At 36.6% G+C, this 72,089-nt stretch overlaps 5 protein-coding genes across 10 annotated transcripts; 2 read left to right on the plus strand and 3 right to left on the minus strand.

Moving 5' to 3' along the window:
- Window positions 1–19,163: 19,163 nt before the first annotated feature.
- On the plus strand, window positions 19,164–23,507 carry LOC112274456 (uncharacterized). 2 transcript variants are annotated; one of them, XM_073529631.2, is made up of 4 exons: window positions 19,164–19,477; window positions 19,953–20,179; window positions 20,576–22,423; window positions 22,772–23,507. In XM_073529631.2, the coding sequence occupies exons 1-3, from the start codon at window positions 19,371–19,373 to the stop codon at window positions 21,070–21,072; spliced, it is 831 nt and encodes a 276-aa protein (XP_073385732.1). In that variant the 5' UTR covers window positions 19,164–19,370; the 3' UTR covers window positions 21,073–22,423; window positions 22,772–23,507. The 2 variants fall into 2 exon arrangements, with proteins under 2 accessions (XP_073385732.1, XP_073385731.1); XM_073529630.2 differs by having other exon boundaries at window positions 19,167–19,477; window positions 19,929–20,179.
- LOC149986769 (uncharacterized) lies at window positions 21,133–23,507 on the plus strand. Its single transcript, XM_090245603.1, has 3 exons — window positions 21,133–21,269; window positions 21,377–21,577; window positions 23,014–23,507. Exons 1-3 carry the CDS (start codon window positions 21,200–21,202, stop codon window positions 23,172–23,174), a joined length of 432 nt encoding a protein of 143 aa, XP_090101729.1. The 5' UTR covers window positions 21,133–21,199; the 3' UTR covers window positions 23,175–23,507.
- A 1,352-nt stretch (window positions 23,508–24,859) lies between these two features.
- On the minus strand, window positions 24,860–27,667 carry LOC112274405 (uncharacterized). The gene has a single exon (XM_024503869.3). The coding sequence runs from the start codon at window positions 27,353–27,355 to the stop codon at window positions 25,418–25,420; it is 1,938 nt and encodes a 645-aa protein (XP_024359637.1). The 5' UTR covers window positions 27,356–27,667; the 3' UTR covers window positions 24,860–25,417.
- Window positions 27,668–29,164: 1,497 nt separating this feature from the next.
- LOC112274057 (uncharacterized) lies at window positions 29,165–31,399 on the minus strand. Of its 2 annotated transcripts, none has more exons than XM_024503207.3 (2): window positions 30,455–31,399; window positions 29,165–30,338 (listed from the first exon to the last, which is right to left on the minus strand). In XM_024503207.3, exons 1-2 carry the CDS (start codon window positions 30,965–30,967, stop codon window positions 29,586–29,588), a joined length of 1,266 nt encoding a protein of 421 aa, XP_024358975.1. In that variant the 5' UTR covers window positions 30,968–31,399; the 3' UTR covers window positions 29,165–29,585. The 2 variants fall into 2 exon arrangements, with proteins under 2 accessions (XP_024358975.1, XP_024358976.1); XM_024503208.3 differs by having other exon boundaries at window positions 29,165–30,281; window positions 30,455–31,398.
- Window positions 31,400–33,231: 1,832 nt separating this feature from the next.
- Window positions 33,232–36,209, minus strand: LOC112273996 (uncharacterized). 4 transcript variants are annotated; one of them, XM_024503119.3, is made up of 5 exons: window positions 35,372–36,209; window positions 35,212–35,259; window positions 34,893–34,962; window positions 34,605–34,755; window positions 33,232–34,400 (listed from the first exon to the last, which is right to left on the minus strand). In XM_024503119.3, exons 1-5 carry the CDS (start codon window positions 35,385–35,387, stop codon window positions 33,807–33,809), a joined length of 879 nt encoding a protein of 292 aa, XP_024358887.1. In that variant the 5' UTR covers window positions 35,388–36,209; the 3' UTR covers window positions 33,232–33,806. The 4 variants fall into 4 exon arrangements, with proteins under 4 accessions (XP_024358887.1, XP_090101949.1, XP_024358889.1 ...); XM_090245823.1 differs by having other exon boundaries at window positions 35,187–35,259; XM_024503121.3 differs by lacking the exon at window positions 35,212–35,259 and having other exon boundaries at window positions 35,581–36,208.
- Window positions 36,210–72,089: the final 35,880 nt, after the last annotated feature.

Below are 72,089 nucleotides of genomic sequence, written 5' to 3' on the forward strand. Positions count from 1 at the left end.
GTCATGCTATTGATGCAAGAATATGTAGTGATGAAGATGAGGTTGATATTGGTTACAAGTAATCAACAAATGAAAAGAATGGGTATAATTAGCGAGTACGTTTTGAAGATTCTAGTGACAAGGAAATGGAAACTTTGAGCCATTATACTCGAAAGCATTGGGCAAGGGCAACTACTGAGGTATTTGTGAAGGTAGGAGATATAGATGAACCAATAGTTGCATTGATCGACCATGGTTCTGAAATAAATCTCATGTCTAAAGATCTTTATAAGAAGCAAAAATGGCCAATTGATATGGAACATGGATGGGCAATACGAGCAGCTAATAACACACGGGGCAAATTATACGGAGCTTGTCCAGATGTCAAAATTCGGATTGGGGATGTTACGACGGAGCAACATTTCTTTATTCAGGATACAATGTCTTATTTGTTGATTTTAGGACAACCTTATATCACGGCAACACGGATGGAAACAAAAGTACTTGACGATGGTTCTGCTTATGCAAGGGTACGGAGCGAAGATGGGAGGAAAGCTGTACAATTTCTAACAGTACCTCCTAACCATGAACGGAATCGAGATAGGTTGAGGGAGAAACCATTGCCAAAGATTGTTGAAGGATTTAAGGATTTTGGGGAGGTACCACTGTAAAGCGAGATTATGGAGGTACAAAAGAGGAGACACTCTCGCGAGATGAAGGTGCCTTTGATGCGAGTTTTATTGGTATATTGGAGAATGGAAATATTATGTATAAGAAAGTTGATGATTTTAAAAGAAAAGAAAGAAAAAGATTATATGATATTGAAGGACAATTACGCAAGTTAGGTACATTGCAAGATGATGAGAGGATTTTAGGTGTTTATGAAGAAAATGGACTGGAAGATTCATTGGAATTGATTACATCTATTGGGTTAGGAGATAATGATAAGATTGTTGAGATTCATTCAAGAGAGGTTTATACAGTACTTGAATCTTTTCAAGCACCAGAAGTCACAGTAGAGTCGAGATATAAAACGGCAGATAAGAAGGTGAAGCCTGTTGCTGGACCATAACCAGAGGATTCTAAAGAGAAAATGGGAGAAGCATCAAAAGAAGCAAGTTTAAGAGATCCAATGAGTATTGGACATCATTTTACTGAAGAGACTTTTGAAGAGTTGAAGATTGGTTCTGATGGTTCTTTATTGCCGAAGGAAATTACTTGCTTCAAAAAGATGTTGGCTAAACAAGGTAGATCGTTTGCCTTCGAATCTCATGAAATTGGGTGTGTGGATCCAAATATTATAACACCTATGGTTATCTTCACTGTACCACATGTACCTTGGAATCTAAGACCGATTCCAGTACGGAGGGCACATTTACCTAAATTGGTGGAACTATTAAAAGAAAAGATAAAGATAAAAATATTGGAACCATCATTTGCGCCGTATTTTAGTCGATGGTTTACGGTACCTAAGAAGAATGGGTCACTATGGTTTATTCAAGATATGCAACCGGTAAATGCAGTAACTGTCAGGAATGCAGGAATTGGACCTATTGTGGATGAATTTACTGAGGCGTTTGCTGGAAGGGCGATCTATTCAATGGGTGATTTGTATTCAAGTTATGATCAATTTCAACTTGCCGAAGGAAGTAGAGATATGACAACGATGAGGACATTGCTTGGATTGGTTAGAATGTGCACTCTTCCTCAAGGCGCGACCAACTCAGTTGCTCATATGATGAATGGGATGAATAAGGTATTGAGAGATTTTATTCCGGAAAAGACTATGCCTTTTCTGGATGATGTTCCTATAAAAGGGTGCAGAGAAGGAGACAAGGATGAAACTTTAGATACGAGGGGGTGTCGCAAATATGTTGTTGATCATATACAAGATTGTGAAAAGATTTTAACTCGGCTTGGAGAAGTTCATCTTACATTATCGGGTGTGAAGTCCATATTTGGAGTACGAGAGGTTGTAATTGTTGGACATTTATGTGGATCTTACGGAAGAAAACCAGATCCGACTAAAGTTGATGCAATTGGAAGGATGAAAGAGGATTGTGATTCTTTAACAGAGGTTTGTAGGTTTTTGGGTGCATGTGTATTTTATCGAATCTGGATCCCTCATTTTGCTCACATAGCGGATCCATTATATGAACTGTTACGCAAGGGTTACCGATTTAAATGGAAGAAAGGCATATTCAGGCAATGCAAAGATTGAAGAAATTATTGATGTCACCTCCAATATTGAGGAAGGTTGATTATAAGTGCAATAGACCAGTGATTCTTACTGTAGACGCTAGTCCAATTGCCGTTGGATGGACTGTGGATCAAGATGATTCAAATGGGAGTAGATTTGCAGTTCGATTTGGGGCTAAAGTTTTAAGTATTCGTCAGTGTGCATATTTGCAAGTCAAAAGAGAACTTTGGGGAGTCGTTTCGGCTATGAAAGCTGAAAAGGACTATTTGATTGGGGCAGTAGTAGTAATTGAAACAGATTGCTTGCCATTGCTTGGAATGATTATTAACTGTTCAACGCCAGATATTGCGATGTTGAGATGGATTGCTTATATCAAGTCACTTAATCTAGAATTTAAGCATATTACTGGGAAGGACAATTTAGTAGCAGACATGCTATCTCGAGCAAGATATGAGAGGGAAGACGAAATGGTTGAGGACATTAATGATGTCGGATTGAAATTCTATTTAATATCAAATCTCAACAAAGAAGACAAGCTATTTCTTGAAGAATCTTATGAAGGAGAATTATTGGATATTGGTCATTACTTGAATACCTTAACTAAGCAGGGGAATTGGTCTACAGAAAAATTCAAACAAATAAGAAAAAAAGTATATGGATTTTTACTTCGAGATGGATTCTTATGGAAGAGACTGAAGAAAGGAATTGGGATGCCACAACGAGTGATAGGCAAAAAGGAAGAAAGACTGAAATTATTAAAGGAGTTTCATGATAGTTTATGGGCAGGGCATAGAGGAATCTGGGCTACTTTTGCTAAACTCAAGGAACGATATTGGTGGAAAAATATGTATCGAGATGTGCTCTCATTTGTAGAGTCATGTGAAATTTGTCAATCGTATTCTAATATCCGACATCGAGATGGTCTTCATCCTACGTATCCTCTGGCTATTCATTTTAAATAGGTTGTTGATTTGGTTATTATGCCGGTTGGGTTATCGCAGATGAGATATTTGGTTTTAGCACGTGAAGATTTATCAAATCAAGTAGAAGGAAGAGCATTGAGAACAAAATCTACAGAGGGGATTTGTAGGTTTTTGCTCGAAGATGTCATTTGCCATTACGAGTGCGTAGGAAAAATCACTACAGATCGTGGAGAATTAAATGCACAAGAAGCTTGTAAGTTCTTTGAAAGATGTGGAGTTAAACTATCACTGACTACTGCTTATAATCCAGAAGGGAATGCAAAAAGCAAACGCGATCATCCACCGATTGTGAAAGCATTGGTTAAAGCTTGTAATGGGAAAGTTAAAGAGTGGCCACGGCTTTTGTCATTTGCATTATGGGCTAATCGAACAACACATAGTTTGGTGACAGGATATATGCCAGTAGAACTTATGACAAGTCAAAAACCAATTATGTCGATTGAAGAAAAGGTACTTACTTGGAGTATGCTACCATGGGAAGATAGATTGACAAGAGAAGAACTTCTGGCTATTAGGATTCGACAATTGGAGCAAAGAACGGAAGATGTCCAGATAGCATTGGGAAGGTTAAGAAGAGCAAGGTTACAAAACAAGGCACGATTCGATAAGCAACATTGATTGAGACCAAAAGCAATCGAGGAAGGTGACTGAGTACTTATTTATGACAATAGTCTGGATAATCAACATAGTACTTTGCGGAAATTTTTAAAACGTTGGTTTGGACCATATGTGGTAACAACTGTTCATGATAATGCGACTTACTCATTACGGGAGTTAGATGGTACAAAATTGAAAATATCAATTGCAGGGAAGCGAGTAAAAATATTTAAACGAAGACACGCGGAGATGAATATGAAAAACCTTAATGAAGGTATAGAGATTCCACAGTAAGAAGATGAAAGTGATTTGGATAATGAAGGTGACGAAGACGAATTGGGCAAAGACGTAGAGGATATATTCTGAATCAAACAGCAATTGGGTAAATTGGTGCATACCGGAGGATTTATAGGTTCAGAAGGGGTGGATGTCGTGTTGTAACACGAGTATACTGTGAAAATATAAAGAAAAGGGACTTTTATTAATATTCAGTTACCTCGAATATTGAAAGCAACGACCAACTCCAGTGCAAATACTGAGTGGTCAGGTTAAGCCACCCCGTTACAGTCAGCCGAGGCATACTTAAATGCTCTGTTCGATTCCAATAACGGGAGTCAGCAGGAAGAAAAAGGACCAATTCATGCGACGGATGAGCCTGGTTCGAAGCGCCAATTGGATCCAATTTCGAGAATCCAATCCGGGTCCTCTTACCCAATATGAGACCTGCATTGGTCGAGCAACCCAATGCAGTCTAGTTACGGAAAAATCCAGGTTAGTACGGACATCTTACCCAATATGAGACCTGCATTGGTCAGGCAACGCAATGCAGTGTAATTACGGGAACATCCAGGTTACTACAGGCATCGTACCCAATATGAGACCTGCATTGGTCGGGCAACCTAATGCAGTCTAGTTACGGGAAAATCCAGGTTACTATGGGCATCTTACCCAATATGAGACCTGAATTGGTCGGACAACCCAATGCAGTCTAATTACAGGAAAATCCGGGTCTTAGTAAAGGACTCTTATCCAATATGAGACCTGAATTGGTCGAGCGACTCAATGTGGACCGGAGTACGGGGTTTCGATTCTGTTGCAGGTTGTCCTATTCTCTGTGCCGTTTCAAGGAAGGTTGTTTTCGGTAAATGGATCTCTTAAAGGTAAAAACGGAGGAGAAAGCTCTGATGGCGGGAAACAATTTTGGATCTAAGCTCTGACGATGGGAGCCAATTCCGGATCCAAGACGGAAGATTGAAGAAATTCAGAGGATAAGGTTAGGGAGAGAATAAGTTTTGAAGGCGGGGTTTTTTTTTTTGATTAAGTAGCGAGCTTCAAGCTTTTTTCAAGGTTACTAGTTCGGTTTCATTGGAGGTTTTTTTTTTGAAGATCAAGGGGATTGGAGAGGAGCTTCATGCTTCGGGTCGGGGAAGAAAAGACGGAGAATTGGATTTTTCTTCTTCATAGAGTTTTGGGAAGATTGAGGCAATCGTTGCTGAAGTCAGTGTTGTAATGGTGAATCGGGATTTTTTTAATGAAGTGGGTTTGATTACTCTTGACTGTTTTGTGAAATCGAGTTACGTCTGTGATTGAAGGATTAAAAGGGTGTCTATAGGATTGAGTATGCGGAGTGAATGAAATTTATTGAGTTAATCTAATAAGACAGTCAGTGGATATAAGATCGTAAGTACAAAGCGGTATCGGAGATTAGCAGATTGGGTTGTTCGGGGTTCTCTGTAACGTCTAGAGACCTACCGACTGGGGCAAAAAAGGACTTCAACAAGCAGTCGAAGGGCATCCATATAGATTTATGGTGTATTCTTATAGTCGTTTATATTCCAGCAGTCAAAAACTGATAGACTGCTTGATTATTAGCGAATCTCCATACTACCTTCTATAACCAGACGCCCGACGCGTTCTCGAGCAGGAAAGCACATAATACGACAACGTGAGCTTGAAATTAAATCTGGATAAAGACATATTCCAACGGACTTAACAATGATTCAAAATATGTCCTGACATGAAGTACTCAAGATTCTTATGATCTATATATATGGTGACTAGTCTTGAAGCGCCTTCTAAATAATGACACCATTCTTTAAATGAATCTACAATTGCAATGAGCTCTTTGTTATGAATCTCATAATTAATCTTAGCTACTGAAAATTTTTTGGAATGAAAAGCTACTAAGTAGAGTTTGTCATCTGTTCCCATTTGTGACAACATAGCACCTATAGCAAAGTTTGACGTATCTATTTCCATAAAAAATACCTTGAAAAAGTTGACACAATACAAGATTAGTGCAGAAATAAACTTCTTCTTTAAAAACATTAAATGATGCTTCTACTTTTTTATTCCACTCAAGTTTGTCTTTACAAGTCAAATGTGTAAGTAGAGCTGCAACTTGAAAAAATTTCTTGATGAAGATTTGATAGTAATTAGCAAAGCCAAAAAAATATTGCACATCTCATATTGTTTTAGAAATCTTCGAATCTATGGTAGTTTGGATCTTCTTAGGATCCATTGTAAGACCTTTGTTGGAAATGATGCATCCTAAAAAGTCAACTTGAGTAGTATAGAATATACATTTTTCCAACTTGACATATAATATTGCATCTCTAAGTTTCTGTAATATACAAGAAATATAAAGTTTATATTCATCTGTATTTTCAAAATAAATTAGAATATTATCTAAATATCAAATGACAAATCATCCAAAAATTCACAAAAAACATCATTCATAAGATGTTGAAAAGTGGCCAATGCATTCGTGAGTCCAAAAGGCATGACATTATGTTCAAAATATCTATACCTAGTTCGAAAAACAATCTTTCATTCATCTCTTTCTTTGATACAAATTAAGTTGTATGCTTTTAGTAGATCTATTTTGGTATAGATCTTTGCTTGATTGAGTTTGTCAAGAAGTTATGAAATCAAAAGTAAATGATATCTATTTTTCATGGTGAACTTATTGAGTTTTCGATAATCCACACACATTGATAAAGATCCGTCTTTCTTCTTCACAAATAAGATAGGAGCCCAAGCTGGAGATTTAGAATAGCATATGAAGTTCTTTGCTAAGTTCTCATCAATGTACTCCTTTAATACAATCAACTCATTCCGCAATAAGCTATAGATTGGTCCGAATGGTGGTTGAGCTCTTTCTTGCAAATCAATTGAATAATCATAAGATCAATGCTCTGGAATAATATCTGCAATCTTCTTTTTAAAAACATCTTGAAATTCTTAATATTGCCTAAGAATACCACTTGATGTTTTTCCACAATTAGAAATAGGTGTAGCGTATATAGCAAAAGATGTTCCTTCTTTAGTAGCATGTATGAAAGCTCTCACACTTACCAATAAAGGTTTGGATATACTAGACTTATGTACTTCTACTTCACTAATGCAATCTTGGATTATACTACTTGAAAAGTTAAGGTTACGAGAAATCCAATCTATTTGAGGGTTATATTTTTCTAGCCATAATAATCCTAAAATAATTAGATTGGAGGGAGATCTTATTACATTAAATACTACTACACTATTATGATCTTTAATTGCTACATCTAAAGTAACAGTCTCATGGATAACATTTCCAAAAGACAACAAATGACCATCTATGACTTCTATATGTACGGGTTTAGTTTCTTGACTAAAGATATATCTTATTTTTTGACAAAGTCTTCATCTACAAAATAAGCTGAGGCTCATGAATCCAACAAGGCTAAGACTTTGTAATTTTTTGGTCCTAAATGAACTTCTATTATAAAACAAGGTGAGGGATGAGAGGAGAGAATATAACCTTTGCTAGGTATTACACATGATTCAAGCCGCATGGTTCTTATTGTAGTTGGAGCAACTCGTTTTTCAACACATTTTCTTCTTTGGCAATTGTGCTTCTCATTTTGTAATTGTGTTGTTTCTTTAGGCAATGTTGAGGAGTATGTTTAGCTTCTCCACAATATAAGCATAAGTCTTCTTCACATCATCAACTCTTTTTCTGCTCTATGAGGAGTTTAAAATGTATTGTATCAATTTATATTGGTTTTGGCTTTGATAAATAAATTTTTGAAAACTTAGGAACTGTCGTCATTATTTGATTTGTTCCTCTTCAGCCATATCTTTATTCTTGACATCTTTTAAATAATCAATTGTCACATGCAATGGCTTGAGCAATAAATTGTTCAAAAGATTTTATCTTTGATATTGTCAATAATAAGTCTTTGACATTATCCTTTAATCCATATCAAAATTAATTGATAAAGGCTTTGTCATTCCAGTGCACATTGCAAGTAAGGTTTTGGAATTGAGCAACATATATGGTAGCTGTCTGTTGTCGTATTACGTGCTTTCCTAATCAAGAATGTGTCGGGCGTCTGGTTGTAGAAGGTAGTATGGAGATTCGCCAATAGTCAAGCAATCTATCAGTTTTGACTGCTGGAATATAAACGACTGCAACAATGTACCGTAAATCTATACGGATGCTCTTCGACTGCTTGTCGAAGTCCTTTTTGCCCCAGCCGGTAGGTCTCTAGACGTTACAGAGAACCCCGAACAACCCAAACTGTTAATCTTCAATACCGCTTTGTACTTACGATCTTGTATCCACTGACTGTCTTGTTAGATTAACTCAATAAATTTCATTCACTCCGCATACTCAATCCTATAGACATCCTTTTAATCCTTCAATCACAAACGTGACTCGATTTCACAAAACAGTCAAGAGTATTCAAACCCACTTCATTAAAAATCCTGATTCACCATTACAATACTGACTTCAGCAACGATTGCCTCAGTCTTCCCAAAACTCTACGAAGAAGAAAAACCCAAATTCTATGTCTTTCTTTCACTGACCTGAAGCATGAAGCTCCCCTATCTAATCTCTTTGATCTTCGAAAACCTCCAATGAAAAACCGAACTAGTAACCTTGCAAAAGCTTGAAAACTAGCCCCCCCCCAATTCCCAGAAAAAAAAACCCCTCTTCAAAACTATATCCCCCCTAACCTTATCCTCTGAATTTCTTCAATCTTTCGTCTTAGATCCGAAATTGGCTCCCATCGTCAAGCTTGGATCCGAAATTGGCTCTAGCCGTCAAGCTTGGATCCAAAATTGGCTCTCGCCGTCAGAGCTTTCTCCTCCGTTTTTACCTTTAAGAAATCCATTTACCAAAAACAACGTTCCCTGCAACGGCACAGAGAACATGACAGCCTGAAACAGAATCGAACCCCATAATCGGGACCACATTGAGTCGTCCGACCAATTCTGGTCCCATATTGGAAAAGATGCCCGTAGTAACCTGGATGTTCCCGTAATTAGATTGCATTGGGTTGACCGGCCAATTTAGGTCTCATATTGGATAAGAGGACCCGGATTGGATTCTCGAAATTGGATCCAATTGGCTCTTCGAACCCGTCGTGTGAATTGGCCCTTCTCTTCCTGCTGACTCCCGTTATTGGAATCGAATGGAGCATTTCAGTATGCCCCAGCTGACTGTAATGGAGCGACTGAACCTGACCACTCAATATTTGCACTGGAGTTGGTCGACGCTCCCAATATTCGAGGTAACTGAATATTAATAAAATTCCCCTTTCTTTTTATTTTTACAATATACTCATATTACAACACGACATCCACCCCCTCTGAACCTGTGCATCCTCCGGTATGCACCAATTTACCCAATTGCTGTTTGATTCAGAATATATCCTCTACGTCTTTGTCCAATTCGTCTTCGTCACCTTCATTATCCAAATCACTTTCATCTTCTTGCTGCGGAATCTCTATACCTTCATTAAGGTCTTCCATATTCACCTCTGCGTGTCTTCGTTTAAATATTTTTACTCGCTTCCCTGCAATTGATATTTTCAATTTTGTACCATCTAACTCCCGTAATGAGTAAGTCGCATTATCATGAACAGTTGTTACCACATATGGTCCAAACCAACATTTTGAAAATTTCCGCAAAGTATTATGTTGATTATCCAGACTATTGTCATAAACAAGTACCCAGTCACCTTCCTCGATTGCTTTTGGTCTCAATCGATGTTACTTATCAAATCGCGCCTTGTTTTGTAACCTTGCTCTTTTTAACCTTCCCAATGCTATCTGGACATCTTCCGTTCTTTGCTCCAATTGTCGAATCCTAATAGCCAGAAGTTCTTCTCTTGTCAATCCATCTTCCCATGGTAGCATACTCCAAGTAAGTACCTTTTCTTCAATTGGCATAATTGGTTTTTGACCTGTCATAAGTTCTACTGGCATATATCCTGTCACCAAACTATGTGTTGTTCGATCAGGCCATAATGCAAATGGCAAAAGCCGTGGCCACTCTTTAACTTTCCAATTACAAGCTTTAACCAATGCTTTCACAATCGGTGGGTGACCACGTTCGCTTTTTGCATTCCCTTCTGGATTATAAGCAGTAGTCAGTGATAGTTTAATTCCACATCTTTCAAAGAACTTACGAGCTTCTTGTGCATTTAATTCTCCACGATCTGTAGTGATTTTTCCTATGCACCCATAACGGCAAATGACATCTTCGAGCAAAAACCTACAAATCCCCTCTGTAGATTTTGTTCTCAATGCTCTTCTTTCTACTTGATTTGATAAATCTTCACGAGCTAGAACCAAATATCTCATCTGCGATAACCCAACCGGCATATTAACCAAATCAACAACCCATTTAAAATGAATAGCCAGAAGATACGTAGGATGAAGACCATCTCGATATCGGATATTAGAATACGATTGACAAATTTCACATGACTCTACAAATGAGAGCACATCTCGATACATATTTTTCCACCAATATCGTTCCTTGAGTTTAGCAAAAGTAGCCCAGATTCCTCTATGCCCTGCCCATAAACTATCATGAAACTCCTTTAATAATTTCAGTCTTTCTTCCTTTTTGCCTATCACTCGTTGTGGCATCCCAATTCCTTTCTTCAGTCTCTTCCATAAGAATCCATCTCGAAGTAAAAATCCATATACTTTTTTTCTTATTTGTTTGAATTTTTCTGTAGACCAATTCCCCTGCTTAGTTAAGGTATTCAAGTAATGACCAATATCCAATAATTCTCCTTCATAAGATTCTTCAAGAAATAGCTTGTCTTCTTTGTTGAGATTTGATATTAAATAGAATTTCAATCCGACATCATTAATGTCCTCAACCATTTCGTCTTCCCTCTCATATCTTGCTCGAGATAGCATGTCTGCTACTAAATTGTCCTTCCCAGTAATATGCTTAAATTCTAGATTAAGTGACTTGATATAAGCAATCCATCTCAACATCGCAATATCTGGCGTTGAACAGTTAATAATCATTCCAAGCAATGGCAAGCAATCTGTTTCAATTACTACTACTGCCCCAATCAAATAGTCCTTTTCAGCTTTCATAGCCGAAACGACTCCCCAAAGTTCTCTTTTGACTTGCAAATATGCACACTGACGAATACTTAAAACTTTAGCCCCAAATCGAACTGCAAATCTACTCCCATTTGAATCATCTTGATCCACAGTCCATCCAACGGCAATTGGACTAGCGTCTACAGTAAGAATCACTGGTCTATTGCACTTATAATCAACCTTCCTCAATATTGGAGGTGACATCAATAATTTCTTCAATCTTTGCATTGCCTGAATATGCCTTTCTTCCATTTAAATCGGTAACCCTTGCGTAACAGTTCATATAATGGATCCGCTATGTGAGCAAAATGAGGGATCCAGATTCGATAAAATACACATGCACCCAAAAACCTACAAACCTCTGTTAAAGAATCACAATCCTCTTTCATCCTTCCAATTGCATCAACTTTAGTCGGATCTGGTTTTCTTCCGTAAGATCCACATAAATGTCCAACAATTACAACCTCTCGTACTCCAAATATGGACTTCACACCCGATAATGTAAGATGAACTTCTCCAAGCCGAGTTAAAATCTTTTCACAATCTTGTATATGATCAACAACATATTTGCGACACCCCCTCGTATCTAAAGTTTCATCCTTGTCTCCTTCTCTGCACCCTTTTATAGGAACATCATCCAGAAAAGGCATAGTCTTTTCCGGAATAAAATCTCTCAATACCTTATTCATCCCATTCATCATATGAGCAACTGAGTTGGTCGCGCCTTGAGGAAGAGTGCACATTCTAACCAATCCAAGCAATGTCCTCATCGTTGTCATATCTCTACTTCCTTCGGCAAGTTGAAATTGATCATAACTTGAATACAAATCACCCATTGAATAGATCGCCCTTCCAGCAAACGCCTCAGTAAATTCATCCACAATAGGTCCAATTCCTGCATTCCTGACAGTTACTGCATTTACCGGTTGCATATCTTGAATAAACCATAGTGACCCATTCTTCTTAGGTACCGTAAACCATCGACTAAAATACGGCGCAAATGATGGTTCCAATATTTTTATCTTTATCTTTTCTTTTAATAGTTCCACCAATTTAGGTAAATGTGCCCTCCGTACTGGAATCGGTCTTAGATTCCAAGGTACATGTGGTACAGTGAAGATAACCATAGGTGTTATAATATTTGGATCCACACACCCAATTTCATGAGATTCGAAGGCAAACGATCTACCTTGTTTAGCCAACATCTTTTTGAAGCAAGTAATTTCCTTCGGCAATAAAGAACCATCAGAACCAATCTTCAACTCTTCAAAAGTCTCTTCAGTAAAATGATGTCCAATACTCATTGGATCTCTTAAACTTGCTTCTTTTGATGCTTCTCCCATTTTCTCTTTAGAATCCTCTGATTATGGTCCAGCAACAGGCTTCACCTTCTTATCTGCCGTTTTATATCTCGACTCTACTGTGACTTCTGGTGCTTGAAAAGATTCAAGTTCTGTATAAACCTCTCTTGAATGAATCTCAACAATCTTATCATTATCTCCTAACCCAATAGATGTAATCAATTCCAATGAATCTTCCAGTCCATTTTCTTCATAAACACCTAAAATCCTCTCATCATCTTGCAATGTACCTAACTTGCGTAATTGTCCTTCAATATCATATAATCTTTTTCTTTCTTTTCTTTTAAAATCATCAACTTTCTTATACATAATATTTCCATTCTCCAATATACCAATAAAACTCGCATCAAAGGCACCTTCATCTCGCGAGAGTGTCTCCTCTTTTGTACCTCCATAATCTCGCTTTACAGTGGTACCTCCCCAAAATCCTTAAATCCTTCAACAATCTTTGGCAATGGTTTCTCCCTCAACCTATCTCGATTCCGTTCATGGTTAGGAGGTACTGTTAGAAATTGTACAGCTTTCCTCCCATCTTCGCTCCGTACCCTTGCATAAGCAGAACCATCGTCAAGTACTTTTGTTTCCATCCGTGTTGCCGTGATATAAGGTTGTCCTAAAATCAACAAATAAGACATTGTATCCTGAATAAAGAAATGTTGCTCCGTCGTAACATCCCCAATCCAAATTTTGACATCTGGACAAGCTCCGTATAATTTGCCCCGTGTGTTATTAGCTGCTCGTATTGCCCATCCATGTTCCATATCAATTGGCCATTTTTGCTTCTTATAAAGATCTTTAGACATGAGATTTATTTCAGAACCATGGTCGATCAATGCAACTATTGGTTCATCTATATCTCCTACCTTCACAAATACCTCAGTAGTTGCCCTTGCCTAATGCTTTCGAGTATAATAGCTCAAAGTTTCCATTTCCTTGTCACTAGAATCTTCGAAACGTACTCGCTGATTATACCCATTCTTTTCATTTGTTGGTTGCTTGTAACCAATATCAACCTCATCTTCATCTCTACATATTCTTGCATCAATAGCATGACTCATTCCAGTTTCGCCCATTAATTGCCTCTTTCGCTTAATGTTGTCAATGATAACATCATGAAACTCCTTCTATACAATCCCCAAGAGTTCTTTCAATGTAAATTCCACCTTAGCGTTTAATATACGTTCTTCCAACACCCCTTTCAAATTTATTGCCGCTTCAATGTCAGAAAGTAGCTTATAAGCAATTGATTTGTCCTTATCTTTTGTCTCCGTTGTTTTTTCTCCCAATGATGCTGAGGTATCCTTTACAGGTAATTCTTGTGAAGCTGCCTCCCGAGCCTTGTCTCCTCAAGTTTGCCTCTTAAAAGAATTTCCTTCTCTAGTATCATCAAAATTTCCTCGTCTTTTTTCTTCCATCAAAGCTTCATGTTGGCTCTTAGCAATATATGCATGAACTGAAAGAGACTCAACAGGATCCTCCCAACCTGTTCTACCTTGTATTGTACCTACAGTTCTCAATAACGTTTCTCAAGGTAATTTCCCTTCTTGCATTGTAGAAACGGCAGAAGCCCAAAACTCATTAGTTTCCGTACTTCCACCAATTTCATCATCTACTCTAGCACCATAACTTGCACTTTCTCGTGCTGCTGTTTCATGCTCTTTTAGGTAATCTTGAACCAATGCTCTCATTCCTCCCTTGCCAAAATTGGTTTAAAGAAGATCTTCTCTATTTTTCAATGCTATCTTCCCATCTTTCCAGCAAATAATTTCCTGCCGTATCATATTATTAAATTCATTGCAATCCTTTCTAGTGTGTAAAGCATCATCACACCAAATGCATCTTTGTACATATCCTTGTTTTGAAACATTCTTCGAATTGTTTATAGAAGTATTCTCTTCAAGTCTTGCCAATTTGATTTGAAGATCTCACATTCCTCGTATAATTTCTTCCATATCCATATCTGCTTTCTTTGACAAGGATGTCGAAGGTTGAACTGTAGGCATTGTTGGTGGTGTTGTACGTACTGGAGCTTTGGGTGCTTGTACTGTTTTCGAAATATTGCTCCTATCCTTCCTCCTTTCTCTTTTTGTAAGCAACCCCACCGCATCTTCAACGTTCTTCCACTTCGTTGTCAATCCTTCATCTTCTTCTTTGTCTTCAAGAAGGGGTTCTAATTTCTCTTGCAATTCTCCATCAGCAGCTTGAAGAAATAGATCAACTTTGTTCGGCTCCAATGTCAATTTTTCGACCTTCGATAATTGAGAGTACTGCCTCTCAAATTCCCTTAGTAGCTCTGTTGCTTGCAAATTCTTATTGGGCAGTTCAATTCATCCCAGAAACAGCTTCTTAATAACGCGATCAGCATCTTCCAAGAAATATTCGTCTTTCAATGCATGTGAAAAATCCTCCCATGAATTCCCATAACGATCCGTAATCGATGTAATGTGGTCTCTTATCTCCGGTATCGTGGCAAGTCCAAATAGTGCAACCATTTTCTTCTCAGAAACGCGATTTAATTCCATTTCACGAACATAACATCTTAAATACCTTGAAATATTCCTCCCATCAAATTGATCAATTTTATTGACCACTGCTTGCAATGCTTTGGTTGCCAAAGCTTCCTTTCGATCATTGCTTTGCTGTTGCTGCATTGACAATGAGAAGGCTTGAAACATACTAGCAATAGACGGATCCATGTGCATACCTTGTCCTTTAGAAGACTCTCCACCAGAAACTCCTCCCAAAAATCCTTCAAAATTTTTATTTTCGTTTTCCATAAAAATAAAGATAAAATCAACCGAAATCCAATACCTTCCACCTCAAGCTTTCACGTCGAATTCACCACTTTTTGTCGTATTATGTGCTTTCTTGCTCGAGAACGCGCCGGGCGTCTGGTTGTAGAAGGTAGTATGGAGATTCGCCAATAGTCAAGCAATCTATCAGTTTTGACTGCTGGAATATAAACGACTGCAACAATGTACCGTAAATCTATACGGATGCTCTTCGACTGCTTGTCGAAGTCCTTTTTGCCCCAGCCGGTAGGTCTCTAGACGTTACAGAGAACCCCGAACAACCCAAACTGTTAATCTTCAATACCGCTTTGTACTTACGATCTTGTATCCACTGACTGTCTTGTTAGATTAACTCAATAAATTTCATTCACTCCGCATACTCAATCCTATAGACATCCTTTTAATCCTTCAATCACAAACGTGACTCGATTTCACAAAACAGTCAAGAGTATTCAAACCCACTTCATTAAAAATCCTGATTCACCATTACAATACTGACTTCAGCAACGATTGCCTCAGTCTTCCCAAAACTCTACGAAGAAGAAAAACCCAAATTCTATGTCTTTCCTTCACTGACCTGAAGCATGAAGCTCCCCTATCTAATCCCCTTGATCTTCAAAAACCTCCAATGAAAAACCGAACTAGTAACCTTGCAAAAGCTTGAAAACTAACTCCCTCCGATTCCCAGAAAAAAAAAAAAAACCCTCTTCAAAACTATATCCCCCCTAATCTTATCCTCTGAATTTCTTCAATCTTCCGTCTTAAATCTGGAATTGGCTCCCATCGTCAAGCTTGGATCCAAAATTGGCTCTCACCGTCAGAGCTTTCTCCTCTGTTTTTACCTTTAAGAAATCCATTTACCAAAAACAACGTTCCCTGAAACGGCACAGAGAACAGGACAGCCTGAAATAGAATCGAACCCCGTAATCGGGACCACATTGAGTCGCCCGACCAATTCAGGTCTCATATTGGGAAAGATGCCCGAAGTAACCTGGATGTTCCCGTAATTAGACTGCATTGGGTTGACCGGCCAATTCAGGTCTCATATTGGATAAGAGAACCCGGATTGGATTCTCGAAATTGGATCCAATTGGCTCTTCGAACCCGTCGTGTGAATTAGCCCTTCTCTTCCTGCTGACTCCCGTTATTGGAATCGAATGGAGCATTTTAGTATGCCCCGGCTGACTGTAACAGAGCGACTGAACCTGATCACTCAGTATTTGCACTGGAGTTGGTCGATGCTCCCAATATTCGAGGTAACTGAATATTAATAAAATTCCCTTTTCTTTTTATTTTCACTGTATACTCGTGTTACAACACGACACCGTAATTCTTATCATAAAGATCAGAGCTTGGTCTCTGCTACTCTTTCTTGTTCACTTTCTCCGAATGTGGCCATAAACACTTTTAGGAATGAATTCAAATCATAAAGAGGTCCCGAATCTTTTTTCATTAAAAATACAAACCAAGAGAGAGCACTTCTTGATAGAAATGTACCTATGAATCCAACTTGAGTAAATCCATCGGAGTATTGGAAAAGATGCAACCTTAGATAGAGCTTGAATTGTTGCAAAAATCCTCAAAATTTTGATCTTGTTTCATCAAACTTCTCAAGCATACTAATCCTTGTCCTCATCATACTTGTAGAATCAAAACTCCTTGATTTTGGTTGCAATGTCGATCTACTTGCTTCCTTCAAGTGCACAACTTCTTGTCGCATATTCTGAACTTCTATTATAGGCGTAGATATAGTACCTCCATGATTTACGTGAGAAATACATGAGATTTCCACCCTTAGAGTGTTGACAAGCTCATAAAGATCTGTAATAGTTCCAAATCTATCCTCACTTTTCCTAGGAGTAGCATCCATAATCTTTCCTTCCATAGATAATTCAAATAATCTCAAAAAGTTAAATTAGAGGAGGATAATCCGCAACCTCTAATAAAAATTTCTACAAAGAAGGATAATACACTCTCTTTAAGAAAAAGATGAATGTTAGAAAATAAGATTTTTTGTTTAAAGGTGGATAGTCTGCAATCTTCAATACACAACAATAGAAGTGGAGTAATCCACTCACTTCTAATACAAACAAAAATAATATGTTAGTACTCTTGTCAAACTCTCAAGGACATAAATCTCAAAGAAAGAAAATCTTCAATACACTCTTGTGTCACTAAAGAGAACTATAAAGTCACTCAAAAGATGATATAATATTGAACTAGAATGGCTATTGCCAAAAACAAGAAGACTAGAAAGTCTTGAAACAAGACTAAGGAAAAAAAAGGCGTTGACAAGAGTGAAGAAGGCTTAACTCTTGTCTCCATATATACTCTCTATCTAAGAGCTACATGGTGATATTCTATAGGACCTCCAACATGTGTTGACTTTGTTAGCCACATGTCTTAACTTGCAAGGCAAGTTATCTATGTATGTGCCACGTAGTTAGCTTGTTCTACAAACTACTATATGGAGTTAACTTATTTCACAAGCTACCAATATGTGGTTAACTTGTTGGCCAAGTTTCTAACCTATAAACACATCTAAAGTCAAAACCGTGTCTATAGAGCTTCTAGGAAGCTTCTCTAGAAGACTTTATGAAATTAATCTATATTTATCTACTTCTACTTAATCATATAAGTAACTATTGGAATAAATGTATATATTTGTGATATATATATAGAGATAAGATTACAACCTTCTTCATTCTTCTCAATAACTTTTTTGCTTCTAGTTAAATTTCAAGAGTCTTTTGTTTTCTTGTATTTGGCAATAGCTATTTGAAGTAAATTCTTAAATATATCTATTTTTATTTTTACTCTATCATCTCTCTTTGATATATATTTACATTGTTTATTTACATTTTTTGATTTCTTACTTTTAATAAATTATCATAAGAAAGTATTATTTCAAGACATAAGTGTGTACATTAATACTTTCTTTAGTTTTTTTTTTTTTTTTTTTTTTTTTTTTTTTTTTTATATTATTGTCTACAAATTTTAAAAACAAAGCTAATAGAATATTAATTTAGATTTTTTTCTTGTATCTTAATCTTTAGAATTTGTATCTATGGAATTAAGTATGATATTCAAGATTTAAATACTATGAGAAAGATATTAAGTTTGTTATTATACTACTTTTCAAAAACTATAATTGTGAATATAAAATTTAGAAAGAATTAAAAGGATTCCATTTTATTTTTTCAAATCATCATTATCAATGTAATTTTAGTACAAGTACAAATTAATCATTTCATATAAGGCATAATTAAAATCCTCCAATTGGTAGCAAAATTATCATTAGTAGCAATTGTTTTGCAATTTCCATATTGCAATATTATGTAGAATATAAATGATTTTTAGATATTAATAATAAAGGATAAATTCTTATCTAATGATAATCCATTAAAAAATCCAAATATCTATTAATAGAACATAAACCCCTTATATCTTGTATCTTCATCCTAATACTCTTTTCATATTATTTATATCCTTCATGTGCAAATATTTTGTATAAATTGACATGTATTTCACATTCTTTCTTTAGAATAGAATAATTCCATCCCAATACTTAGAAGTTTCTCATGATATATCAATTCGGAAATTCAAGTGTTGTCAAACAACTTTTGCCAAAGACTATTTTGGCACTGTAAGACTGTATCCTTGTCCCGATTTCATTCTCCTTGGACGATGAACATGACATCGGAATCCAGTTTCAATCAGTAGTATTAACTCCAATAAAACACCATCCACAAGTCGGCCAAGAAGATTGGACATCCCAATACCTCCAAACAAGGCATTCACCAAATCAACGCAAGAGATTAGTTGGCATGGTGAACAAGTTGCTCGGACACTCTGCAGTGGGTCCCTTCATCCTCCGATTACCACTGTTCCTTCCCAGTTGCTGTTCCGATAGCGTCTCCGTCTTTGCAATGAGGGAGACTCCTATCGATGGATACGACTTCGAGAACTAGGGCTTCAGGATTGCTTGCAAGAACGGTGAACCAGGCAGTCATGCGACCACGGACGTAGAGGTTGATGTTGAAGTGGTGAGAAGTGAATGCCCGGACCTGATTCCAACCTGGTGGTAGGAACTTTACCTCAGCGCACTGAAGCGGTGTCGGCAGGAGTTGGAAGAGGGCGTCACACGATTGTTGCATCTACCAGGTCAGCACACTAAGCTGCATACCCCATCACTGTGCTTGTTGATTCCTTGTTCTCTTGAAAATCTGTTATGCTTTTAGCTGGAAGGAAGTGGTAGCTTCTTCACACAATTGCATTTGATAACAGGAGTGAAATCTGTGTGATGTCCTCACTACTCCGGGTAGAGTTGCTGTCGTCGCTAGCTATGTTACCTCGATTGTTTGCATCATCATGCAATACACGGCTGCAACAGTGGCAGGGTTTGATTGGCTGTGACTTGTGCGTCTAAATCCTAGAGCCCTTGCTGGACACAAATTGGGATGTGTACATGTTTGGGCCGAGCCACAAGAGATTGGATCGTTTGAATATAGTTCATGATTGATCATCGAGTGCGCTGAAGGTGGATTCGGCTTTCACACGTCTCAAGTGTGGTATTTCAGTGCGATTTGTTTAAGATTTGTACTCACTGTGGCAGCTCAAGAAGTGCTTCGGTTTGCAGTAATTTGAGAAGAGGACGGAGGTGTATCCAAATTACAGTAACAGCGGCAATCGATTCCGTGATGGACGATCCCATGATTCTGGAGAGCCGTCTCCCATATCCAGAGACGCTGGACAAATCGGTTATGGCAGCGCGAGCTCGGGAGATGCAGAAAGAGCGGCCAGAAAGTGCCGTCGACGAGAATGGTATTGACGCAGCTTCTGGTCACAAGGATGTGACAGAAAGAGGTAAAGCTGGTTGAAACAATGTTGCATGTCGAGCAGGTGTAAGGGATAATGGACGAGGCTGTCGTGAGAGAGCGCTTCTCAGCATTGTAGACAAGCTAGAAATGTGGTCCATGAGGCTATGAGCAAGCACAAGGCAGGATAGCTAGTGTAGTGGCACCCTGTTTGGTTGTAAATGTGCCTTGTTATTATTGCACATGGAGACTTGCTCATAATCTTGCTTTTATGCATCGAGCATGAAGATTCTGGTTTTGTGCTGGCATGTAGAGGTTGTCGTTATACTGCGAGATAGAAAATCCTGTGTTTGAATGGATTTCATGTTGTAGATCTTGCATCGCCAAGTGTGTCGTGGAGATAACGTGTTGGAGTGCAATTTTGATTGCGAATGTCTCTGAGTAGGTGCGATGGAGGCCACAGCAGTGGATCAATGTCACTCCGCCGGTCACGATGCCACCAGGAAGCTTAGGGGCATCTCCAAATCTCAACATGCTCAAAAGCCAGGGCCTGTTACCGTTACAAATCTGCAAAGGAGACGTCAGGTCATTCAGGTGCAAAACGAAGGATGTGATGACGATTCTTCTACGGAGTTTGCAACTAGAGGGATTAATGAGGAAGCGAAAGGGAAAGCTGAGGGCCCGAAGAGACGCAGGGGAGATCCAGCTGGAGAGGTTGATTGGGTAGCAAATGGGAAAACCAGGGGCGAGAAACGACGGAAGAAACGTTCACCGAATTGGACTGATGAGGAAACGCAGAAGTTGGCGAAAGGTAAGATTGAGTTTGACGAGCGTAATGGCAATAAAGCATCATGGAAGGTCATAAAGAAAAACGTGCGAGGGAGGACAGAGGACGAGTGTCGAATGAGGTGGGATACGCTTATAAAAACGTACAAGGCGTAAGGACAAGAAGAAGGAGTTCGGGCAGCTGACGGAAGAGGAGATCAAAGGCAAGAAGCTGGCAACCCACTGGGACGAAAGTTGGCTCAGTCTTGTACACGAGTATTGTCAAACCAGATCAAATAAGAAGATGACAAACCGAGGAGGTGGAAATCCAATGGAGAACAAGGATACTTTTGTTTCAGGTTCCTCATCGACTGGTAATACATCTACCCAGCCTTGTCATTTTGCGGGACATACATGTGCGTCTTTTTCTTCAATATCTGTACCGATGCCTGATAGGCTGTTGTTCCTTGTATTACCGAAGCACGGCGTCGACTTTCAGGTGGTGAACCACCTCGTAACCCAGTTGCACCTGCGCTGTCGAAAGGATCCTTGGGTGGGCATGGTCCTCTGAGTGATGAATTCTACAACCCACAGTATGATTCAGAGGCTGCAAAAGCAGTAATAACACCCGATGAAGCCAAGCAGAGTGCTTTTGCAGAAGTGTTATGTTTCCTATCCAATGGTATGGTAATGAAGGTGATGTTGGTCGTAGTTGTAAGGATAAATTCATGTTAAGGCATAAAGCCACAAGAATATACGCATCCTTCAAAGTTGAAGCGCTGATGACGAATGAATTTGAATGATGAGACTGTGTTGATTGTTACGTTGTTTGGTCGACTTCATTGAGGGAGAGGGCTTTGTGCAAAAACGATCTCAATTTTTTTCAGTCCTGGTTTCGTAGCAACTCTTCGTCTTATTCTATATACCTTGCACCTTATTTTGGCTGGTGACATTTGGGGATGAATGTTGTTGGCCTGAAGCTTGTGTATGGTGCGAAGTTGTTTGAGGTAGGGGTTGGAACCTGTGATGGGCGTGTGTATTTTTTACTTTACCTCAGTGTGTGGGAAGTGCATACCAGAGCATGAGGGCAGTTTTCTGTAGTTGGTTTTTGGATTGTTCGTGATGATTGGTTTCAGAGCTTGGCGTGGAGAGTTGGTTGTTCGTTCCTTTTTTGTGTAAATTTGGTCTTTTTCTCCCTCTTCTTTTAGGTTTTTTTTTTTAATTAATTAATTTATTTTTGTTTTTGTTCTGTTTGGTACCCTTTTATTTATTTTTTCTGATTTCCTTGTTCCCAAGAGACTTCTCTCAGTTCTTTTCATTTCCTCCCTGCATTGGCTTGATTCCATCCTCTCTCTCTCCTTCGCTTCTTTCTGTTTTCCCCTATTACTCTGGGTTGTCCAACTGTTCATGCGGAAACGGAAGCGGAATTGGGAGCGATATGCAAGGACGGGGTCTAGCAAAAGCAAATTCTCATTTCAAGTGGAGCAACGAGATGGAGCTGACTTCGATGTTACAAGCAAGAATGAAGGTACAATTCGGGAAACTGTCAGCCTTGTGGCTGAATAGTAGACCAGCTTAAGATACGTGGGTCATGTTGTAAACGTAAGAGCATCGCCAGCAGTAGAGGATTTTGGTGATTACAGGTTGTTGTTGGTGTAGATTGTGGCCAAATTGGATGATTTGTGAAGTCTGATTTGTGAAGTCTGATGTGTTTATTTTTAACTTGTTTGTTTTTTATTCTCCGTTTACTGTCTATCTTCTCCTCTGGCACGAATGAAAGAGCAGTTCAAGTGCAATGAGGGTCGACGGTTTTGGAAGCCCGTGGCTAATGTGAATGAGGAATTAGTGACGAAGTTGGTGTAATTTGTGTGTACAGGAGCTTCGTGACGTGTAGGGACCACGAGAAATGGTCTTACTGGTGTCTATTGAGGGTTGGGCTAATGTTGCCCTTCCAGCTGGAGATATGCCGACAGCACTACTTTTTTTTTTTTTTTTTTTTTTTTTTTCCCAAAGGCACACGAATCTGTGGAGCTCACCGTCACGCACTATGACTAACTTACTTTAGAAATGTATCGACTATACGCTTTCTGACACGTGGAGCTAATCTATGATTCCCAGGGCCGTGTTTCTCGAGCTCCGCAAGACCTGTATTCTGGCATGGGGCCAGTACATGGCACGCTTCCTTCGGCGGTGGTGGAGCCCAGTTCCTCTACGTCAACATATCATCTCCTCCGCTCGGGTTCACCGGATGGAGCTTCAGGTCCTGGGGAGCGATATGAATGCCCAAGCGACTGGGTGCCAAGTTCACATGACCCGACTGCAGCAGTCCACACGTCCCTAGTGCCTCACACAGATGTCGACGATCTTGCACTCCCATTTCCTGAAGAGTTCTGCTTCGATTTCGATGTGGAGGACGTATATTCAGCTTATGGACTCTTATAAAATACTAAATGATTTAATATTCTCTGTTGCAAGAACTATATTCGAAGATTTATCCGCTAGCATGCTCCGTCTTGTAGGCGAAAGTCTTTCGGTCTTATTCTCAAATTGCAAAATGCAATGAATGTGAAAGAAGATCTTGCACTTGAAACAAGCTTATAATGATTACATTACTACTAAGAATCTCAAGTTGGTTGAATTGATACTCTAATTGTGATTATTTATTACACGCAACTTATCTCCTGAATAAAAGATTTAAATAATATCTTAATTAACTTAATTACACAAAGCATAAAATTTACCTAGCATAAAATATACAACAAAATTAGTTTTACGATGATAACATGCCTTGTAAATATCTTGAATTGGTAAGAATTTGCTTGAGGTTGTAAAGTGTGTCTTTGGTGGATGTGAACAACAAGATAGATAGATTCTCCCCAACTTTGTTAATCTTGTGAAATAATAAAATTTCCAAACATAATTAATATTACACCTAGGGTAAACCAAAATATAAATTTTATTTTAAACAGTAATGTTTCTATGTTTTAAAAGCATCAAATTGAACATATTGCATCAAATTTTACTCAAAATAAAAACATAGGTATTATTATTATTACAACAAACTATAGTTTTGCAATAATTCATATCCCTTGTATATAAAATTTAAATTTTATTCTATAATGTTGTTTAAAAAGTAATTTTAAATTCTAAATAATGTAAAGCATGTAACAATGTTTTCAAAAATATTCTCAAATTAAAAAAACATATTTTTGCAATCAAACATATATTTATATTTTAATTAAAAAATATCTATTACTTGAGATCTGTGGTTGGAATATATTTTACTTACAAAAAGCAAGTTTTGTACATGTTTTAAATTTTTTCTGAACAATAACCAATACTACCCAAAATTAAACTTTTTTTATACAAATACTTATTATTAGTATTACTTTTACACGCCAATTATTTTTATCGTTTTAGTGAAAAATTCATCTTTTAGAAATTTTATTCTTTTAAACAACACAAGATACTGTTATTTAATTTTCTTTAGAATTTTCACCTTTTCACAATTATTTTCCAAATTCAAGTTTCTGTATTTTCGTTAAGATATTACTTCCAGTTTAGTATGCTTTTTTATTTTATTTTTAAAAGGTTATAATTAGGGCTAACCCCAATCTCGGTGGCACCGGCACCCACCACCAAGCCTGCGGTCCGCCCAACGGTAGGGTGGAATGGATTCAGGCTCGGCCCAGGCCCAACCCGAGCCTAAGGCCATTCCCCTTCACACTATGAAGACAGCAAATAATACTAAATTGGTTCTCAAAGATAAGAACTTTGCTTTTGGGTCCATGTACACTTGATAGTCACTCTTGTCCATTGATACTCATATGATGTTTCTTTATGACATGTTAGGATTCTTGTAAATCAGGGGTGCAGACGGGGAAATTGATCCATGATCCACTTACAACCAAACGTCAACCATGACTACCGACTAGCAGATTGTTTGTACAGAACCACCAGTAAATGTACCAAAACGGGAACTGCCTGTGAACTCTCGTTGCATCAAATATTTTCTCATTTTACAATTCACGAGTCCTGCAACTCTCACGACTATGCACTACCGTCCACACAGATCTCAGCAGACCCAACTCCCATTGATGATAAAGACAGGTAAAACGTGTGAAATCCCCTCTTTAGAGACCAGAAAACCCTATCTGCGTCTGCCAGTCAATTTATTCTGCTATGGCTCCCTCTGGTCGCGAACAAAGAGCACTTGACATTGCCAAATGTCGTCATTTTCGGTAGACCTTGGGGTCATGTCCAGAGCGTAAGGTACAGCAAGAGACGCCATCAGTTTCATGCCATTTAACCCAATGAGAAAAAAATATTCTGTGCAAGCCTCTTGGCAATCTTCGAGGGTTCAGGAACTCAATCCGATCTGTGATATCCACTACGAGGACCTCAGAAGCGTGACCAAGTCTGGGTACACTCTCGGATGTTGACGCAATACCGCGCCACACGCGATACGAGTGGCAGGGAGAATCCCCTACGATGATGGAGTTCAGGTCGCTGCTGAAGAAATTCACAAAGTCTTTAGCTTTTTCCTGCTAGTGATGAGAGCTACCAGTTTTCGTAAATTGGTGGAAAATCGCGATGCTGGTTGCAGGACCCCGTCCTCTCTCACAGTGCGCAGGCGCAGGGAATTCAACAGAGAGCCAAAATAGAGAGCCAAAGCGGTCATAGTGAAAGTGATGACATTGTAGGGCATGCTAAAGTCCGGCGTTGCAAGCAGCACAAGAAGATTATCAGAATAGACCTGTACTTCAAGCTGATTAGGAACCGCTCCACGCTTGGACATCAAATCTGGAGACGGAGAGCTTGCAAAGGTAAAGAGAGCAGACGGCAGGTCGAAGCCGCGGTTAGCGTCAGGAGGATGCTCATCGATGCGTAAGTAGCCCTTGTCGAACTCCACGCTGATGACGAGCGTGCTGGTGTTTCTGGGAACGGTGAGACCGATTTCTACGACAGCTGGGGATTTGCGGTCATCAGCGGGAGACAAGCGCAGCTTCAACCCCTTCTTCAGGGATACTCGCTCCCCATCCACTACTACCTTCAGCGTGTGCATGTACAGTCGAAAATACCATGGCACGATCTGGAATGTGGTGATATCGATCGCAGGGGAAGTGCCATCATCAAGCTCACTTACAGGACACCACTGCGTGTTGCGTTTGGAACCATGACAGGAATCTCCATTTGCGTGCACCAGAGAGACGATCGCCCCTCTTCCATTCCCTCTGCCTGTCAGGAACTGCGTGGCACGAAACGGACCCTGGCGAGGAGACCATGCAATCGGGGCTCTCCAGGACATCCCTACATTCAGTGGGCGACTTTTGCTATGCTTCTGCACATCGTAACTGAGAAGAAGAGATGGAGCAGTTGGCGATGATTCTTTCGAAACACCCTCTGGAGCCAGGTTAAGCTGGAAATACTCATTTGAAACCAAATCGAAATTCAGATCCAAACCATCTCCTCGCCCGTCGGTATTGCGCATACGGTCCTCGTTTTGAGAATCTTGTGAAATTTTCGGCGTCTGATTCTCTGCTCTTTTTAACTCTTCCACGAGACTGGCTTCAAGCTCCATGTGAACATGGCTAGAGATAGCAAGAGGACAAGCTCCAATCAACGGCCTGCCGAACAAGGTAGAAAGAGACCAATTCGGCTGACGAAATTGAAAATCTTCATCGGGAGCCAGGATCCTCCCTCTCGATGCAGGACTTGTTTCTGACGACTTCAACACGACAGTCAGGGTTTGTACCAATCGGAGGGAGCCATGGCCTGCCTTGACGTGCACCCGGAGAGAGTAGTAATTGCCATTGTGTATCCGTGGCCGCTCCAAGAGAGTGGCCAACCCCGCTCTATCCCTGCAAGGTAAAAGCTTCAGCCAGGGCGTCAAATTCTCCGTGCAGACAGTCTCCCTCGGCAATGACCCTTGTCGCACAGCGCCAACGCCGGCCTGGCGCACCCCTCCCCACTCTGACACCATCGCGGGATTCTCCAAGAAATTAATCGAAGCACAGAACAGACCAGACAACGCATGGGTCAGGTTACGCCACAGCACATCGGCCTCTTCGTTGGATTGACGGAACTGCGCCCTAAGTTCCACTCCTCCGGGCTTCACACCTAAGGCCTCCAACCCCTCCAATCCTCCCCACAGCCGGTGATTCCACCTCCCCTGCGTGAAAGACAAATCCATCTCCTGGATGCGAAACTTTTGAACAATCTGATAGATCGCCTTCGGAAACAGCTTACGATGATGACCATTCTCACCCTCTTCCCGAAGGTCATTCACGAACCGAAAATGCCCCAGCGTCTTCCCATCCGGCAACGGCCGCAACATCAAACTCTCTACGAATCCCTCGGATTTCACAACCCCACATGCGCTCTCAACCTGCAACACACCCACAGCAACGAACGCCCACCATAGAAGTCCAAACCACCTCCCATTTCTCCACTCCGCCATAGCTATATCTATCTCCACATAACCTCACTCACTGCTTCCTCAAAACAGCACTATTCAGGGAGAAAAACTCGACGTATCTGCTGCTTCCCAGTTCTTCATCAATCTCGCCACAAAACCCAGCGATCGCTCTAGCTTTATCCAATCTGGGCTCCACCGACGACGATAACAACCACCTCGTCGTCTTCATCATTCGACCTTAAACCCTAAAATCGAAGCTCCCGCCTTGCGACAGTTCGAGGTGAAGAATTGCAGCGACAATTGTGAGAGATGGGTTTGTTCCGCAGCCCTGACAATGGTCGACTGCTTCGTCCGCAATGTACATGATAAAATGTTTTCGATTTATTTTCTGTTTTTTTTTGTTTGAAAAAGTGATTGATTTTTATATTATTTATGATTGTAAATCCGGTAACAGTGCACTCGTTGATTCGTTTGTTTCGTTCTTTTATTTACTTCTCTACTTTCCTTGTATAGTGTCTTTATTAAATTATTGCAGATACTTTGATTGAACTATTTGGTAGATGGTGTTTTGGAGAATTGAACATTCACCAACTCAAAGTATTTCAATTCATTGTGATGTAATGTTGACAACTGTAAACAACTCTACCAAAAAAAAATTATAATGTGACAAGTGTAAATATTATATTGGTGAATATAAAGTGTGCAAAAAAACGAAAAGGAGTAATTAAAATAATTTAAAATGAATTTAAATACAATTGAATTGAAATTAAAGGTAAAACAACAACAATAATAATTTATAGTCTTTTATTACTTTGAAATATTTTAAATTTACACATATTTAATATACAAAACATGCTTGTTAACATGTTATGATCATCATATAATAATACAAATACATTATTCTTACTTTTAGTTCTGAATTCTGTATTCGATTATTAAATAGAACAAAATATATAAGAAAACAAATCATAGGTTTTCTAACGTTCATAATAGTATATCTGCACAAAAATTAAATAAAAACTGTACAATGCCATTAATCGTAACTACACATGGCACTTGCAAATTTATATTTTAGGAAGCACACATTCATGACATATGTAAATATGAATAATTTAACAAACCATTACAGTAAATTACGTTTATTATTATTTCATGACATTATTGTCAATGTCATAACATTGCAAAAATTATTTTCAGATTTATTTTTCTTTTGTTATTTCATTTAATAAGTATACTAATTATTTTGATATCATAAGATTTTTATTGCAAACACTTGGATGAAGAATTAGATAAATATTCATGAATGATAGCATCACAAGCGACCAATACAAAAATGCAAATGAATTTCAAGTAATATTATTCGACTGTTTGATGATAGAATAGATATAGTGCAATATTTCATATAATTTATCTAGTAACTCATTTCAAGATAGATTGAGAGAGGTGTGCAATATATATATATATATATATATATATACATATATGCATGCACATGCGCAGGCACACATACACACAAATTCCTGCTATAAAATTTTGCTAATTCAATCAAATACATCTAGAATGCCTTTCAGAAAACAAACATCCTTAGATAATAATAATAATAATAGTAAAAGAAAAAATAAAAGAAAAAAAAAACACACACACACACACACACAAACACATACTCACAAAAGCTGATAATATATCACAACACACTCTATTATCAGAAAACACTTGGTAAGTCATAACACAATCCACTTGCTCAAATTTCACTTCTTCAAACAGAAACATGACCAACTCACAGCAGTATGTTTGATTTTAGTTCACTCATTAACACATCTGTAAGCCACGTCGGAAACTACCATCCATAAATAAAGACAATAAATGGCCAATTCTTTATGATCCTGGAATATTTTCAGTGGCTTTATGGTCCTTTCCCGGCATACAAACAACTAGGTCAATTCTAACACTCTTAATCTTCAGTGCTAATCTTCATGTTCACTAATCGCTGGATTAAACTTTATCACTCATCCTTATGCACTAACTGGGTGAGGATTAATGAGAGTTAAGCGATGCTTTGCGAGGTAAAACTGCAGAGATTAGGGTGCGAAGATTCAGCTTGCTAATATCAAGGCAGCATTAAGAGGTGAAGTACCTAATGGTTTGCCTGCACCGAGCAAGTGGATACGGAAGTCCACGACCTCACTGTGAGCATGCAATTGCCAGCACCGAATTGCAATGAAAAAATTAGCACTATTTCGATTTGGAAATGGTGAATGTATCAGGCGACGATCTAGCGAGTGTTCTCTAGATGCATAAGCAGGGTTTGCCGTCTGTTGCGCGATTTCTGGCTCTCCGGCACCGTGCTGAGCACTGATACCTGCCAAATGGTGGGACTCGACACGAACTGCCGAATCTTCGAGATGGCGCATGACACTGGTTGTGATAATCGGTGCCATGTGAAGCACGAGTGCGATGCCGGAGGCACTGGGACGATCTCGGTTCCTGATTCTAAGCGGCTGTTGTACCAGTCCCAGGGGCTGGACCTCGGCGCGACCTTGAGATCCGTGTCTATGTTTCCGTGCATCAGCTCAGTGGCCCAGAAGCGCATGTACACCACCATCAGGACCCCTACTAGTGTGATTCCAAGCGAAGTACCCCAGGAATCAAGTACCGCCCACGCACTCACCATGTACGCGACGTAGAACGCTACCAGGCTGAGCACCACAGGAGCGGAGCCCGAGAGGAAGATGGCGCCCCACTCGCCTGCCGTGCCGTAGATGGGGATGAACGCCGCCATTAGGACCACCGCCAACACGGAGGCGTAAAAGGCGAAGGCGTTGAAGAAGAGGAAGACCTTTGGGACGGCGAAGTAAGACGCCACCGCGACGCCGTGCCGGCTCACGTCGTTGCCGCGGATTGGGCTCACGCTCGCCATGTAGGCTACATTCGCAATTAGGGCTGCCACAACGCTGATTAGACTTATGCCCTGGATGTACACCTCCTCCTTGTTAACCGACCGGTCTGATGCTACCAGGTCCGTCACCTGGGTCATGGAGGACGACATTCTAAAACCTTATTCAATGAATGGCCGAATTCGCCTAGGATCACTTAAGTCTAAGTTGCGAGCCAGCTTTGATGAGATTCGAGCGATGGTTTTACCTGGCTGCTCAAGATGAGTTCATTTGTTGGCAATTGCAGCAACAGCACCAAGCGTAGCTTCTTTGAGCTTCCATGTTGCCTCCAAATGAACCTTCCAGCCACTTTTCCTGGAGTCATGACATCGCAGTAGCGGAAGTAAACATCGGATCCTACTTGCCATTCCAGCCGCAACTCCTCCAGGTCCGGGAAACGCACCTGCCCAGGTTGTTGTCGAGGATCAAACTTCTTGCTCACAACGTCGTCATCCACCAAAAGCTTGAAATTCTGCTGAATCTCTACGGAACTGGCGAGTATGAGCCGTGGCCATCCCCCGGCCTCAGGAGAGCAGACGAACTTGTCTCCTTCCTTGACGACTCGGTAGATGTAGCTGATGTTTTTGGCCACCACGTTGCTGTAGTAGTATCGCGTTGTGGGAGGGCGAGGAGGCTGCGCGGAAAGAGAAGATAGTTCATTGAGATTCAGGAAGACTTTCCGGGGTAGCTCCCGTGAGATTTGCGAGGTAGCCATGAACATGGATGCACAAATGTCATGAACTTCTGTCTCAAATTGTTGAGCAATTGTGTGAATCGTCCATTGAGGAGGCAAATATTATATGGGCCCTCTGCCTGTGCGTGATCTTTACCACCCACCCAAACACAGGAGCAGAAGTTTATCCCTTAATTCATGTCTCTGGACCAAGGTAGCATAAGCTGCGCGCAACAGAAAGCTTCAGAAGGGCTTCTAGCAGCCGCACAACATGCAGGATGTTGAGTTACATGTGAGCAACGATGCTATCTCGAACCACCAGCAATGACGTGATTGAGCTATGAAGCAGAAGTGCGAGACAAGTTTGACGTCGCTGCGAAGCTGGTAGCAAGTTTAATAACGTCTGTCTGCAGTCAGTCGTTGCACCGCATCAGGATAAGCTTGGACGTTAGAACAAGCTGCCGGTCATTGTGGGGATTGATTTCGAATCCATACTTGGGCTTCCTTTAAATTCAAGCACTCAGCAAATAATGCAAGCTGACTTAACAGCTCAACTTCCCTGAAAGCTTCAGCTAGAGAACGTTATGAAAATTATGGGGACTGACAGTGAAGACGTGGCGGCTTATCTGCAACCTTACTCAACCGAGGATTCACTCAATCTCACAGGTTATATGGGTCTCAATACTTCGAAACCAAGGTAAGCTTGCTTTATGTATGTTCCACTCCAGAACCTCGGAAGAAGTCCTCACACCGAATGTACAAAACCAGGCAAGAGTAAGTGGGGTCCATGCGTCTTCAGTAGCCAGAGATGCAATCCAAATGTTAATAAAACTGTGATGAGATCATCAAGAAATTGTGTGTATTGCGTAGATCAGTTACTTGAGCAGATTTAAACGACTTGAGTCGTTAGCTTTGTAGAAACTGAGGAAATGAAACCGGAACCTGGTGGAGTAAGAGTTGTTTGTCAACTATGGGTTTACTTGCCACTTTTGCAATGCCCACTTTCACTTTTCGCTTCATCATTTTGATGCTTCCACTGATTCACCCTTTTTATGGTATTTTAGTGCTTGAAGGATTTGACATTAGTTTTTTGGTAATGAGCATACTTGTGTGTTTTGTTTATTTTGTGACTTTTCATGTTTGGATCCATTTTTCTGATGCTTTCTTTGTACACCCTTGTTGTGTGATTAATATGCACTGAATGGCACCCACATTGCCTGGGCAATTGGGCGTTCTGAGAACCCATTATATTAAATCGTTTGATGGTTAAAACTCAGCTTTGCAGTGTGTGCATTTTTTTTTTTTTTTTTTTTTTTTTTTTGTCCTATGAGTTTTATATCTTTCTTTCATATTTTATATGAACACTTGAAACCTAAAATTTTGATGAGGTATTCTTAAAAATTCAATGAATTTTTAACTTCTAGTTCTTAGCATGCTAAATAGAAATTTTAAATGCATTCATAGGTAAAACTGTCACTTGGACGGTACTTTACTTAAAGTTTTTAGTACAATCCTGAAGTTTTCAAAAATCTGACATTTTGAAAAAATAGTTTAATATCTTCAGGATAATATGAGAAACTAATATGATTGAAATAGTTTTTATGATTATTTTATTTCCTTAACAACTTTTTTTATACACTAATTATTCACAACAAAATTTTCCGTATTTATTTATTTATTTCGTTATTTTGTTTCATTTTTTCAAAAATCTTAAGCTCCCACTTTCTAACTCTCTCACTTTAATTACTGTGATTTGTTACTTCTTTAAACATCTTGAAGATTTCAGTTCTACTTATTTTACAATTTTGTTTCATTGCCATATTAAGTTTCCATGTGCAAGTTTAGTACTGTTATGATATTACCTTTTTTATATTAAATGTTCTAGTTAACTTGAAAAGTCCTTAATTCGTCAATAAAGCGATATTTCAAGCAAAATAAAGATTCAAACAATAGCCTAACATGATACTCCTACTTTAGCTTAACTGAAGATAAAAATATAGCATAAAAAAGACAAACCCTGTTCTTCACATTTTAATGTAACAAGCGATGATCTTTCAAGCACTTCATCTCAAGTTATTGTCTGCAGAGGGTCTTATCAGTTAACCTCATCAACCAAAAACAATTTACAAAAGTATGATGATACATGCTGTTTGAGTACCTGCAAAGTTTCAACAAACTATTCGGACAGTTGCCCAATTTTTACTTCCAAAAATGATGCTTCTTCCTTAATTCCATAATTAAAATCTAGGTTTTAAAAACAAACAAGAAAACACACACTCACATATGATTCACAAAAGTACAAGCATCACCCAATTGGAATACAACCATCCAGAAGCTCCTTTATTCACATCCACATGAGCATTTCATCGTGTCAAAAATATACAGTTTCAATATGATAAACTAGTCCAGTGTTTCAAATAAATGCAAATGATCCAATTCCTCGTATGATAAAACCTAGATTTTAAAAAAAAGAAGAAAAAAGAAAGAAAAAAGAAAGAAAGAAAGAAAAGTTTTGGAGGGAAATGGATGGGTTCAGCAATTCCAGGCAACTTTGTTGCTCATATTGCTCTAACACTGGCAGCGATGGCTGCATTGGCATGTGGGTTCAATTGATGCAGCTCAGTAATGAGCTGACGACGCCGGAATTCAAGTCTAGCACGACGCAAATATAACGCTTACTCGCGTGAAATTGACGGAGAAAAGGTTCAAGCTCATGCAACCACAACCGTTTCGATGAACTGGTTGCATCGAAGACCGGAAACCATCGCTCCACTGATTTGAGTAGGAATTGCACGTTGATCGGGTGCTTGAGTGCTTATGAGACTGATGTGCTTACTGATGGATTCATGTTTGTGTTGCTGGTGGGAGCTGGAAGAGGTCTTGACGATTAGACGAGGTACAGTGGGCCAGATACTAGGCGCTGGGATCGATGATCATCGAGAAGCACATACTGCGACATGTTACAGAAACCATCTGGGGGTTGTCTTCGAGGTGTGGAGAGCTTGCAGCCACGGAAAGGCTCGCACCAAGTTCGGCGTTGGGAGGATTGTTGAACGGGCGAAGCGGAGGACTCATCGATGTACAAGGGTGCTGCTGCAGTGGGGGGAGATATCTGTTCGGAGGTGTCGCCGGCTGACTTGTGACCTGGTGCGAGAGCAGCAAGTTTGTGGTGATGGAGAGGGGTGAAGGCTGCTTTGCCGGTGATCGATTGCATGCCTGGTGATCTCGTGGGCTGCTTCCAGAATAGTAAGGTTTTCCAAGCGTGGCGTCCTCCAGGACCGCGGCCGAAACTATGGTTCGCGAGCGGGTATGGTGGAGCTTGAACGTTCTGATCGTCGTCAAATTTTTCTGTGTCGAATGATGCGTCCTGGCTTGAGGCGCTTGTCCTTGGGAAGAATTGTCCCCAGGCACTTGTCACGTCAGTCGCGGTTGACCTCAGTGGCGCAGCCGTGGATGCAGGGTCCCAGATTTCTAAATTCTCCTGTATCGCAGTTGAATTACACGTCACTGGTATTAAGGTCAACATCTTGGTACATTAGGTATATTTTTTTAAAATGACAGCGACTGTAATGCTGAAAAAATGCAGCCTCGGTTACCGACGGTATCATCATCATATATAAAAGTTGAATGAGCTCAAGCGGTACCCTTTTGCGACCCAAAAAAATGTATCATACAAAACACATACCTGCTCGTGGCCTGTTTCGTAAGGGGCGACGAGTGGGTGATTGATAATAAGCTCGAGGTTGGTTTTCAATGCTGGGGACTGCTGGAGGTTGACTGTGTGGATGGAGGCTCGAATATTGCAGCTCCTGTCTGCGCCGGTTTGCACTCCACCACTGGAGAATTCACACCATGAGTAACGCGACAGAGTTCAATTCACATTGTCAATGCTTCACCCATTAGTACAGATAATGTAAAGACTGTCAGAATCAGCGCCTAGGTTTGCGATCGGTGTGAAGAGCCAGCCCCTCACATTTTCGTTTCTTTCGAATCAGCAGGGTGACGTTGAGACATTCCACGCTCCTTTCTGTTCTTTCTCGGGCCTGCACAGTTGCTCAACCTATGACGAGAGCTCGAAACGCAATGCTACAATAAAGGTGGCCTCAGTTCTTCTTCAAGGGTGTAAAGAAAGACACAGAGAGCACTTGTTTTACGTCAATTACATACTGGAAGGGCTTAAGACCGTAATAAAATGCTACAAGTGACCCAGTTACCCAAAAAATAAACAAAGGAGGAGGTAGATGCATGATAAACAACGTGAGAAAACCTGCAAGTTCTAGAGCATTCATTACCAAGCCCTAAACGCCCCAAGTATTCCATGGGCGAAGAAAGCGTGTGACCTGTACACGCCATTCACCAAATATTATGTCGTTTTGGAATCGAAGAACACTAGCGACGACGGCTCACGAGGCAAGAGAGGATTCAATTGAATTAGGCGCCAAGGTTACTCACCATTTGAATGGCGCATACCCCAAGGCGCACTCCTGATGGATTGAAAATCTTATATAGTTCTAACAATTGAACTAGTTGATGGTCTGGCTGCAGAGGCTTCAGCTTCTTCACGCGTTGTCTTACAAATCTTTTAACAGCCGGCGGGAAAAGAGAGCATACTTCTACTTCGCAAACCTTAAGACGCACGTGCATGAAGCAAATTTCATTACCTCGGGTCCTTGAAGCCACATAAACTAGTTGAGATATTTATGCAGAAAAGCCTTTCCCCTCGTGATTCGATTGGAGGTAGTCCTTCTCCCTCCTGTTGTAGATCTATCCTGTTTGGTGCCCGATACAATTGCCACTAGTGATAAAACCCAAGAATGTAGTGTCCGAGTCCACAAAAGATGACGTTGGGAACTCTGTGAAGGCGTCGATAATTTGCTGCCTCACACAGACATATCTACATTCTTGGTCTTCCCCACGCTAGCACATCTGCGGATTTCAAAGCGCAAGACTGCACTTGCTAGACTCGCACACAATTCTCTGTCGCTCCGAAGGTGACCTCGCATCGAGCCAATATTTGCACGATCTGCGGGGAACCCGATGAATAGATGGTATGTACTAAAAATAAACAAACACGAGGAGTAGCTGAAGATACGCAACGAAATCGCAACAATCTAGCGAATCCACCAGTATACTCAGGCTGAGAAGTCTGCGAGAAGCACTTCGTGAGCCTCAACTACTGCTACAGTGGCAAGAAAATAATCCGAACTTTAGGAATCCATGAAATCCAAAATGGCGAAAAGCTGGCGACATTGTGCATGGCAGCAGACGAGGTTGCACCATTTATTATCTGACGGAACCGGTTCTCGGCTTCCAAACGCCTTGCAAATGAGCCATATATTCTCACTTGGACATCAAAAAGCATGGGCTGGCGAAAGTAGTCGTGAGGAGATCTAACGGCCTGTACAGATCGATCGGAAGTTCAAAACGTTCATTGGGCGGATTGTTCAAGGCAGGCAACGGCCCTCTGGAGACACCCTTCCCCGTGCACTCGTACCATGAACTCACGAGAGAAGACTATATATAAATATATGTGTGTGTGTGTGTGTGTGTGCATGTATAACTCCAGGTTAGGGACGTGGGTCGTTGCGGGGATGTCTACAACAACATCGATACTGAAACCACACTGAAGGATTGAATGTCGGGATGGATCCAAGTAATATGCGGCTGATGTGTGCGACACCATGTGTCGACGTCCCATTGACCACACACTGAATCGGTCCCCTAGATCCTCCGTCAATGCTAGAGGCAATGGTGCTGATGTTTCCCAACTGCTCCTGCTGCTGAATCGTGCTGAGTCGCTAAAACTGTTCTTTTTAGATGTAGGTGAATCTGAGAGTTTCTATATCAAGTAAAATTAGATGAATAATATTGTGTGTACATTGTTTATCCACTCAAGGGAGGTGCGACGGATATTGTCGCGACGTTTCACTCTGCTCTAGCCCTTATGGATGAATTGGTTAATTCTAATCTTGATTCCAACACGGCCGCTTAACCAAATCATCGCAAAGGTGGGGTTTCTCCTCCAAGTAGGCCAAGCAAGGGTAAGTGCTGGGCAAGCTTCGGCCTAGAGAGTGATTTTGTATGAATGTAGGCACGTATAGTGTATGTTGGGCAGCATTAAAACACGACTTTGTTATGAGCCACGAGTTGGCGTATGAAGTGGTAACGTATAGAGATGTGCTTCGTTCTGGAATAGAACCTGGTTGTGTCCACTAATGCTAACTCGGACTGATTGTCGCAGTAAACAAGAATAGGTTGTTTTAGGGTTTCGGCATAGTCGAGGTCAAAGAGCAAGAATTACTCATGGAGTTGAGCCTTGATTGTATAAAGCAGCGGAAGGTTGTTTGTCATAAATAGGGTATCTTTAACGTGAAGGGTGAGCACAGCAAAATCTGCTGCTTATTATAAGTAATAAACATTTCCATCCGCAATCGAATAGGTGAAGTTGATGGTGAGTAGGAATTAATTGATGATTTTGAACCATTTGCTAGGGAATTGCTTCAATCTGTAGGGATTTTTGCATAGTTTGTACATCAAGCTGGGGCGAGGGGGAGACACGCCCTCTAGTACTCGCATGTAGATTTCTTCATGCAAGACCTTATTGAGAAAGGTTGTCTTCTTGTCCATTTGATGGATGTGAAGATTCAACTGGGCAGCAAAGGCAAGGATAAGGCGGATCAATTGGATCCGCATAACTGGGGGGAAGGTTTTGTGATTGCTCGTTTTACTTATTCCGGAAGAAACCTCCCAGAATAAACCCATATAGGGGGATTCGAACATGGGGAATGACCATGTATATGAGCTCCAATTGTTAGGGTCATGCAATTAACCGCTACTGCTGAATGCTTACCATACCAAAGAATACTTAACTTTTCCTCCTACTGTCCACTCTCTCATATCAATACAATAACATCCACGACAACGATTTCAGTACCCTATGTAATTCACGAACACACAAGCATATCCCAAACCTTGGAACGAACAACTTCCAATCCACAGAATCTAATCAAGACAATTCCTTTGATTACAATTCCTCTCCACTAAACTTACAACCTTGCGATAAACAGTGACTGAAAACTTCTATACGTCCTCAATCTTTCACAACAATTGATAAACAATGATCTATAAACAACTTCGTAAATCAAACATTAATTCATTAAATCGATTCTCTTCACTAGAATCAACACTAGCACAAAAGAAACAAGAAAACTAATAAGAAGAGATAGCACCAAGCTTATCCCCGGCTCAGTACTATCGTAGTTTGGCATTTTCTTCCCCTCTCCCATCCTCCTTATACTACCCCGAGATACCAACTCCTATACTACAGTTGATAATTACTTTTCCTGACTATTCATCTATTCTACTTGCTGAATCACCTTTTCAGCAGTTATCTATCCCTGTTTACACTACACACTAGGTATCTACATTCTAAAAATAACTACTTATTCTACATAGTCCCACTCCCAACTATGCAACGTCCTCGCAAACACTCAATTGATACCTATCTAAAAATTATCTAACAAAACTCTACAAAAATTACGATCCCTCTGGCCTATCTAATTAATCAATTGCCACAGTATCTACTATTGGTTCCACCGATTCCGGTTCCAACTGCAAATCTTCATCCTCCTCCAATCCTTCCATCGGCTTCTGTCTCAAGTGAGCTGAAAGGTCTTCATTGCACTCACCCAGTTCACGGACTTGAGCTTCCAATTTCAGAATCTAGGCATCTCTCAATTCCAACTGGCGTTGAAAGTGACTCCTCTCTTCTGGAACTTCGAGAACTGGCAACGTCGATACTTGTACTTGACTAATATTGACTAAATCCTCTACCAATCTTGTCACCTCGACATTCAAGGCCTCAATTTCAGTCCTTAACCGCTCCGTTTCACATCTGTATTGGTCACTCAATACCAATTTCTCTTGCGCCAATAACTTGACCTTTTCTTGTTCCATTACCAACTGACCCTTTATTTTTTCCAGTTCCAAAATTGAATTACTGCAAGCCTGGAATAGTTCTTGCCTGTGGGTCTCCACCATGCATTCACTTTCTTGTGACTGGCTCTTCACTGTTAACTTTTATTTGGAACTACTACTCTCAAAAACTTAAGAAATACAAAAAAATGGCACTCCAGCCAATCCAAAATAACACCACAGAATGACTTTAACTGGTGCCCCACTCCTATTCTTTTACTACCTGGTGATAATACCAATATGTTATCCATACTGTCTGTGAAAGGTAATGAGAAGTAATCTTTCTTGGTGGCCGCATTAAGTTTTCAAAAATCCTGATAAATTTGGATTTTCCCATTCTTCTTCGACACCATCACGATTGGAGAAACCCACTCACTATTTGGTACACAGTAAATAAAACCAACCGCAAGAAGCTTGTCCAATTCCTCCTTCACCATGAGGGAATATTTAGGATTAAGGCGATGTTGTCTCTGCCGTACCGGTTTAGCGTTCTCCTCTAAAATGATATGATACTCATAGACTTCAGCGGGAACACATTTTAAATCATCATAAGTCCAAGCAAAAGCAAATTTATGATGCAAGAAAAATTCGGTCCAGCAGGTCAACTCTTGTTCCTTAATACCTTCGTAGACCTTAATCGTCAGAGGTTCTGCTGTGGTCGCCAAGTTGATAGTTTGACATAAAGGTGCAACGGTGATGTTCTATTTCAACCCCTGCGCTGGTTTAAAGTCAGTCGGTAAGTTCGACATGTATGAAGTACTGAATCCTATATCTAAGGCACTAACATGGTGCACATCATACTTGGTCATCCAATCGGTACTAACATAATCTGAGTTTTTCGAGTCCGTCGGGTATATCAAGTACTCCCCCCGACCTCCACATTGATACACTACTCCAAGGTGTAGTGCTGCCTCCACGAGCGCCTCCGTAATTGGTGCTACTACGTCGTCATCAGAGCTAAGCTCATTGTCTGACGTTAATTGAGATGCTGGCAATTGAGACTCCCCGTGATAGTATACTGGGTACATTTGTAACACCATTTTGTCTCTGCCCTTGCCAATTGTCAAAGTACCCCGACTCCAATCATTTTTGGCCTTTGCTTGATAAAACCAGGGTCGTCCCAATAAAATTAGAAACGATAAAGTCGAACGTTGTAATCGAAAGATGATATAGTCGATTTCATATACAATACTGGCAATTATAGTTTGAACACTTCGTAAGATACCCATTGGTTTAACCCGGCTATGATTGTCACGGCCATAATCATGTAAGCTAATAATTACATATAGGAATAGGTAGAAGTAAGTAAAAATAGATAAAAGTAAGTTAATTCTATAATATTTAATATAGAAGCTTCCTAGAAACTTCTTAGACGCTGCTTTGACTTCATAGGTATCTTTAATTGACTTTTTGGATTAGAAACGTGGTCAACAAGTTGGCCATGTGCCACACATGTTGTTAGCTTGAAGATTAAGCTAACTATGTGGCCCACACGTAGAAAAACTTCCCTTGTAAGTCAAGGCATGTGTCCTACAAAGTCAATACATATTGGAGGTCCTATAGAACGTCGCCACGTAGCCCCTAGTTAGATAGTATATATAGAGACAAGAGTGAAGGCTTCTTCACTCTTGTCAACTCCTTTCTTGCTTCTAGTCTAGTTTCAAGGGTCTCTAGTTTTCTTGTCTTTTGGCAATAGCCATTCTAGTTTCTCTTTTCAATATACATACTTATTATTCATATTTTGTTACTTTTCTTTGAGTGAAGGCTTACTTGTCTGAACTGTTTTTTCATCGAGTTCATATCCTTGACAGATTGACAAGAGTACACTTACAATATCAGAGCTTTGTTTTTCCTTGAGTAAGAGTGGATTACCCCTTTTTCTTGACAAGACATAAGCATATTAGAAGTTTGCGGATTACCCACTTCTAAACTGATATTATTCTTAGTATCTTCTTTGTTATCAAGTCTTTCTTTTCTTTTGTCTTAAGCAATATCAAACAAATTTTTCTTCTTAGTGTCATTATGGCAGAGCTTGTTGAAATGAAGAGTGAAATGGCACAAATGCAAGAGCAAATGAGGGAGTTAATGCTTGCGATGCATCAACTCAATTCACCAACACAGGAAAGAACAAGAATAGCAGAAAGTTGGGATATAGAGATGATCGAAGCTGCTTCAACATCTACAACAAATCACGTTCTTTCTCCAATTGTACAACACCCTATAAGCACTAGAGAACCAAGAATTGCCTTACCTGAGAAATTTGATGGTATGAGATCAAAGTTTCGAGGGTTCATCAATCAAGTACAATTGGCAATTGAACTTCAACCGCAAAGCTATCCAACTCCAGGATCACAAGTCAGGTTTATTGGCACTCTACTTTCTGGTTCTGCATTATCGTGGTTTTCGTCTTTTCTTGAACAACGAAATCCAATATTGGACAATTTGGAAGCTTTTTTGGCGGAGTTTCGATCTATGTATGGTGAACACGATGCAATTCGTGTTGCAACAAATAAGATCCGAATTCTGTGACAAGAAAATCGCTCAGTAACAGTGTATGCTTCACAATTTTGACAACTTGCAATTGACATCAAGTGGGATGATGCTGCACTTATCAGTCAATTATTTTATGATTTGCAATACAAAGTAAAGAAATTGATGCTCAACTTACCTGATCCTCAAACTTTGAGTCAAGCAATCGATTTTGCGGTAAAATGTGATAATCGACTTTTCGAATTTTGATCCGAGAATCATTCACGGGAACCTCAACGTTATTACTCAATGGCAACATCAACATCTTTGCCAAACGTACATTCGGAAGTAGAAAACATGCAAATTGACGCGGTACGTTTTAAACCCTTAACTGAGCAAGAAAAGATTCGTCGTCGTCAAGAAGGATTATGTTTATATTGCGGAGAACCTAAGCACACTGCTCAACATTGTATAAAGAAAAGACGCAACTATAAAATGAGGGGTACGACGGTCAAAGAAGACAACATGTCGGAAAACGGATTCGTCCAGCTACAATAGAGATCGTGCAGCTGGAACCTTATACAATTCCTAATGAAGGTCCTATCCTCTCCTCAGAACCCTCTCCTTGTTTTATAATAGACTTATATTTAGGACCTAAGAATTACAAAGCCTCTACTTTATTAGATTCGGGAGCCTCAGCATGTTTTTTAGATGAACAATTTTTTAAAAGTCGTAAAATATCCTTAGTACAGAAACCTAAACCAGTACATGTAGAAGTCATAGATGGTCGTCCCTTCTCTTCTAGAGATGTCACTCATGAAACTCATCCTATAAAAGTAACAATAGACGGTCATGATAGCTACATAGCTTTTAACATAATTAAATCCCCGTCCAATCTAGTTATTTTAGGTTTATCCTGGCTAGAAAAATATAACCCTCGAATAGATTGGAATTTGCGTAAACTTGACTTTTCCCAGAGCGTTATTAATAGTTCTACCAACCAAGTAAAAAATTATAAGTCTAGTATAGTAAAACCCGTACTGATAGGTGCAAAAGCATTTATACACACAGCAAAAGAAGGATCAACTTTTGCTATTTATACTGCACCTATTTCTGAAAACGTAAAGACTTCAAGTAGCATTCCAAGTCAATATCAGGAGTATCAAGACGTTTTTGAGAAAAAAAATACAGATATTCTTCCTGAGCATCGCCCATATGATTGTTCAATCGACCTCAAGGAAAGAACTCAACCACCATTTGGACCAATTTACAGTTTATCGCAAGATGAGATGGCTGAACTCAAGACATATATTGACGAGAATTTAGCGAAGAATTTCATACGCCATTCAAAATCTCCAGCAAGAGCTCCAATTCTATTCGTAAAGAAAAAAGATGGATCTTTACGAATGTGTGTTGATTATCGAGGACTCAATAAGATCACAATCAAGAACAGGTATCCATTACCTTTGATATCAGGACTCCTTGACGAGTTGAATCAAGCTAAGATCTATACAAAAATAGATCTAAGAGGAGCATATAATCTAGTACGGATCAAAGAAGGAGATGAATGGAAGACTGCGTTTCGAACCAGGTATGGACATTTCGAATATAATGTCATGCTCTTTGGACTCACGAATGCACCAGTTGCTTTTCAACATCTCATGAATGATGTATTCTTAGACAATTTTGTCGTCTGCTATCTAGACGATATCTTGATCTATTCTAAGAACGTCGAAGAATATGAAATACATGTTCGTCAAGTATTACAAAAACTTAGAGATGCAGAATTGTACGCCAAGATGGAAAAGTGTGTATTTCACACTACTCAAGTTGACTTTTTAGGATACATCATTTCAAATGATGGTCTCATGATGGATTCTAAGAAAGTCCAAATAATCATGGATTGGAAGATTCCAAGGACGGTAAGAGATGTCCAATGTTTCTTGGGATTTGCCAATTACTATCGGATCTTCATCAAAGATTTCTCACGAGTTGCAGCTCCACTTACACGCTTGACTAGTAAAGATAAATTCCAATGGAATCAAGAAGCGGAAGCAACATTTGAAGCCTTGAAGACATCGTTTGTCTCTGCACCAGTCTTATATCATGTTGACTTTTCCAAGGCATTTTTTATGGAAACAGATGCATCAAATTTTACCTTGGGTGCAGTTTTATCACAAATGGGAAGAGATGACAAACTTCATCCGATAGCTTTTCATTCAAGAAAATTCTCAGCAGCCGAGATCAATTATGAGATCCACGATAAAGAACTTCTTGCGATCGTGGATTCTTTTCAAGAATGGCATCATTATCTAGAAGGCGCTTCTAGTCCAGTCACTGTGTATACAGATCACAAGAACCTCGAGTATTTCATGTCAGCACGCGTATTGAATCGTCGTCAAGCTCGTTGGAGTATGTCTTTGTCAAGATTCGAGTTCATTATCACTTATCGGCCAGGAAAACAACAAGGTTTGTCCAATGCCCTATCTAGACGTTCTTATTTTGCACCAAAAGAAGGAGATGCAGCTTTTGAGCAACAAAGAACGGTCCTCTTGAAACCGGAGCAATTTCATCTCTGAGCAATGAAATCAACATTGACTGTTGATTCAACTTTTCTTAAGCAAATCCAATCCAGTATGTCCTCAGACCCTCTTGTTCATGATATCGAGAATAATTCTTCCAAGTCTCATGATCTTTCTAAGTTCGAGTTCAAGAATAATCTATTATATTTTGAAGGACGCCTATATGTTTCAGAAGGAGAAGCACGTTTACGTGTTCTTCAAGCACGTCATGACTTTCCAGCAGCAGGGCACTTTGGATATAATAAGACTTTGGAACTCATATCAAGAGATTTTTGGTGGCCACAAATGTAGAAGTCAGTCAAAGACTTTGTACAATCATGTGATATTTGTTCAAGATAAAAAATTCTTCGTCATCGACCTTACGGACTTCTTCAGCCATTACCTATACCAGAACAACCATGGTCTTTTGTTTCTATGGATTTCATCACAGATCTTCCAAGCTCAAGATCTTATGATTCTATATTTGTGATAGTAGATCGTTTCACCAAGATGGCACATTTTGTGCCATGTACAAAATCTATCACAGGTGAAGAAACAGCTAAGCTTTTCATTGATAATATCTATCGCTATCATGGATTACCTAAAGATATCATATCGGATAGGGGAACTCAATTTGTGTCAAGATTTTGGAGGACCCTTTTCAAGATTTTAAAAGTGGACATAAAACTATCTTCAACTTTCCATCTTCAAACTGATGGACAAACAGAGCGCGTAAACCAAGTCTTGGAGCAATATTTAAGGTGTATTATCAACTACCAATAAGATGATTGGACAACCCTTCTGCCATTATGGCTATCATCCACGACTTGATACTTTTGATTTTTCAAAAGTTGATAATCCTGCAGCAGAAGATATGGCAAATCGGTTGTCAGAGTTACATGCAATAATGAAGACGCAATTGAAGGAAGCTCAAGAACGACAAAAGATAAACGCAGATCTATATCGTAAGGAGCAACCACAACTCAATGTGGGTAATAAGGTATGGCTACTTCGTCGCAATATCAAGACTACTCGACCTTGTGACAAGTTGGACTATCGTAGGCTTGGTCCCTTTTCTGTTTCTGAACAGATCAACCCAGTTCCATATCGGTTACATCTACCGGAGTCAATGAAGATCCATCCTGTATTCCACGTATCTCTTTTTGAACCATATAAGACAGTGGATATACAAGGAAGAAGACAAATGCCACCGCCTCCTATAGAAGTAGATAATAATGAAGAATTTGAGGTGGAAGAGATATTAGACTCAAGGCGGCGCCGAAATAAGCTGGAATATCTTGTTCATTGGCGCGGATATGATATTAGTAAACGCACATGGGAGCCATCCAAGAATCTAGCAAATGCATCAGCTAAAGTCAAAGTTTTTCATCAACGACATCCATCGAAACCAAGATGAAAATCTCTCTTATAAAAGAGACAAGATTGAGGCAAGATAACATTCAATTTTCTATCCTTGTTTGTAACTTCTTGGCATTTGTGACGCTAATTAGATGGAGAGCCAACAACCAGCGGATTCAACTCAAGAACCTTCGTTTGCTGACCTACCGGACGAGACATTACAATTGTGACAACCTTCAAGACGACGCAATCGAGATGAACATCTTCAAGAACGACATGTTCTTCCTCGAATAGATGGTGAGATACAATGCGTTTGGTATCACGATTTGGGAAGGGACTCCCGATGTTTGGTGATTTTGCTAGAGGTAGGAACAACTCCAGATGGTGTTCCAAATATTCTTTTCGAAGGAAGTTATGAAGGCCTCAATAATGATCAAATAACTGGGTGGTCTTTCCGCCCTGGTATGGGACACTACCGATGGTTGAGAGGCCCTATCAATCATCTTCGAAGAGAACAGAGATCAGAGTATGTGGCGAATTCAATTCGTCGCATCATAGATTTCTTCAACATATGATGACCGCTCCTCGTGGAACTCGTCTCTAGAAGGGGGGGTAATGTCACGGCCATAATCATGTAAGCTAATAATTACATATAGGAATAGGAAGAAGTAAGTAAAAGTAGATAAAAGTAAGTTAATTCTATAATATTTAATATAGAAGCTTCCTAGAAACTTCCTAAATGCTGCTTTGACTTCATAGGTGTCTTTAATTGACTTTTTGGATTAGAAACATGGTCAAGAAGTTGGCCATGTGCCACACATGTTGTTAGCTTGAAGATTAAGCTAACTATGTGGCCCACACGTAGAAAAACTTGCCTTGTAAGTCAAAGCATGTGTCCTACAAAGTCAATACATATTGGAGGTCCTATAGAATGTCGCCACGTAGCCCCTAGTTAGGTAGTATATATAGAGACAAGAGTGAAGGCTTCTTCACTCTTGTCAACTCCTTTCTTGCTTCTAGTCTAGTTTCAAGGGTCTCTAGTTTTCTTGTCTTTTGGCAATAGCCATTCTAGTTTCTCTTTTCAATATACATACTTATTATTCATATTTTGTTACTTTTCTTTGAGTGAAGGCTTACTTGTCTGAACTGTTTTTTCATCGAGTTCTTGTCCTTGACAATGATCTACCATCCGTAATACCAATGTCGTGGGTACTAAGTGTTCCAAATCTAAAGCATCCATTGTATTAGCATTCATTAAATTGACGCTGGAACCACCATCGATTCGTATCCCTAGAATTAAAATGCCATCGATTAATACATCGATTGTTGGTGCTCCCCGATCTGGATTTAAGCTAACTTCATGAATTTCTTTAGTGCGGGATCTTCGTCATATTAAAGCTGAATTCAATGTAGATTGACATTCCGGTGCTACAACCAAAAGTTGCTTCATTGTAATTGAAGGCTGAATAACATCCAAATCCTTCAAAATATGATAGGGTTCCATATTTAGGATAATTTCCAATGCTCTCTTTCTTTTCATTGGTTTGAGTTTAACTCCGTGAGGTAAAATATTCTTCCGCCTTGGACTCGGAATTGGAACAGCAGCTGGGGTTTCCTTGGAATTCTCGCCCCCGAGAAGATCTTTCAATGGATAGGACATTTCTTGGAACTACGTAGATATTGGAACTGCTTGGAACGGAACCGAAGCCTCCGTAATTGGGACCTCATTGGATTGTGCCACCGATTCAGGTCTCATACTGGGTACAGAGACCGTAACATGACCTAGATTGGATGGTCCCGGTAAATTGGCACGTAGAACCGAATTAAGTTCCTCAGTCTGTTGACATCTCAATATTGGGATACGTCCCAATACTGATATTGGTTCGTTTAGCCCCGTGGACGGTGCTACTTGCTCTCCTGTGATTGGTTCATCCATGTCCTGAATTGGATTCTTGTCTTTTTGTTGGCCTTTAGTAAGCATTGCGTTTACTACCTCGACACGATGTACTAGTGCGTTTCATTGAACAGGGCCTTTGTCCTCCGCCAGTTGGCTTGTTTGTATTTACTGGTCCCAGTTATTATAATCAAAAGGCGCATTGCACTACTGATAAGTGTGACCAGACTGCTTACAATTTCCACATATTGGAGCATAGTCATCACTGGCCCTTGGATTAGGACATTCACTCGCATAATGTCTGATTTGTCTACAACGATAGCAACGAAGTGGTCTCCTGCCAACTCCTTCAGGGATAATGGGTGTCTCTACTTGTATATAACGGCTAGGTCTATTCCATGTCGGATGAGTAAAGGATCCTGGTTGACCCATTGTTATTGTAGAGTCTGGCATTGGCTTCGTCATGGGTGGATATTGATGGTATCTTGGTTGGTTCATCGCCAATCCGTGAGTATTGGATACACCTTCTTGGTGAAATTTAGAGTTGAGGAAATTAGAATAATTCCTGTTTTGTTTATTTGCTCGATTTCTATTCCAGCCAAACCTATTAATCGTCTGTACTTGATTGACATCCCACAAAGTTGGTTGAGTCATTATCTGGTTACTAAGATGTTGTTCCTTCCATAAATTCCAACAGTTGGTGGTAATATGCTTGCCCCCGCAAAAGGTATATTGTACAGTCATTTGGGATAGTAAAGGACATTCTATTACTAAATGACCTTGCCCCTTACAATTGCTGCACCAAACATTGGGACGCATATTGGTTGGTTTATGCCTTTTTTCTTTATCCTTGACTAGATTCATAGCCAATTCATCCATTTTTTTTGTCAATGTTAATAGCAATGACTCATTGGGATCCCTTGATACCAATGTATTTGGTAATTCCTTTGTAGGTAGTGGTTTCTGATATGTGGAATAAAGCACATACAGGTGTGATGATGATGGTGGTATAGCTTGCAATGGAACGACATCCACTATTCCCTGTGGAATTATATCATAATCATTCCTTCCTAAATAACTTTCCGATGCGTCATTCCAATTTGTCATTTGATAACCTCCTTGAGATGGAATCATCATAGCTCCAAGTATTAAGTTCTGATTATAGTGACATTCCTTCCATACTTTTGCTCGCTCAAGAGATGATGTAATGGTGGCTGATTGGGCCTCCTTTACAAACATTTTTAATTCTGGTGGGTGTAGTCCATTAACCAATATGGACAACACAAATGATTCCAACATTTGGTTATTTGGCCATTTTCGAAGTATATCTGCTACACGACTATAATATGACTGTACCGCTTTCCCTGGTACCATTCTGCTGTTCATTTATTTTTCTCTAAGAAGTTCTTCAAAACCAATTGGTCGAAAATGGGCTAAAAATGTATTTTTCAATGCCTCCCAATTGATAAATTGTCCCACAAGTTGGCGATTATACCACTCAAACGCTATGTCTTTAAATGTCGCTGGCAACTATCTCAGTCAAATGTCTTTTGTTCTTCCATTATTGGCTACACACGCCATCAAGAATTGAGACAAATGTTGATCTAGATCCACACCTGGCAAACCCCGAAAAGTAGGTAATGGCACGACGCTAGTCGTTCGATCGCCCACTGCACCCATTTGAACTACAATCGGAACTGCTAGTCCTCCGAACGTCATTAAAGATGTCGGTGTTCCACTCAATTTCTTATTAAAATAAAAACTGTCTCCCGCAAAAGTCTTTTTTGGACTTCCACGCCTTCCTCATTGACTATTATTATTTCTAAATAATATTACTGGTTGAATATGAGGTGAAAACAACAGGTTTTGATATACTTTGAATTGGTCTTTATTGGCAAGTGATTTATGCTGATCTTCAGAATCAGTCTTGTTAGGATCGGACGTATTTCCAATTGAGAAGATATCCAGTGGAGTATCTAATTCCTCTGTGCCTTCCTCATTTTCCGTTAACGGCTTCGAGAGGTTTGTTGGACTATTAGCAGTGCTCCCCGTGAGTACTCTTGGCAATTTCTTTAATGGTATGTATGACTGCAAAATTAACAGTCTGTCCAGTTCTTGATATGTTCGGATGCGCCGACAAGCTTGCAACCATGGTTTAATCCAATTTTGTCGATGCTTCTTTTTAAGATTACGTTCTTGCTCCTCTCTAAGCAAGTTCCTTCCTTGTGCTCTTCCCTGTCTTTTTCTCAACTGATTTATTTTCCTCGATGCAATGCTCTCATTCTTATTAACCATAATCTTGCTTCAAATACTACTGAAATCGTCTTCCATTGCCAATTTTCTCACACGTTTGGTAATTAATTCCTAATACTCAAAGCTATTATCACTCTCCGGCAGCGGCACCAAAATGTGATTGCTCGTTTTACTTATTCCGGAAGAAACCTCCCAAAATAAACCCATATAGGGAGATTCGAACACGGGGAATGACCATGTATATGAGCTCCAATTGTTAGGGTCATGCAATTAACCGCTACTGCTGAATGCTTACCATACCGAAGAATACTTAACTTTTCCTCCTACTGTCCACTCTCTCATATCAATACAATAACATCAATGACAATGATTTCAGTACCCTATGTAATTCACGAACACACAAGCATATCCCAAACCTTGGAACGAACAACTTCCAATCCACAGAATCTAATCAAGACAATTCCTTTGATTACAATTCCTCTCCACTAAACTTACAACCTTGCGATAAACAGTGACTGAAAACTTCTATACGTCCTCAATCTTTCACAACAATTGATAAACAATGATCTATAATTAACTTCGTAAATCAAACATTAATTCATTAAATCGATTTTCTTCACTAGAATCAACACTAACACAAAAGAAACAAGAAAACTAATAAGAAGAGATAGCACCAAGCTTATCCTCGGCTCAGTACTGTCGCAGTCTGGCCCTCGGCTCATAACTCTCACAGTCTGGCCCTCGGCTTAGTACTATCGCAGTCTGGCATTTTCTTCCCTTCTCCCATCCTCTTTATACTACCCCGAGATACCAACTCCTATACTACAGATGATAACTATTTTTCCTGACTATTCATTCATTCTATCTGCTGAACCACCTTTTCAGCAGTTATCTATCCCTATTTACACTATACACTAGATATCTACATTTTGAAAATAACTACTTATTCTACAGATTTCATGGTAGTCTAAGCTCGAGATTTGGTTGAATCCACGAGCCACAAGGTGCGCTTTATAGTGATTCACATTGTCATGGCTGTTCAGTTATAATTTAATGATCCACTTACAGGTGATTGATTTGCAATGTGTGGGAGGATTTGCGAAGGTCCAGGTGCCATTAACTGCATGGAAGTTCAGTTCTTTGGCTATGGCGAATTGCTAATGAGGGCTTTCGCAAGACTGCAATGTCTGGGCATAGGAGGCAAGTTCCAAGGGCACCGCAGCAATGGTGAGGAGAACTTGTACAAGAAAGGCGAGTTAAAGGAGGCCATGGGCAAAGTGAGCTTAGGTCAAAGTTCTCAGGGGGGTCTAGCAGAGGGGGTACATCCTTGTTGGTGCAGACAGATTATCGAAGCAAAGTGCTTAAGGCAGAGGCGGGGAGCAGAGACGCAGCATTGAAGACAATGCATGTAGGCCTTGACGGTGCAACAACATTAGGAATCGAGAATGAACATTAGGCATGACGTCAAGAGAGCAAGCTTCTTCAGGAAAACGTAGGATCTTTGATCACAAGTAAGTTACAAGAAGGCACAATGTTGTTCCAAATGCTAAGTACAATTTAGAGATTAATTTCTTTCTTATACTAGGATGCATTCAACCCTTAATTCTAATCTCAAATTCAAACCTCCTTTCACTAAAATATTTATAATTCATTTATTACTAACTCAATTTAAGCAAAATTTAGCTCATTGAGCATTAAAAAAAATAAAAAAATAAAAAATAAAAAAAATCAATCAATGGCTTAGAAAATCCCAAACCAGTCTTGAAATTTGTTGCCCAAAAACTCCAACAACCTCCTTCTACAAATTTGCTTGGATCTCTTTCATCATAGCTCTATTTTTTACATGCTAATTGTGAGGCCAAAATTCACCACTTGATGAAACCTATGCCACACAACAAGTCCAAGAGGTGGAATTGGAGAGCTCCCAATTGTATAATTGTTAGATTAATTTAAATCTTTATATAAAAAATATAATTAGTTTTAGGCCTTCCAAGTAATGGTTACCAACATTAAATTAACATGTTAAATAAAATTTATTATGCAAACATAGTAAAAATAATTAACTAAGTTATTACTATTAATTGACCATAAGAATAAAAACTTAAGTTTGAATTAAAAGTTAAGTTGAAAGTTAAGTTAAAAAAAATTTAAGTTAAAATTTAAGTTAAAAATTAAAATTAAAAGGTTAAGTAAAAAAAGTTAAGTTAAAAGTTAAGTGAAAAGTTAAAATTAAAATTTTAGTTTAGAAGTTAAAGTTAAAAGTTAAAGTAAGAATATTAAAGGTTAAAAGTTAAAGTAAGAATATTAAAGGTTAAAAGTTAAACTTAAAATTTATTAGCCAAAAAGTGAAATGTAGAGGTTACAAGTCACTGTAAAGATGATAGTAAAAATAAAGTAAAAGAGGTGAAAGTGAAGGTACCTTGACAACATGTAACGATTAAAGGCAGCGATCCCCTTTTACTCCAAAATTTTCCAAAATTTATAATCAGCTTCAATTTGAATGATTCTTAGCTTGTTGCAAGGCTAACTTGAAGGCACTTATGATCCAACAATCCTCATTGCAATCTAATGATCTAGTCGTGACAATTCCTCCTTTGAAGTTGAGTGATCCAAACTGCCGTGGTGACCAATCCTCTTCACTTAGGAATTCACTAAAAATTCAGATTGTCATCAAAATCAACAAACTTTGTGCTTTTCAGAGCTTATCTTATAAAGCTTGATGCTTCCAAAATTTCAAATAAAGCCAATTATCAAGCACTAAGAAATGCCTTTCCAAACTTGATTGATTCAAACTGCAAAGGCAATCAACTCTCTCAAACTCAAAAATTCACCAAAAATTTCTTCTTACTCCAAATCAAGCGAGTCTTATCTTGTCGGAAAGCTAACAAAAAAAGCTACAATTATTCAAAATCTCACATTGAAAGAAGAGAAACTAAGTGACAAATTGAAGAAAATCCAAGGCCCTTGAAACCCTTGGAGTATTTGAAAGGCCGAGGAGATATCTACCTCAATGAAACATATTTTAAAACTTAATGACCATCCTTCACAATGCAAAATCCATACATACACAATCATAAGGTTCATAATGCAAATTAAAATCTAAATATAATTAAGATTAGGATTTTGGCCAAATTTTGGCATGACTCCACCCTGCACCCAAAAGAAGAGAGAGAGAGAGGGAAACCAAGCCTCTCTTATACAATTGAATGGAGGCTCGTAAAAAGGTGGCTACATCTTCACCCTTGATTTTTAAGATCCCTAATCTAGATCTACGACCTTCATTCATCTAAGAGCCAATCTCATTATTAAGGCTAATGGCTCTTGTAAGTAGTCAAGAAAGAATTTTTTTTGTAAATCTAACTTCACTATTGTGTTCAAAACACCTTTTTAAGCTAAGATCGACTATTCACATGCCTCAATCCATGCTCAATTATAATTTTCATGGAAGTTTTTACTTACAAGGATCTTGGTAATTTTTGTAAAATTCTTCAAAATGAGAATTTCATTGCTTCTCTTGTATTTTGAAGAAGAGATTGCTGATCTTGTTTTCTTCACTCCACGAGTTAAATCCGGTGCCATCATTGCATTAAAAAGACTCCCATTAAGTAGAAGAACTACCATACTGCTTGAATTTGTTGAATTTGGAGGAAGATCCAAAATTATCATTGCTAACTTCTCTAAATCTTTTAGAGAATTATAATTTCAACTCCTAAATCATGTGAATGAATATAGATGCACTCAAAGGCTTTTAGTCAATCCTTACAATAATGACTAACAACCTCTAAATTATTTTAAACTAACTAAGTTGCTATTCTAATTTTCTAACTCTTATCACTTTAGTCCTAATTAACTTAATTCAAGGAATTAGGCTATAATTTATACAATCAATGGTTGTAATCCTAAAAATTCTATAAAACTAAATTCCACTTATACAAATCCTAATCTAACATGTTTAATTATCATAAAATAAGAAAATAATAAAATTTTAAATTTTAGAGTATAATTAAAAGCTCACACTAAGGCTTGTTGGAAAGGTCACAATTAGATCTAGTTTCTTTCTACATATCAAGACAAAAATATTTAGATGTACAAAGTGACATAGAAAAATCTAAATCACTGTTGAATCTCTCTTTCCGAAAACTCCAGCCACTTCTTTTCTACAAATTTTCTTGGATCTCTCTCTTTATAGCTCTATTTCTTGTGTACTATGGCTTATTAAAAAATATACAATTAGATCTAGTTTTTCTCCAAATATCAATACAAAAAGATAAAAATACAAAAAGTGGCATAGAAAAAATCCGAACCAATTTTGAATCTCATCTATAAAAAATTCCAATAAAAAGAAATCCTACTTGATTTCAAAACCTCCACCCTAACCTTCTTTCAATACCCACCTTGAATTACTATATAGTGAAGTATCTATCCTAAAAGATAATACCATCAAGTTCAAATAATCCATTGAAGTCAACAATCTCTTATTCGAAATTCCATTCAAATTTATAAATATTTTTGTATTATGTTCCTTCTCTCCTTCCAATGAAATTAATTACTCTCCAAATAACTTTGATGTACTTAAATTAAGTGCATTATAATATTCATTCCCTCCAAACCTATACATACTCTAGTATGTGCTAAAAAATTAGATCACAATACCACCATTATCAAAATCAGAGCCATTATGAGTTGTATTACTTTTGAATCATTGATTAAAATGTTGAGGCTCAAAAGCCTCTAAATCTTCCATATAATTCATCTCATCTTGCTACTTTAAGACTTTAATTTGTTTTTTTGCAATCCTAATCTTTAATGGTATTCCATCTAACTCTTGAAGAGAATAAGTTGCATTATAATGCACTTCAACTACCACATAGGATCCAAACCAATGCCGTGCAAACTTACAAAGAGTAAAATATTGATGCATCAAACTACTATCATAAATCAAATCTAATCACCCACTTTAATTGACTTAGGCCTCAATCAATGCATTTTATCAAATTTCTCTGTGTTCTTCAATCTTTTTGCCTTAAGCTTCTCTATAATGATTTGATGATCCTTAGACAATTTTTTTAGTTGGTGAATTTGAAGTTCTAACAATCTCTCTCTATCAATGTTATCTTCTGAAGACAAAAATAATGAAGAAAGAATAGACTCCTGTATAAGCATTAAAGGATTTTGTCTCAACATCAACTTCATTGACATGTAGAGAATAACTATGCTATGAATAGTCCTATTTGTCCATAAAAAAATAACAAAAGTTTGGACCACAACCCTGCTTGATCCCTGATTGATCAAAGCTTGAATGATTGAAGGATGCCTCTTTTTACTCTTATCATTGGCTTTGGGATTGTAATCAATGGTCAATTTTAGTTGCATCTTATATCTTATAAAGAAATCACGTGCCTATACCATATGAAGCTCACCTTGATTTACTTTTATTCTGTCAATGCTTTCATAGGAACATATAGTATCTTCCAAAATAAACCAATAGATCACCTCTATAGACTTTGACTTCAATTTCTTCTCTTCTACATAATTGAAGAGTTCATCTCTTGTCAAAACTAAATACTTCATGCTCCAATGTCCCATTGGTATGGCAACCAAATCAATCACTCATTGAAAATAAATGGCAAGTGGATAGATAAGACATAAATCATCTTTATACTTCAGTTTGGATTGCAATTGGCACTCTTTATAAAAGCTCGTAAATTCCTTCACATCCTTGTATAAGACTTTTTACTAATAGCACTCTTTGATCTTGGTATAGGTAGCCCAAACTTCTCTATGCCTAGTCCACAATGTATCATGAAACTTATCTAATATCTTATGTTTGGTCTCCAAATCATCTACCACTTTCAATGGTATACTATTTCTTATCTTTTATTTCTTCCACAAGAATCCATCATATAAAAGATAGTTATAGGATTGATGCCTAATATCTTTAAAGGTCTTGTCCAACCAACCCTCTTGCCTATTGTGCTCAAATACAAGTCAATATCTTTCAACCTTCCTTTATATAAATCAATTTTGAAGGATAGAACCTCATCACCTTAATCTCTTCTACTTATAGAAAATACAAAGCCTTGAGCCAAGTCTCCATCTTCCTCTTATGCAAGCGTTTTTTTCTCTCTTGAGTACCTAGTCTTAGACAACATATTCGCCACCAAGTTTATTTTTTCCATGATGTGTATTAAAATAGAATTTAGAAACTTAATGAAAGTAATTTATCAAAATAAAGTAATATCCAATGTAGTATAATTGGAAACCATTCCAAGCAAAGGCAAGCAATTGGTGTCCAACACCACATAAACACTTATTAAGTAATTTCTCTCAGCCTTCAATGTGATAAGTGTATTGTAGAGTTCATTTTTTATTTTTAGATAAGCTCATTGTCTCTCAATGATAATCCTTACTTCAAATCTAATTACAAACCAATTATCTTCTTTATCATCTAGTTTAATAGCCCACTCAATGACTATAGAACTTGTGTCAACTATCACTATTACCAGTCTTCTATAATTATAGTTGACTTATTTTAATAGTAGTGGTGATTTCAAAATCACCTTTAATCTAGCCATAGCCAACTCTTGCTCTTCACTCTATGCAAACTTCTTTCTTTTTTTCAATAATTGATATAAAGGCTCCACAATATGAGCATAATGAAAAATTTATATATGATAAAATACATAAGCATTCAAAAAACATCTTATCTTTGTGATGCTCCTACATACCTTCATCCTTGCTATAGCATCTATTTTATCTAGGTTTGATTTTTTTCTATAGCTTCTACATAAATATCCAACAATTATAATTTCTTTAAATCCAAATGTGGACTTTTCAAAAGATAAAGTAAGATTTACTTCTTCAAGTTTTTTTAAAATATGCTCCATATCTTCAATATATTCTTTTACAAATATACAACATCCATCTTCTTCCAAAGTCAAATCCTTATTATTATCCTTACAACCTTTTTTTGAAATATCATCCAAAAAGAATATGGTTTTTTTTGGCACAAATTCTCTTAAAATTTTATTCATTACATTTTACATATGAGCCACAAAATTAGTTGCACCTTGCGGTAAGATATACTTGTGTACTAGATTCAAAGGAGTCTTCATAGTAGTTAGGTCTCTACTCTCCTCTATTAATTGAAATTGATCATAATCCAAATATCAATCTTCACTAGAATAAATGGCATGCCCCACAAAAACTTTTCCTATTTCATCTACCACTGATCCAAACTCCATATTCTTAATAATCACATTGTTGGCTAGTTTCATATCTTGAATGAACTTAAGTGCTTCAGATTTCTTTGGCATGGTGAACCATCAATTGAAGTAAGGTGCAATAGATGGTTTAAGAATGTCCATCTTAACCTTTTCCTTCAATAAATCTACCAATTTGGGAAGCAAAGCTTTTGGCACTAAAATAGGCTTCAAGTCTTAAGGCATATGTGAAATGGTAAAAATAACCATAGGTGTTATTATGCTAGGATCTATATAACCAATTCCTTCAAGTAGAAAGGTGAAAGCCTTATCATCTTTATAGAACATCTTTAGAAACTTCTCCATCTCTACTTTGGTCAAAAAATCTCCTTGAATATATTTGCCTTGAATGAAGCTCTACAATAATATTAGCTCCACTTCCATTTATGTACAAAGCCAATTCCTCTAAAACCTTTAAATAGTACATATGACTTAAATCTCCATTCTTTTGAAATTTCAAAACTTCCAAAGTTGTCAAAGATAAAAATCTTTACTCAAAACTATTTACATTGGAAATTACATGGATAAAAGATTTATTTACACTCTTGTACCTCTATGCTGTAAGGATGATTTTAAAAAATCCAAAAACTCCTCATTGGTCTTCAAAAGAGCTTTTCTTAATTGGTTTCTATTTTTTTCATGATGCAAGCTTAGTGTGAAGAATTACATTGATTTTTTTCCATCATAGTCCCTAATCCTTACATAATAAAAGCCATCATTTAAAATCTTGGTCTCTATCTTTTTAGCCGTGACAAAAGATTGGTCTAAAATGATAGGATAAATAACAAAGTTTTCTACAAAGAAATTTTGTTCTACTTCTTCATTCCCAATCTTTGTCCTAACTCGTAGACATGTTCTATACAAATCACCTTGCTCGTTGTTGGTAGCCTTCAATATCTATCTATAATTAATATCAATGAACCACTTGCCTATTTCATAAATCCTCCTCAATATGATGTTGATCTCTGATCCATGACTAATAAGTACTAAGATGTACTCTTTGAGGTCTTTCAGTCTCACTTAAGTCTCTAAAAAATTGTTAATAATGCTTTGAAGAAAGTCAAGTTTACATGAAATCCAATCTATTCAAGGATAATATTTTTCTAATCACAATAAATCTAAAATAATTGGATAGGATGGAGATCTTATTACATTAAATATTACTATGATATTATGAACTTTAATTGCTACATCTAAAAGAATAATTTTTATACATAATATCTCTAGAAGATAGCAAACAATCATCTATGACTTCTACATGTATGGATTTAGTTTTTTTGACTAACAAAAATTTTTCTTTTTTGACAAAATCTTCATCTATAAAACATAATGAGGCTCTTGAATCTAATAAATCTAAGACTTTAAGATTTTTTTGTCTTAAATAAACCTCTATTGTAAAACAAGGTGAGAGACCTAAGAAGAGAATAAGAACTTTACTAAGAATTACATAAGATTTTAGCTGCACAATCCCTATAGTAGTTGGAGAAATTCATTTTTTGATACATCATCTTCTTTAGCAACCATACTTTTTATTTTACAGTTGCATTGTTTCTTTGGATAATATTTAGTAATATGTTTAGTTTTTTCACAATATAAGCATAAGCCTTCTTGATGTTGTTGAGTCTTTTCTTGCTCCATGAGGATTTTTAAAATGTACTGTATCAATTTACATTAATTCAAGTCTTGATGAATAAGTTTCTGAAAACTTAGGAGCTGTTGTCATTATTTAACTTGTTCCTCTTCAACCAAGTCTTTTTTCTTGATGTGTTTCAAATAATCAATTATTTCATGCAATGGCTTAAGCAATTAATTGGTCTAAAGATTTTGCCTTTGATATTGCCAATAATAAGTCTTTGATATTATCCTTCAATCCATATTAAAATTGATTGATAAGGGCTTTATCATTTCAGTTCATATCGCGAGGGAGGTTTTAGAATTCAACAGCATATATGGTGGCTGACACCGATCCTTGCCGTAAAGATAAGAATTTGATCTCTACTATTTTTTTTAATCAATTTCTTTGAATGTAGTCATAAATATTTTTGAGAATGAATTCAAATCATAAAAAAGTCGTGATTTTTTTTCCATCAAAGGTTCAAATCAAAAAAGAGCTCTTTTTGATAGAAGTGCATTAATGAATCCGACTTGAGTAAATCCGTCAGGATATTAGAAAAGATGCAACCTTAGATAGAACTTGATTTTTTGCAAAAATCTTTTAAATTTTGATCTTGTTCTATCTAATTTTTCAAGCATATTAATCCTTATCTCCATCATGCTTGTAGAAACAAAATTCCTTGGATTTGATTGTGAGGTCAATCTACTTGCTTCTTTCAATTGTACAATTTCTTATTGTTGATTTTAAACTTCTTCTATAGGCATAGGAATAATACTTCCATGATGTACTTTAGAAATATATGAGATTTCTATTCTAAGAGTGTTAATAAGCTCATAAAGATTTGTAATAGTTGCAAATATATTCTCACTTTTTCTGAGAGTAGCATTTATAATTTTTCCTTCCAAGGACAACTCAAATAAATTCAAGAGTTAAATTAGAAGAGGATAATTTACAATTTGTAATATCAAATAAAAATTTCCATAAAAAAGTATAATCTACTCTCTTTTAAAAAAAGATCAGTATTAGACAATAAGATTATCTTGTTTAAAGGTGGATAGTGCTCAATCTTTAAAATACAATAATAGAAGTGAGATAATTGACTCACTTCAAAAATAAGATAAAAATAGTAAATTAATACTCTTATAAATTTTTTAAGGACATGAACTAAAAGAAGATGCATTAACTTATGAAATCCATGCCAAAATAAAAGTGACAACATAACAATAAAAATAAAAATAAAAAATATATATATATATTAAAAAAAAACTAAAATGGCTATTTCCAAAAGATAAGAAAATTAAAGAATCTTGAATCTAGATTAGAAGTAAGAAAAGAATTGACAACAGTGAAGAAAGCTTCATTCTTGCCTCTATATATATTATTTAATTAGAAGCTACATCGCGATGTTTTATAGGACCTCCAACATATGTTGACTTTGTAAGACACATGTTTTGATTTATTAAGCAAGTTTCTTATGTGTGCACCACATAATAAGCTTATTCTACAAGCAACCAATATATGTAATATGTAGCTAATTTGTTGATCAAGTTTCTAATGTAAAAATCAACTATAGATACTTATAAAGTCAAAGCAGTAGTTATGAATCTTCTAAAAAGCTACTTAATAAGATATTATAAAAATAATATACTTTTATCTATTTTTACCTAATCATCTACATAATTCTTAGAATAAGTATGTATGTCTGTGATATTGAGGGGAGTTTGAAAGATGAATTTTTTGATGAGGATTCAGATAGAATCACAAAGTGGTCGTTTTTGCAATGATTGAGTACCAATGAAGGAAGTCTATGGTCTTCAATACGTTGCTTAGAAAGTTTAAAAAAAAACTCTCTCAACTCTCATCCTAAAAGAGATTTTTATCCTCAAAGTTCTTGTAAATAATAGATGAAGCATTAAAGAATATACTTTTTATTTTTTTAGTTGATAAGTCCACCAAAGAAGATTTAACCAATAATTAGAGGAGAGTAGAGGATACAAAGCTATTGTGATAGTCTTGAGTATGAAAAAAAAAAAATTGCTCTGATTATGATGAGGACTTGAAAAAGAGAGTTATCTTTTATTAAAAATGTAGAATTAGGCTCACGTCTACAAGGCAACCTGTAGAGCTCAATTTTAAAAGATGAGATATGAAGAAGCTTATAGAGGAATTTGTTGGAAGAGCAAGTGGATTGCATGTGAAAGAAGCGAAGTCTTATAGTATTGAGATAGAGACTAGAAACATGGTGTCGTATTGTAATATAATTATATGATAAAAATATAATCAAAAATAAATTTCTAATTAGTATCTAATTATCTTGGTTGAATAATAACTTAAGATATTTAAACATGGCTTTTATAAAAGTCTCTTAGTTTATTTTCTTATCTTAATAACTAGTAGATTAAAGGTTGGTTAATAATTTTATCTTTTAAGCTATAGAAATTCTTTTATTGCCTTAAAAAAGCCATAAATTGGAAAAATCAGGTTAAAAGAGGTAAATAATTAATATGGTTGATACTAGAATTAAGTTAAAGATAAGATTTGGCTAAGAAATTCCTAGAATAGTTTTGAATGATATCCAAAAGTCAATTATTTGTAAGATAAGATCAAAATCCGACCTCTAACCACTAAAACAACTGCCTAGGATAAAATAAGGAGGCATTTGAAGATCAAAAATTAAAATTGGTAAACTAGATTTAAGATTATTTTAAAAATATAAGGTTTATTTTTAAAGAATTTGAAATAAATTTATAATTATTATTCAAAATCAAGATTTATATCAATGATTTGGGATTTATGTAATATAATTAAGGCTAGCACTCTTGACTAGTTTATGCAATTGATATTACATCTACAGTTCAAAATTTGATAATGCATGGTTTATTAGATGTGCTAAGTATATATAAAATTTTGTATCAATCTAATGGTATATTTGAAAGATATTTGGATTTGTTATAAGAAGGTATAAGAAGTTGTTAGGGACCGTATACAAGATAAGAATTGAAGAGGAAGAAATGGAGTTAGCTTGACATTAAAATAATAACTAGATATAAGGTAAGAAGGTCATGGCTAGATCACAAGAAGTGAGTTGTCAAGATTGAGTATCTCCTCAGCCTTGACTCCTATATATATTAGATTCTAGAAAACTTCTTAAGAAGTTTTCATGAAGCTTGAAAACAAAGTAAGCTTAAGATCCTTCTTTGACAACTTCCTAAATCATCTAAAGCCTCCTAGAACCTTCCAAGATTTCATATGACCTTCTAAAACTTTCTTATAATCTATTAGAACCTTCTTGAACTTTGTTAAAATCTATTAGAGCCTTCTTGAACTTTGTTAAAATCTACTAGAATCTTCTAGAATCTTTTAGAATCTTCTAAGATCTACAAAAACCTTCTTAAAACCTTCTAGAACCTTCTTTAGTTGTATGTCCAAGACATCACCTCCTCCTCTAGATTCAAGGTCTCTGAGAAGCAATATTGTTGTAGGTCAATATATGCGTAAGAAATTGAAGATCTGTTGCATGATGTCCGCTATATATTTTAATTATTTTTTATAAGATAAATGATTTATAAGTCCCTGTAGCCATCAATAGTGTTCCAAGTATAAACTTTATTATCTTTGTTATGGAATTATCTAACAAACACTCTTTTTGGGCATCTTTCATAGAAAGGTTCTACTTCAAATATAATTATCAATGACCTATAACAGGATATCCTTCAATATCTTTATAATTTAAGTCACTCTTCATCTTGGGATCATCTCTGCGAGCTATTTGGTTGAGATGGTATGACTGACAGCATATCTATCTCTTCACTATCTATATTATATAAAGTAGATAAGACCAAAAGAATATAAATAGGCTATAATCGTGAAATTGAACTATTAATTTATATTGTTCTAAAAATTTGAAAAATTTTCATCTTCAAAGGCTGCCTCCTTCCTTTCTTTATGAAGCCAAGAACTAAAAATCTTCATGGTGAAGCCATCTTACCAACTATTGTTTGTCATTTTGTCGCTTTTGGTTTGGATGGATATTATTGTTGGAACTTTTGAATCTTCATTTGTGCATTTATAAGGTTACCAGTTAGTTTCCATGTACAATCGTTGATATCATATCCAGACCAATGTACGAAATATTCAAGCCTTCCATGTCTTATTCTTAAATCTAATACCTCTTCTGCATCAAATTCAACATGATCATTGATTTCAACTATAGGAGGTAGTGGTTGTCTTTGACTTAGTATGTTTGATTCTTTATTCCTTTCAAAAAGTGAAACATGAAAGATTAGATGAATCTTCATGGATGAAGGTAACTCTAAGCAATAAGTTACATCATTGATTTATTTTTGAATCACGAATGATTCTAATTTTTTCTAGTCCAACTTATGATATGGCTTCTTGATTTTTATATTGCACTAAAGAAGCCACACTTTGTTATCAACTTGAAATAGAGGATATTCTTTCTTCAATTTATTAGCCACTTGCTTATAATGTTGTTGAGGCCTTTCTAAGTGAGACTTCATAGTTGCTTCAAGTTCGGCCATCTTTGTAGCAAATTCCTCAGTTGCTTGATTTGCCGACTTTGAAGGCTCCATCATATCCAACTTTAGATGATGATCATAGTTTGAGTAGAATGACATTTGTTGCATAGATGTATGGATTTTATTATTATATGTAAACTTTGCCAACAATAAATAAGAAGTCCAATCATCATGTTGATAGTTGATAGTACATCTCAAATATTGTTCAAAAATTTAGTTAATCCACTCTATTTGGTCATTAGTTTGAGGATAGAAGGTAGAAAAAAGGTTGATGTCAACCTTAAGAATCTTGAAGAATATCTTCTAAAACCTTGATATAAATTTTAGTCCACAATCTGATATAATATCATCTTGCAATCCAAGATAATAATAGATATTATCAATAAAGAGTCTTATCGGTACTTCACCTATAATTGACTTCTTATAAGGTATAAAATATGATATCTTAGTCAATCGATCAACAACTACAAAAATAGTATCAAATAAAATTGATAGTAGAAGATTTGTAATGAAATCTATAGAGTTAGATTACCATGGTTGTTTTGGAATAGAAAGAAGTTGAAGAAGTTTATATGGTCGGTGTCAAGGATTCTTTGACCTTCAACAAGTATCACATCATAGTATGAATTCTTTAACATCCTTCCATATTTTAGGCCATTAAAAGTCTCAAGTCAGAAGTTCAAAGGTCTTGTTCAATCCAAAATATCTGACTACAGGAAAATTATGTTGTATTTGAAGAATACGTAGACAAGTTGATTCTTGAGGAATAAACAAACTTTCTTCAAAAAATAAGAGATTGTCTTCAATCTTGAATTTAGAAGACTCTTCAAGAAGGTTGTTGGCAAGATGCTTAATATTAAGAACAAGAGAGTCCATGGTTAAGGCTTTACAAATCTGATCAAGAAATAATAAATTGAGAGGCATTGATACATTGATTGATTGAAGATGAAATTGCTCAGGCTTTAATAAGGTTGCCCTTTATTAATCACATACTGCCTTGCCTTCTTTTGGTTTAAGGTAAGAATATCTTGATAATGCATCTAATAACCTTTGTTGGCTACTGGGTTGATATATGATGCAAAAGTAAAATCATGATAAAGATATACTCTAATGTGTTTGGCGACGATTCAAGACTCAGATTGACATGAAGTATTCAAGATTCTTGCAATTTATATATAGTCACTTGATGAGAGGTACCTTCAAGAAAGTAATATTATTCTTTGAAAAAAAATCTATGATAGCAAGAAACTTTTTATTGTGGATTTTGTAGTTGATTTTTGCCACTGAGAATTTTCTAGAATGTAATGCAATTAGATGAAGTTTGCCATCTTTTCTATATTGTGACAAGACTACTCCCAATACAAAGTTTGAGGTATTAATCTCCATAAAATTGGGCTTGTTATAATCCGGGTATATCAAAATTGGAGCTATTGAGAAAGCATCTTTTAAGCTTTGAAAAGCTTTCTTTGCTTTGAGGCCCTAGTTCAGCTTGTCCTTACATGTCAACCACATGAGTGGAGCAGCAATCTTGGAATAATTTCTAACAAAAATCCTGTAGAAGATTGTAAATCTAAGAAAGCATTAGACATAATATACAATTTTTACTTTTGTCCAATTGATGATTGCTTCTACTTTCTTTGGATCCATAAAAAGGTCTTTGTTAGAAATAATATATCAAATAAATTTGACTTGAGGTGCATGAAATATATATTTTTTCACTTTTGTATATAGCCTAACACTTCGTAGCTTTTTCAACATAAGGTGGACATATTTTTTATAGTCTTTTAAATTCTTGGAAAAGATTAGAATATTATCCAAATAAATTACAATAAAATCATTGAGATGCTCACAAAATATGTCATTCATTAAGTGTTGGAATATGGCTGGTACATTGTTAAGTCCAAAAGGCATGACATTGTATTCAAAATGTCCATACCTAGTGCAAAATGCTTTTTTCTATTCATTTCCCTCCTTAATACATATCAAGTTATATGCACCTCATAGATCAATCTTTGTAAAGATCTTTGTTTGGCTAAGTTGATGTAGAAGTTTGGATATCAATGGCAATGAATATTGATTCTTTATCATGATTTTATTAAGACCGCGATAATCAACACACATCCGTAAAGATCCATCTTTCTTCTTTACAAATAATATTATAGCACTAGTTGGCAACTTGGAATGTTAAATAAAATTCTTAGCCAGATTTTCATCAATGTACTTTATTAAAGTCTTAAGCTCATTTTGGAATATATTATAGATGGATCCAAATGGTGATTAAATATCTTTTTGAAGGTCAATCATACAATCATAAGGGCAATGCTTCGCCAAGATATCTACATTTTTCTTTTCAAATACATTTACAAAATCCTTATATGCCTCTAAAATTGTTGTAGCAACTACAGGTTTTGATTGTGGGTTTGCATAGATAATAAATGTAGTACCTTATTTTCCCCCCTCATAAATGCTCTAGCTCCAATATATAAATGTTATTTAAGTTTTGGCTTGTCGGGTGTTAGAAGCTTTTTCATAGATCTTAAGGTTCTATGATCTATTAGAAAAAAATTTAACTTTTGAGATATCCAATCTATTTATGGATTATATTTTTTAAGTTTTAATCCTTGACATCATCTGTTAATTCCTAATGAAATTGACTCATCAATGCATCTTCTCTCCAATTTATATTACATACTAATTATTAAAAATCTAAAACATACATTGATGCAAAATGCATTTATTGTTAAAGGCTTCGAATTTTGGTTGTTGAAGAATAAATCTTATCATTTTTACCAAATGCTTCTATAAATGTTGCCAAAAATGCTTCAAAATTGTGGAATATAGAATTTTTTTTTCAAGTAATGGATCAAACTAAGATAAAACTTGACTTGAGAGCAAGGTTCCAACCAAACCAATATGAGATATTTCAATGGAATATTGTTGAGGTTGAAGCAAGGTGATTAGTCGTACTTAGTTTACAAAGCCACAAAATTTTGAGCGAGTGCCATAAAACTTTTTTGGAAGGCTAATCCTTGATTCTTTTGTTATTATTGTTGTCAGAGCATTACCTTGAGTGGATGTACCTCCCATGTTTATTAAAACAGATATAGTCGTTTGAAAATTTCGAACCTCTATTGCTATTTGATGTGGTGGTTTAGGCACTTCGGCTCCTTAACTATTATATATGATTATATATAATTCTTCATTTTGCTTCAACAAAGTCTCTATCCTGATCTTCAATGCTTCAAGAATATTAATAATAGAATCTAATTTGATCTCTTTGAAGTGTGTCATATTGATTTTTTCACCTTCTGCCATAAAAAATTAAAGAAACTTATATATTTAAAAGAAAAATAAAAAATAAAAAATAAAAATAATACTAAGAAAAGAAAAATATTAGTCTAGAGGAGGGTAATCTGTAAACTTTATAATGCTATAATACTTCCAAAAAGAGGGATAATCTACTCTCTATTAAGAAAGACCAAGCTTTTAATATTGTTTTATGGCAGTCTTGACAAACTATTAAGGACATTATACAAGACAAGGATTCAAGATTAAGAAATAAAATTAGCTTGACATTAGAACAATAACTAGATACAAGGCAAGAAGGTCATGGCTAGATCATAAGAAGTGAATTGTTAAGACTAAATATCTCTTCAATTTTGATTCATATATATATTAAGTCCTAAGAAGCTTCTTGAAAATTTTCCATAAGGCTTGGGAACAAAATAAGCCTGAGATACTTCTTTGACAACTTCCTAAATCATCTAAAGCCTCTTGGAACCTTCCAAGATTTCCTATGATATTTTAGAACTTTCTTAGAATCTACTAAAATCTTCTAGGACCTTCTTAAAACCTACTAAAATCTTTTAGAATCTTCTTGAATCTTTTAGGATGTACAAGAACCTTCTAAAAACCTTTTAGAACCTTCTTCAATTATATTTCTATGACAAAAGTTAGTAATTTAGAGTTTGGTAGGATTTCTATGATATCTAAAGTTTTACTAATTGGATTAAGGTGAAATTTGATATGGTAGTAGAAGACTTCAAGATTAAGCTATATACTGATTTTTAGTTGAAGTTAATAGTTGGAGAAGGAGAAATCGCTAATAGAATATTTATGTCAACTTTTAAGTTGACAACCAAGTAATATCAGTGCGGCTTTTGGACTTTTTCTCACAATTTGTAAGTTGGATTGGATTGAATTTTTTTTTAGCATGTAGAAGACTTATAATCATATTTGTGTACAAAGTTTCATATCAAGTCAGTGGTCAAATTAGGAGTTATAACTTACCAAAGCTCATGGATTAGGATTAAAGCTTACAAAAAAAATTTAAAATTACCTAATTATAAAAGTAATGAGGCAATTGGATTTTATATATAGTTGAGGTTTTTAAGAGTATTTTTGAATGCTTTGTACTAGCTTTAAGAACTTTTGAATTAAAATTAAAAATAAATTCTTCTTATATAGACAAAAATATATTAGGATTTTTTGGATATTTATAAAATATAATATCACCTTCCACAACCAAATGTCTGATGTATTCTCAAACAAGAAAATATGTAATATGACAAAAATAGCTATTTTAAAGCCACCAAAAGAGGTTTTGGTTAGAGGTGCACAAGCTATTAGGAGGACAATAGGTTGAAATAATTCAATTGATGCTATTAGCATCAAAGTCTTTTTAAATGATAATACAAATTTGGAGGAGTAAGATGCCATTGTAGAAGAGAAGAGGACTAGATCCTCTTGAGAAGATATAGCACAGCTCTTCAATAAGAAGAGGCCATCAAAGATCAGAGGATCTACTCAAAAAAGAAAAAGACCTTCCTATTCCAAAGCTCAAGCAAAGCCTTCATCTCAATTAAGGAGCAGACTTGGAGCTCAAGAGAATGGAGCAAAAGACAAGAAAAAGGAAGGATCAAACAAAACTAAAGATAAAGATCCTTCTTTTTGAGCTTCAATTGAATATCAAAAGCTCTATTGATATGAAGGAAATTTTAGAAAAGAAGTTTCTTGATGCAAAAATTGAATTCACCTTCAGGGAGGTACTTCACATTGTAAAGAAGGATTTCAATGAACTTATCATTAATGTGATCAAGAATAAGAGGCAAATGACAATAGAGGTGGTTATGATAAAGATATTGGATTCATATTTAATAAAAGAAGAATTCCAAAAGATGGAACAAGTCTTCTCTCAACTTTGTACATATATGTTTGAGGAGTTGATTACTTAAAGCTATGATAGGGACAAAAATCAAGGAAAAATAAGAAGCGGCAAAGAGATGGAATATAGTATAGATATAAGTGTGGTAAACATATTTAATTATATTTTTTATGAGAGGTTTGAAGGTAAAAAGATAAATATTCAATTTCCACATCTTTTTTGAAAAATACCAAGATTTTAAATACCACTTCTTTGGAGATTATAGTTAGAGACAAAGAACATATTTTTATATAAATTTGGTACAAATAAGGTATTAGATAGATGAAGTATTTTACCATTGACCATCAAAAATTTTACTTCTTCTTAGCTGTAGATAGAAAAGGTTGTATCATTCCAAAGATAGACCTTATTGTCACCATTTAGAAATCATTTGAAACTTATGAATTGACTTTTATCATATGTTAAGTAGTGTGTGGCTCTTATATCAATGAACCATTGTGTGTCTTTGGTGGTTCTAGGTTAAAGCAATTTTTTCAAGCAAAAAACTTTTGTAAAATACACATAGACATAAAAAGTAAGAGGTAATTCTTCTATATTTTCTTACTTCCATGTGTGTTTATTTTTTTTATTATCATGATTTGTTGCTACTAAATTTGCAGAAACTCTTGTTTAGTTTTTCAAACACTTAAAATGCTAATATCCCATTTTCTTGTAATATAGATAAGAAGTCATAGATTTGTTTCAAGGTTATAAAAGTTTATGGTCGTTTAAGATTTATTTGTGAGGTTGACATTTAGTCTTATTTTTCTTGTAGATAAGCTTACGTGACTATGTTACTTATAAAGTATATATTTTTAAGGGCCAACCATGCTTTATTGGTTGTCTTGCATGCTCTGACATAAAATAATATCAAATTTTCTATATAATTTTAAATTATTGCTAAAGCAACATAATCCTTTATTTTCCAAGTAAGGATTTTAGTTTGATTAGTTGATGGTGATGTTGTTGTTGCATCCACTTCTTAAATTGGTGTTGGTTGTCTTTCTTTTTTTGAAACTAAATCCCACATATTTTCTATTTTAAACTTCATGTGAATCTTTTTTTTCTACATGGAATACCACAAGCTATCAAACTTGGGCTATTTTTTTTGTGAGAAGGCTGCTTGAAGCCATATTTCTTTTGAAGACAGAAAAGAGGATTTGTTGGTGTTCTAACTTTCTATATAGAATGTCTTCTATAAAGTCTCTTTTTTTTACTTTGTCTATTTTGATTTTAAGTTTTGTATTATAAAAATTTCTTAGATCTTTATTCTAATACCATAATAAAACTAAGTGAATCTGAGAATTTTTTTAGCATATAAAATTACATAAATAATATTGTGTGTATATTATTTATCTTATCAAGAGAGGTGCAATTGATATTGTTGCGCCCCCTTGATAGGGTGTAATATTTCACTCAATTCTAACATTATGGATGAATTGGTTAATTTTAATCTTGACTCTAATAGCTCTCTTCATCAACAAGTGATGTTTGGAGTACTATGATGGCTAGTTGATCTATAGACAAACTTAATTCAATGTAGAGAAATAAAATCACAACTTATGCAATTAGATTATCTATTCTATATTCTTGAAATCATCTCTATAGAAAAGAGAATTCATCTTAGATTGTAATAATGAAAATATCAATATTTTTTGTATCTAGAATATTGGTGTCTGATTTACAAAAGCAATAGTACATTGGATTCAAATCGAATTTCCTCATTTATTGTCTAGATAATCTATAGCAAATCAAAATTTGGCTTTGGATGAGGATTTGATTGCATGATAAAGCAAACACACAAGTATCTACTAGTGTTGGCAAAAAGAACGAGACATTGAAACCTTGATTTTGAAAAAAAAATTAAATTAAATTAAAATTAAAAAAATTGACAAGATTTTGAATTTGGACTTGGTTAAGAGTTTGAAGACCTTATTGATCCATGATTGCATTGGATGCAAAGCTTATCATTGTGGAAAATAAAATCCCAAGAAATGATATCTTATTATGGAATTGAAGTTTGAAGTGAAGAAAGAGAATTTTAAAAATTAATGAAACATTTTTCTTTAAAAAAACTAAAAAATATGTCTCTTGACTAATTTAAATAATTTTTATTTTTAAAAAATTTATTTAATAGAAATATATATATATAAATCCATATTATTGTCATAGAAAAATTAGTTAATTTTGAAAGCCAATGTGATATCCTTTTTTGAGGTAGAAGTAAATCATATGTGTTATTAAGGCCTTATGAATCTATAAATCTAGTTTTATTAAGGCCCTAGAATCTCTGCATAACTCAACTTTTATTTCACTTTTAATAAAAACAATGAGATATACAACCAATCACAAATGGCTTTTATTTTAGGATATATCAAAATATTAATATTTATTTTATTAATTAAATATTAAAACTTGAAAATTCTTGAAAATTTTCATGTATTATAGTAGCACATGGAATATGACCAACAAGTACACAAATAAAAATTAATATATTACATTGATTTTTGCTGATTTTTTAACATAATTTAGCAGTCCAAATATCAAATGAAAACAATACAATAGATGTAAGACATAACTTAGAAAACAGATATAGAATTAATTGAATATGTACATGATTACATACTATAAATGAAAAAAATAAAGTAAATAACAATAGAATGGAATAGTTTAACATGATTTGCACAACAAAACTTATATTTTATGATAAATTTTATGAAAAATTTACCTCTAGATAGCATGAGTACCTTTTGAGCAGCACACAATATTGAACATAATACCATAAATCTTATAATTATAATATTGATTGACAACATCTACTTAATCTCATTTCCTTCTTAGACCACAGCCTTTCTTATCTTTATCAAATGTGCATAGCATTTTTTTATTTATACATTTATTTTTTATTTTTTATTTTTTTTTATCTTTAGAATGTCCTTGGAATACTTTCAATGTAGAAAATTAAGCATGTCATTCTAATTCCTCCAGAAGATTAATGTTGTCAGATGCTCATTCATCACAAAAGTTGTTGAGTTTAAACTCATATTTTTTTCTTTTTCTCTTTTCCATCAAAGGTAGTTTCAATGTAGATGAATTAATTATTTTTCATTCTCATTATATAATTCTTGTAGAATATGTTAATAAATTTTGTGATAAGTTACTGGTTGGTTATTGACAACCTTGAGAATTAGACTTATGGTTAGATAGTTTAGTTGGTAATAGTAGGTTGTTAGTGGAACAAATGGTTAAGAATTCAAAGGGTCATAACCTTTGGAATCTGGTAGCCGACGGTCCATCTTTAGATAGGATAAAGAGGTTGAAAAAAGGAAGATCAGGGCCAGATTGTGATAGTCATAAGCCGGGGTAACTTGGTGCTACCTCTTTACCTTTTTGTCTCTTTATTTCTTTGTTGTTGAAGAGTAATGGATAATTTTTGAATATTGAGAAGTGAGTCTGTGGAATAAATCAGAGATTGATTTATGAGTTATTGATTATGTAATTGGAGTACTGAGTGATTGAATTATATGAGGAGTTATTGGAAGATTATGATTGTTGTTTATTGAGAGTTGTATGTGTTTGGACAGAGTAAGTCTATGATTACAGAAATTATGTGAATTCAGATTCTTGGAGTGAAATCTATTATTCTTGGTATTGGATAGAAATTATTATATTTAAGCGGTCTTTTGAGAGTGCAGGGTTGCACACTGTTGTTATCAATTGATGAAGGAGTATTGTTACTGGGAGAAAACATTGTAGTGTCTCTTAGTATTTTAGTGGTTTGGAATACAGTTAATTGTGTGACCCTAACAAGCAAAATTCATGCACTTAGTCTTTCCATGTGTTCGAATTCTCTTATACATGTTTATTCTGAAAGGAATTGTAGAATAAGTAAAATGATAATCACAATTCCCATTTTTGATTTTTGAAGGTTGATTGAAGGATTTTTTTGGTACAAGGGAATGACCATTCAATATTAACATAGTGTATTGCTAGTTGTGGAATCAAATAAATTGATTGCAAAGGAGATCATGGCATCAAAAAT

This window comes from Physcomitrium patens, chromosome 21 (assembly GCF_059467195.1).
Source record: "Physcomitrium patens ecotype Gransden chromosome 21, ASM5946719v1, whole genome shotgun sequence".
Classification (NCBI taxonomy): Eukaryota; Viridiplantae; Streptophyta; class Bryopsida; order Funariales; family Funariaceae; genus Physcomitrium; species Physcomitrium patens.

Bases quoted from the DNA above. Each gene is read 5' to 3' on its own strand.
- LOC112274405 (XM_024503869.3), bottom strand. From the start codon at position 27,355: ATGGCGGAGTGGAGAAATGGGAGGTGGTTTGGACTTCTATGGTGGGCG.
- LOC112273996 (XM_024503119.3), bottom strand. The intron at 34,963-35,211 runs GTAATGAATGCT...GCAACTGTGCAG, and splicing joins CTTGGGGCGTTTAGGGCTTG to GCCCGAGAAAGAACAGAAAG. The intron at 34,401-34,604 runs GTATGTGTTTTG...ACTGCGATACAG, and splicing joins ACGAAACAGGCCACGAGCAG to GAGAATTTAGAAATCTGGGA.
- LOC112274057 (XM_024503207.3), bottom strand. From the start codon at position 30,967: ATGTTCATGGCTACCTCGCAAATCTCACGGGAGCTACCCCGGAAAGTC. The intron at 30,339-30,454 runs GTAAAACCATCG...TCCATGACCCAG, and splicing joins AACTCATCTTGAGCAGCCAG to GTGACGGACCTGGTAGCATC.
- LOC149986769 (XM_090245603.1), top strand. From the start codon at position 21,200: ATGACAAACCGAGGAGGTGGAAATCCAATGGAGAACAAGGATACTTTT. The intron at 21,270-21,376 runs GTAATACATCTA...GTATTACCGAAG, and splicing joins TTCAGGTTCCTCATCGACTG to CACGGCGTCGACTTTCAGGT. The intron at 21,578-23,013 runs GTATGGTAATGA...TATGATTCCCAG, and splicing joins GTTATGTTTCCTATCCAATG to GGCCGTGTTTCTCGAGCTCC.
- LOC112274456 (XM_073529630.2), top strand. From the start codon at position 19,371: ATGCCCGGACCTGATTCCAACCTGGTGGTAGGAACTTTACCTCAGCGC. The intron at 19,478-19,928 runs GTCAGCACACTA...TCACTGTGGCAG, and splicing joins ACGATTGTTGCATCTACCAG to CTCAAGAAGTGCTTCGGTTT. The intron at 20,180-20,575 runs GTAAAGCTGGTT...GTCTCTGAGTAG, and splicing joins CAAGGATGTGACAGAAAGAG to GTGCGATGGAGGCCACAGCA.